The sequence below is a fragment of the Lagopus muta genome, chromosome 8 (genome assembly GCF_023343835.1).
Source record: "Lagopus muta isolate bLagMut1 chromosome 8, bLagMut1 primary, whole genome shotgun sequence".
NCBI classification, from domain to species: Eukaryota; Metazoa; Chordata; class Aves; order Galliformes; family Phasianidae; genus Lagopus; species Lagopus muta.
In genome coordinates, this window is record NC_064440.1 from 11,945,026 (window position 1) to 12,017,114 (window position 72,089).

Below are 72,089 nucleotides of genomic sequence, written 5' to 3' on the forward strand. Positions count from 1 at the left end.
AAACTAAAGATCTTCACACCTTCTTTCTTTACAGAAAGAGTAAAACTTGTGATCATTTGAAACAAGTTACAGGTGCTGATTTTGTTCTTCTGTTTTTGTATAAGTGAAGTAACTCTAGTCTGTGGTGCCTGATTCTGGTTAATTCTCCTACATACTACTATGCTCTCTGAGCTACAGTGGTTTAAGAAGGCATTATTATAAAAATGGCTTAAGTTGACTGGAATTATGTTGATATGTTGAAGCATGGAGGAGGACATACAGACCCCTAAGTCTTTCAATTATAGTGCAAAAGTGAATGGAGTGTCAAGATGTGGTTTACTGAAGAACGCATTGGAAAAAATTCACTGGATCAGCTGCTACCCATGCTTTTGTTGCAGGTAATCTCTTGGCCCACATTTACCTGACTTTCTTATCTGATAAGGGACAATCTGATAAAGTCTCTTGTCAACATTACACATTCGTGTAGGAGCACATGGCACTGGAGGCTACTGCTGCAGTTTTGTAGTTTAGAATGCACAGAAATAGCTTTTTATTATTTTTTTTTCTTTTTTCTTTTTTTCTCCGGTAGAACCTAGAACCCTCTTTCTTACTTTTCGGGAAATGTCATACTTAGGTCTCAGAAGCATTTAGAGTCTAATTACTAGCCACCATTTCACAGAAAGACGTCACAAACACTGCAATAGGCAGCAATGGCTGCATCTATCTTTTAAGACAAATTGAAGAGTGAATTACATTCTGCTGAATATTGCTGTTTCCTATTTATTGTGGAAGTATCTTTTTTTTATTTCTTGCAACAAAATGAATCCCTTTAAATGTTTTTGTCCTCTCCAAAAGCAGCCATTGTATCGATGAAGTTTGTGAACTGGTAGCTTACTCGAAGTAGTGCTTGGTTTGGGCTGGGATAGAGTTAATTTTCTTCCTAATAACTGATCTGTTGGTGTGTTCTGGAATTATGATTAATAACGTTGATAACACACCAGTGTTTTAGTTCTTGCTGAGTGGTGCTTACACTAAGTCAAAGACTTGTCACAGTGTCTTGCCTGCAAAGGGGCTGTGGGTGCACGAGAATCTGGGAGGGGACAGAGCCAGAACAGCTGACTCAAACACACCAAAGATATATTCCATACCAGGAATCTATGACAGCTGTGTCACTCTGAACACAGGTATTTAGCTGGGGGAGGCTGCCACTGCTTGGGAGCTGGCTAGATGTTGGCCAGCAAGTGGTGAGCAACTGCACTGTGCATCACAAAACCATTTTGTAACAGTAAGTTACAGTATTCTCTGGTCCATACCTGTGTGGACCTAATGGCTAGAAGAACAAAGCATGGATTTATAAAACAGATGGAGAAAATGTAGCATAAGCAAACTGACCCATGATGTCCAAAAGTTGTAAAACTCAAAGATAAAAACCTTAATCTGTTTCTATCTGGTAATATTATTCCAGAAGTCCCTTCTCTCCTTCCTCAGAAATCTGACATTCCATATTTATTTCAGATGGCCTGCAATGTCATTCAAGCAGTGTTCAGCTGGCTGAGTAGCACTAAAATTTGTGCTGCTCAGCAAATATATTACTTGATTTACTCATCCTTAAAGAATGGCCTTGTTCATTCCAATTGCCACTGCATCAAGCATAAAAAAATCATCCACGCAGCTCTAGCTTTTATTATTACTCTTATCTTATGAAGAGGTAACCTGGATAAAGATACGGTTTAAATGAGTAAAAATTCTTTGCATCATCAGCTAATAGTTTGGATATTAATACTAATCTGAAGGAGAGCTACTGGTCAGAAAAACTATAACTGAGGAAAACAAATTGGAGTTTAGATTAACAGTGAGGGTATTTGGAGAGAATAAAACTGAAACGTGTGCTGCACTGAATGGCAACAACAATAGTGAAATCAGATATCATGAAAGTACCAATTCTGGCTGGGCACCATGACAGTCAATGGGGACAAACAGAGATTTATGTAAAAGATGTATCCTGGCAAAGACAAATGGGTCTGATTTATTCATTTAAAATGTTACTCTCTGGGATAGCCTTAGGAGACACATATCTCATTTCCCAGTGGACCTTGGAAGGATATGGTATTAGAGTTAATAAACATGATTTTTTTTCACAGAAATTCGGTTTTATTCTTTAAGGAAGATGTGTTGCTGCAGAAGTTATATGAGGCTTATTTTTTAAAAGTTAAATCAATTTTAACAAACCAGCAGGTTTGACAATCCAGAGTTCCACTGGAACAAGAACACCAACTCCTCTTCCATAGTCTGCTCTGCTGGAGAAGCTCAGCACCATCAAACAGGGAAATGTGAGACAGTAGATCTGAAGCACTGTCCCCATGGATAATTCATTCTGCAGCATTAATTCTCTGACTATCAATATCAGACTGTCCAATTAGACCCAGCTGCACAGAGATTTTGACACATGCCCTTTGGCAAGCAGGTTAACACCACACCATCATTTTGCTCAGGCTGTAGCCAGCAGTGAAATGTTTTTTAACAATGAGTGAACCCATTTTTTGCCACCTACATCCCCCCAAGGCTAAAAAGATCCACAGAGGCGTTAGTAGTCCTGGCCTCAGTTTTTCTAAAGCACTTCTGTTTCTTATGAGAGAGATAGAATTGTCCCTCTCCAGATAAAAAATTAAAAGTGTGACTAAAAGAAAATATTTCTTTATTGAATTGGTGCTGTGAACATGTGACATTTGGGAATAACTGTAGCCCCCTCATGTTAGGTAGTAAAAAGAAATTGTTAGACTCTGTGTCCACGTGGATCATTTCCAATACAAGCACTTCTTGCTTCTTCCTGTATTTCTAGTTCTATGTGGCTTCTTTTCTCTATTGATGTATTTGCTCTGTAGGTGAAAACATTGTAAGTAGTTTTGTCCAATTAATGTATTGAGAATTGACACCATAATAAAACAGCAAAGCCTGAAGGCAATATTTGGTGGAGGGATACTTTCCCTATGCTTATCTTTAGTGTAGAAGGCTTACCTGACTGTTTCTAAGTCTGTATCCCAGTCAGATCATGCTGAAATAAGCATAAAATGGAAAAGCATCAGAGTGCAAATCAGCCAGAAATAAAAGTTCTAAATAGGCAGGCAGTCATTTAACTAAGAACTCCAATCCTATAATTCTTAATATTATATCTTTTTCAGTGCTAATTACACTCTCTAAAAATGTGCAGAGTGTACCTAAGATACTGGAAAAGTCATTAGCTCATTATGTGCTTTAGGTAACACATTGGTCATACTGGAACAAGCTTTCTAGATAGACGGCTGATGTCCCATACCTATCAGTGTTCAAGAGGTTTTTGGATAACATGCTTTATTGTTTTATTAGCCCTGAAGTTGTTGGGCAATTGTGCTGGATGGTCTTTGTAGCTCCCTGTCTATGGAACTATGCTATTGTATTAAATATGTGTTTTTAGCTTCTGGAAAGACAGAAATATATGTTTTGTTTTGTTTTCCTGCACCTGAATTAAGTATTTTTTAAAGTCCTGTTGGGTAAAAATGAACAAGTAAATTAAAGTAATAAGATATATAATTATAAACTACATCCTTCTACATCCTTGTAAGCTTCCAGGTGTCTGAAAACTAAGCCTGGACTTTTACAGAAAATAAGCATTTCAATAGTCAATGTGCTTGTGTGTCTCTTAGTAAAAACACATGGAAGGTGTTAATTCCTTTCTCATTTTACAAGATCATCTGAAAGCAAAAGATTTCACTACAGAGTAGAGTACATTAAAAAGAGTAAGCAGGCACTTGATTATACAGATATTTAATGCAATTACATAATGTGTAAGTATTGTTATCTTTGCTAGAGGATCAGTGTATTTATTCAGAACTTTTCTGCATCTCTGATGTAACATTATCTTCCCTAATTACAAAAGAACATATTTACCTATCATGTTTTATGGGGTTATAAAAGAAGCTACATTAGTAATAAGATGCAACCTCATTACAACTAGACTGTGCCTGTGAGTATACCAGCTAAGCTGAGGAGTCTAAGAAACATACCTTATTCCCCTTTTCAGCCCGTTGCCTCTTGGAGCTGACAAACTAGAATCTCACACAGTTGAATTTTGAAGATAAACAAGAAACAAATGACAATGGAAGAAATTTAATTCTACTTTTGTATGGGAACTGCTGAACCACAGCCTGAACCTCTAATTGATCACCTGAGGCGAGCAATGAGTCAGCCATGGCAGCACAGCTGAAGGCAATTCACCTGTGCTGCTAGAAGGGGTGGAGCCTGGCTCTACCTCTCCTAGAGCCATTTCAGAACTGACTACCACTGTGGAAGGATCTCTTCTGGAGGTCTACTCTGCTGGATTTTCATGAGGATATTGGTAAGCTTTCTATCTATTTTCTTTTTGTTATCATAATCTGCTTTTCCTAACTCTCTTGTTTATTTTGTAATTATAACATTTGAGTATTCATTGATTATACAACTTTTCAACTGTGATGTCTTTGCAATGAAAAAGAAGTAAAAAAGAGAAATTGTCTTTCCATTTGTGTTCTTGTCTCATAAAATGGGAAATGACTGCATCAGATAAGCAGTATGAAACATGATCAATAAGTACAAAAAAATCAACTCTAATTTGAGGGTGGAAATAGGGGTATTTTGTGATTTGCTGTGCAACCAAACTGAGGTTTTGCTCTAGAAAAACAATTGAAACTCAAAGTGATGCATTTACCCTGCCTGTGAACTATCAGCAGCAGTTTAAATATATCTATCTATATATATATAAATACATATAAAAGCTTACGTTTTCATGTACCGTCTATAGACAAAGCTGAAGAACTGCAAGGAGTTCTTCCTTGGCAACTTATGGCTGAGAGGTGTTTTCTGCATTTCATTAAGTCAGGGTGAAAAGATTTCTGTCTAGTTAGCAGAAAATGCCCTGCTGTTTATTCTGCCCACTGGGCAGAACAACTTTCAGAACTAAAGCAGGTAAATTGTGAATAGGGTGTTTGTATTTGATACCAAAAAGGAATATTGAATAGACTCATAGAACTATAAGATTTTTTTTTTCATTTTTCAAAGTAAACAATTAGATTCCCCACCACTTCACTACAGAAGTTAAGAATGCACTTTTTGTAGCTATAAGAGAACTGTTAGGTCACAGCCTGAAGCAGTGATTGAGCACCTGGTGAAGAGGTGTGGGCGGACCTGGGAGCACAGGTGCAAGAAATTCACTGGTGTCACTCAGGGTTCACCCCTCCCTAACATCGTTTAAGGGCTGGCAGCTGAGAGGGGAACATTCTTATTTGGAGATTGCATTCTTCTGTGACTTTTCTAGCATGTTTTTATCTTCTGAGCAGGGTAAGTTATTCCTTTTTATTACCAGCTTGTGACTTATACTTTTCTTGGGTTATCAAAAGGCTGGTCAGAAGAAAGGATGTGTCTCTATTTCAGATGACACAGTAACCTTAGAAATGAGAGTAGTCTCTGCAGCGCCTGAGTTTTGATGGTGCATTGTTCATTTATTAAATCATTTTTAATGAAATTAAAGTAGATTTCTGAGCATGTTAGGAGCTGATAACAAAAACAATTAAAAATACAGACAAAAATTGATTTCTTCTACGTGTGTTGCACATAAATTGATCCAAGTGTAATGCTACCTTTTCATTTTCACCAAATCTACAGTAGGTGCAAGAGCAAGATAATGCTTTATGATAGAGGAAATTCTCAACTATGAAACAGTTTCTTAACGTAGTCATTACCATTAGCAGTATGATTTTATCCATGCTGAATAAAAGCCTGCTTGCTGCACTCATAAAAATCTGCACCAAGGCACATGGCCCACTGTTGCTATCACCACTGCTGAAATGCACCACTTACCACCCCACTGTGCTCACACTGTGTTTGGTGTCCATAAATGTTCAGTAAGTGTCAATCCATGTCAATGGTGTACTTTTTTCCAGATGAATTCAATCACATACCTCTGCTTAATGTGTACTTCCATGTCAGAGGCAGCTGCTCACAATACAGGCCATTAGGATTTAGAAGACCAGGGACAGTTTGTGCAATGTGTTTAACAAATGCTTACCTACAATCATAATTAATGTGCAGGACTGTGTATTTTTGTGTTTTTCCAAGTTGCTTTGGAAGTTTATGCAAGACAACATGATACTACTGTTCAGTTTATCAGAGTTATTGGGACTTTATTATCATGCTGCCTTAGCTCTAGTCTTCTCTATTTACCTTATTGTTTCCTACAACTGGGGAAGCATGCTCCTACCTTAAGCACAAATTGTAAACTCAACTAACGGCGGAGGCAGTTCCACTCCTTCGAAGACAAAAAATTGAACAGTAGGAAGTGGGAAGACCAGAGGGGTGAAGAAGGAAAGCAAGAAGCTGAAGTAGCACATAGCTGTTTATAAAGAAGTTCTGTTCTTGTGCAGTGATTTTTTTTTTTTCATACCTAGTAACATGATTTACGTGTGGAATTGTTTGCACAAAGGCTTGACTGGCTAGTGCTCTAGATAAAGATACATAGTTGTTTTACTGTGTTCTCAGTACTTCAGATAAACACACTTTAAATGGAGTTTTCTTTAAAAATACTATGCTTACAATTGTAGTAAGGAATTTGTTTCAAATTACATAGTCATCTTTTCCAGTAAAGAGTCATTTGCAAAACTTCTGAATATCAACTAGCGTGTTTGTTGCTAAAATGTTTTTGATTTTTACTACATAAAGAAAAAATAGCCGAGGCTGTCTAACTGCTTGGATTAATTTGATGCTTCATCTTGATGTAGTAACAATATTTAGCATTCTACCAGCTGGCCAGCAAGATTGGAATGGATTTCCACTTTGCAATACATTGCAAATAGTGTTATAATCAGGAAGACTGATTGACAGTAACTTGATTGGTTAACTTTATTTTAATTTTTAAAATTCAATGAATAGTTAAAGCATCGATTTAAGAAAACATGGCTAAAAACTGATTTGATTAGGAATGAGAATATATAAAATCTGAAACTTATTTTCTTATAATTATGATGAAAATCTAGAGTTCTGGATAGTTACTGGAATAGAACTATTTAAAAAAATAATATAATTTCCAATTGCCTTAAGTTCCTTTTAGGCTTGGCCCAAGAAAAGGCAATATTTTTTATATGCTATGGAAAGGCAAAATACACTGTTACTTGCAATAGCACATCTGGCCTGAAGCAGGCAATAGATCCATTAAACAAACATGATCACACCCACCCACACCATGTTTTGCAGAGTTTCTGACTGCCTACAAGAACAGTAAATCTAGCCGTTCCAATTTTGATGGTCATTTGGCCAAAGGCTTTACAACTGAGAAATCTCTGCTGCCAAAAATAGGCAACTGAACATCAGTACTGACAGCTGCAATCTCATCTGTGACAGCAGGGAAGGGAGTGCTAAGGACCTTAGGGAGGTAGGCCACAGCTTAGCAGAGCACTTGAGTATGTTCTTTGTGGTAGAGAACTGGAGAAAAAAAAAAAGTAAACAACAACAACAAAAAAAAACAGTGGGATTGTGACTCTAATGTCGTTAAGCATATACTTAAATGTTCTAATGAAGGAGTGGCTGCAGGAAAGTGTGTAATAGAAGATGGAATTTTGCTATTTAGAAATTAGATTATACTTCCTTAACTAGAGTGATTTGTTTAGTGTGAAACTGTCGGTATAATGCCTGGAAGTGATGCAGGAGATAACTTGCACCTAGAACTCTAGGAATGAGGTTGTCATGGGGAAGGAGAAAAGAAAAACAGTCATAAAATCTGTTGTCATCTTTTCCCTCTCATGCGCAGAGGTTGTACCTTGGCTTCATTTATTTATTTGGACTTCATTCCGAAAGTGGACAACAGACTTCTTCAGTGCTCTGATGTTTATGGGTTTTCTTTTGTGCCCCAGGTTAATCAAATCCTTTCTGCTTTTTTTCTGATTTTTTTTTTTAACGAATGCAGTGACAAATACAAGGTGATAAGCTAGGCACCAGCTACTTTACATAACTCAGCCTGTCACTCATTGTAAGAGTAGATTAGTAAGATGATAGTAACTGATGTTTGTTTAGTTTCAGTTAGCTCCAGAGTTAAGCTACAGAGCTAATAGAGCAGCTGAAAACAAGAGTTCACGAATAAGGAGGTATAAGATTAATATTTGAATCTGTTCTGTTGTTCTGTTTTAATTAGCTCTACCTAAGTATTTGGAGACTACAGTGTTTAGCCTTATTCTGATTGACTTGGAGTATTGGCTTGCAGAATGTTTTTGACAAAGCTTTTTGCTGACACTTATTTTGTGGATGTTCACTGCAGTTATGTGATTTCTAACGAGGTTCCACATCAAACCAACACCTGATGTGTTTTATGCATAGATGTGACAGCTGAGTTCTGTGCTGAGCCGTTTTTTAGTTCATCTGTGACTAAACTTGAGTATAAGTATGATAAAACTTTTTATCTTAACTAAAGGAAAACTAATTTTACAGGTGGAATCTTTTACTTCTAGGTGCAGGCTGGATTTTCTTGCCTTACTTGTGAGCAGGCAAACATCTTCCAGAAGAAAAATCTAAGAGGTCCATGTCCACTTACAGATACATCATGGTAAGTTTGCATTTGCAATTTTTCTTTTATTCTTGTTATTAGTTTGAATATGTCTGAGTTTTTTATTTTTAAAGCTTGATGTTGGTCAGGTTTGCATTTCCTACTCAAAAAGAATAATTTTTGGTGCATCTCATGCATAAATATATCTGAAGGCAGTCTTCGGGTAAGCTGCCAATCATAAGTTATGGAAAATCACTTGAAATGTCCTCTGAATGATGTGTGATGCAGAGGAATGGTAGATGTGATTTATTTTTTTTTCCTCTGAGATAATAAACATTATGCTAATCCTATTGTCCTTTGAACTTTGCTACAAAGTACTGTACTGTATTCTATGTCAAAGAAATGTTTGGTGGTTGTTGGTTTTGGTTTTTTTTTTTCTGCCACAAAACAGCTGAGACCCACGTTGCTGTATTAAGTGCTCGTTATAGCCATATGTTGGCAATCAATACCTCTTTCTGAAGAAGCAGAAAAGTGAATGGATATTTATTGCTACAAAATAATTTGTTTGGTCAATTACATTACATGTTTTAACTTTTTTAATCAATATTTTGGCTAGAAAATGATACTGACTTAGTGTTAAGCAAAGTAGTAGAGAGATGTGGGTACTTCTCCTTCATTAAGAAAATAATGGAATTTTAGTTAAACCAGGGTTCACACATATAGCTTTTTCCCATCATAAACAAAGAATACCTATTTTTATGTTAATTAGAAACTTTAAAAAAATCATTTATTAGGAGCCCAGGTAGGTGTTAACATTTAAAATCCTGTAGGTGATTCCGCTGCTTTTCAAACTACGTAACTTTAAAACACTTAGATTTCTTAAACTGTGTTGTTGAGAGAAGGCTGCAGTTTCTTTTTGCTATGGATCAAAAAGATGCAGAACAAAACTACTATCTGTGACCCAGAGAGTAGGACTAGAGACTACATGTATCTTTATTATATTCCTCCGAGTTCCTATAAAGTCCAAAGGAAGATAAAACAGGGAAAGAAGCTATGCACTCAGGTTTCAGTGAAAGATTCTTACTAATACTAACATTAAATGTAATCATAAGGAGCTAGAAACTCAAATTTTCCACGTGTTCATCAACAACATTACATGTTTTGACAGAATCCAAAGGTCAGAGAGTTAAACCACATATACCTCAATTCAGAACTGCATTTGGAAGTTTGGATTCGTAATGAAATGGAGTTGTATATGAAATTTTTATTTATCAAACTGTATTGAGGTCTGGAGAAGAATTGCAGTTGAATCCAGTTTATCTGGCTTACAAGGATTGGGGAGTTATTTTCTGTTCTTGTTTTTACGATCGACTACCATGAAAGAGAAACAAAAGAAATCTACTTTTCAAATGGCTTTTCATTGAAAATATAGCACCAAATAAAAAAGTGCTATGGAAAATATTGGTTTTGAATTCCCTTCCTCAACTAATCACTGCACAAAGCCAATTTAGAATTTAAAATCTAGGATGGATGAGCAGTTTAGGAATGAGGAAGAGAACGAAATAAAACTCCTATCTGTATGAGAGAGAGCAGGTCTTCTGTTCCAGTGTGACAGTACCATAGTGTTTAGGAACTCTAATTCTAAATGCTGCCCAAACCATTGCTGGTATTGTTTTGAGTACATTATTTTAGCTTAAAAGTCAGTAGTGTTGCCAAGAATGTGGCTTATTTTCAGTATAATGGGATTTTTTTTAGAGAAATATGGGTAAGTACGTGAGAAATTGCTCAAAATTTTCCATGTAACGTTATGAGATCCCTATTAACATATTTAAGTATTCAATTTGTCTTAAGATTTGCAGTGTCTGTCAGTAAGAAATATTTTATGTAAGTTTATTGTATGTATGCATAATGCTTAAAGAGTAAAGGGAACTACTCATCAGATCAGCCAGCTGCACCTCAGACACCTACATTAAATGCAATTTGCAAACAGAGCAGGTCCATTTGTTCCCTTAAACTTATGGCTTTGTGACTGTTATTCATCTAAATGTTTACGGTTCTTTCAAAGATGATATTACAGAAATGTATCCATTATCTTAGAAGATGGTGCATCAGAATCCTTGTTCTATGAAAAGTCTAACAAGGGCTGTTATAGAGAAACCTTCCTCAGCAGTTCACTGAAATATGTGGTTATTTGTATATATGTCAGGCCCTCTCTGTCAGAGGCAGCATGTTAGAGTAGTTGGGTTTCCATTTTGATTCGTTTTGGCAATTACTGTAGTACCTTACGCATATATTTCATTCTCATTTATGTGAAAATTACTTATGTACACTTAACCACGTAGCTACTGCTGGCTTATTTTTATCTAAGTTTGTGTTTTGTACAGAGCTTAGCCTGGGAAATAAAAGCAAATTGCACATCTGTTCAGATAACTTTCTTTTCTAATGTGTGGGCAAAGACCTGAGATACATTCAGGTTGCAGTAATGATGATTGTTTCCTTTAATTCAAGTAATTCTGTTTCAATGCAGAGTGGATTTTAAATACTGAAAAGCAGTATGCACATAGAAATATAGCCCTCATACTCAGGGGAATTTGGGTAACTCCGTTAGAAAATATGAAAAATGTTGATCTGCCAAGTATAATACGACAAACCATGTGAACATCTTCAAAAACCTAAATGAAGAAAACTTTAAGTCAACAATCTGTATGTATGTTTATCTATGGTATTTCTCTTTTTAATTTATCCATTTGTTCCATCAAGATCAAAATTTTCTCTGAGAAAAATGAGTCTTCTTACCAAATCGTTACTACTTCTGGCACTGTTTTCTTTCACATTTTATTTTTATAAAAAAGCTCTTGGGGATGAAGAGTTCAAATTCCATAACATCAAGAAAATAGCAGACATAGACACAAGTAACATTCTTGAAAGCCCAAAGAATGCAGCTGCTAATTATACCTTAATGCGTTGGAAAGAGCCTAAAAATCCATTAACAGTCAGAGAACTTCATTTTCTCATACAATCTTCCCTGAAAGGAAACTATGAGCAAATAGAGCTGCTAAGAGGTCTCCTGGGATCAAATCTTTGATGGTTTATTGATCTCATTTGATGCTTTTAGAATCATTAAAAGTCACCTTTCTTTTGTCATTCAGTCCTAGGGAGTAAATTGAACATTATGTTCGTGTAGGTCATTGAGTACTTTTTACAGTAGTTTATTCAAGCATATGGAGCAGCGTGCTCCTACTAACTGACTGGCAAGATTAGGATATCAGAGAAGAGCAAAGATTGTTAAAGAGAAACAAAGCACCAATTTGCTTTGAAATAGGCTGCTCTTGAAAAGCAAAAGATTCAATTACTTAAGAAAGCGAAGTGTCTGGGGGGCATGGACTTTGTATCTGCTTTTTTGTGAAAGACCTTGTCTAAAACAAATCCTTATAGTAAAAACCACATTTTTTTTTTTCTGTGCTAAGGGAACAAAAAGCATCAACAATAAGCAACAACAGCAATGTTCTTTCACCGTCTCCAGGCAATTAACTGTTTAAAAAAAAACACGTGTTCCAAATAAAACTTTAAATGAAGAGATTATTCTTGAGAAAATGAGAGCAAATACCAGCGGAAAAAGTGTCTTCTCCTGGGAAGAGCTTCAGTATGTGTAGTATTGAATAAAGCTTAAGACAGCTGCTAAATTAAGATACCTTTATTAAAAAGTAAACACAAGAAAATACCCTGCATCTGGATTAAGTTTTCTCCAGCAGCAGGAAAATATGATTGTTTTGCTTACAATTATGTCGCTACCCAAAAAAACCAAAAGTCACCAAAAAGGACTTAACTTCTGTAGTACTAGGCAGTAAATGGGTGACAAGAAGTCTGGTTCCCACCCACCCACGGGCTCTGCTGTTACACTGAATTACAACACCCAGTGGGAACTTCTTTTTGGTTGCAAAACAAATCAGTTTGCTCGAGGCTAATTTAACAGGTACCTGCCAATTGCATCTGCCTGTCTTACCTCTCTGATTTAAGAGCACTTAAACTGTCCAGCTGAATGACTCTCCCTTCATTAGAGTGCAACCAAGGTACATAACCTGTCATCTGCATTACTGACAGCAGTCATGATCTTCATTTGTGTTGTAATATAAGCCACTTTCTCTGGTGGTTTCTTTACCTTTTCCAGCGAAGACCCTGGCTTAGAAGTGCTGTTAGGTTCTGTGTACAGGTAGTAAACCTGTTTCCTGGCATGTTGAATTCATCCTGTATAACCCAGCAATTATTAGAGCCTTATTAACTTCTCCTCTCAGCTTTAAAAAGATGGATTCAGATGAAGTTTTAGCAGTTCACTTTGTAAGCTCTAGAGGACACATCTATTAAAGCCCATTTGCCCTTACCTCTGTTTAGATGTACTGCTTATTTCTGTGTATATAATCGAGTAAAGTGTGTGTGTGGGTTGATTTGGTGGAAAGAAAACCGCCAACCTCTCATCCAAGGATTTCTTACTTTCCATTCCTTCATTTGCAATTTGAAGTCATTTTCTGAAGATTATAGTTCTTGCTTCTAGGCACCCTCATTGAATATATGCTGCTTTGAGCCAAACCTCTTATCAGTCCTGCTTCCCGCTCTTACTTTGGAAAAGTTAATAATAATATTGAGATTTCCTTTCTTTTTCTGTCTACAGTGACCTAATCTTTAGTTCTGTGTTTGACTTCCGAATTTAGGAATGCATGAATTCTTTGGCACATTGAACAGAACAGATGAAACTCTGCTCTTGGAAAGTGCATTGTGCTTCATTATGTGGTCCTTTAACTGAAGTGACCAGTGATTTAATTATGTCACTCTACAATGTCATAGTGGTATACACCAGGCAGATATGCTGGTTTTTTTTTTAATAAATGTTCTAATGCATGAAAAAAGTTCAATGCCAGGGCTTTTAAGTTTTCAAATTTCATTATTAATAACTTCAAGAACAAATAGAACAGGAAAAGCTTATTTCTTTGGTGGCAGGACTTGCTATCTTTGTCTTCTTGCATGCTTTTGTAAAGATCAATACTAAATATTTTAAGGACACAATATAGCAAGTGATTAAAACTGCATATAAAGTGTCACTTTCCTTTTTACCTGGAGATCTAGGTGCATCAGGAGATTGCTGCTTAAATAAAAACAAAAAACAGTGGCGCGCTACTAGTCAAGCAAGACTTATTTTTCCTCTTTAATTCTCAAATTCCATACATATGAAGTTAAGTTGTTTGTCTGTTTGATCCTCTGTCATTCTGACGCTCCTCGCCCTGCAGTTTTAACTAGAGCAGCTAGCAGATGACATACCTTTTACTGCAAGTTTCATCATTGTATAGTGCAAAGGGCCCATCAGATGCTGATGCCACTGGGAAATTGCTATGAGATAGATGGAGATTATTTTTGTTTTACTTTTTTTATGTCCCATGTTCTATTCTCCCTCTTCCCTTCTTTTGCTTAAGGGGATCATGGTGGAGAAATTGTAAGTGTGTGATGAATCGATCAGCAGGGTGCGATAGCAGCATTAAGCTATCCATCCATCAGGTCTGCAGTGTATTTGTGCAAGAGGGTACTGGTTGGCTGGTATCTCAGGACTGTTCTCAAGTGATGGAGAGGCTTTCACTTCTGAATTCCAGACTCTGCTGTGTTAGAAATCTTTCTAACTTGAAATTGTTTCAGTGTATATAGAAATAGTAAATAATAGGATAAAAGATTTGTTCTTAGGGGGATATTTCTGCAAAGCACAAGAAGCTGCTTTTATATTGACTGTTTAAAAAAAAAAAAAAAAGCCATCCATTTTTTTATTGTAAAGAGGTCACTGTGGACTTGATCTTTTCATCTGTTACTTCTCTTTATCTAGTTTATTTGGCTGTGGAGTATAGAATGGATTAAAATTCCCAAGTACTGTAGGACTTGTTTTTATCACTTTGGAGTTCTGTATATGTTGTCAAATGACATGCTGCCACGAACAGATATTGAATTGCAACTATGGCTATAGTAATCGCATGAATCTTACTGGAGATGTATCTGAAAATCTTGTAGCTGCATGGAAAAAAACATTTATGTAGAGATTAGCCAATGTTTGGGCTCCTGAGAATAGTGACAGCTGAGGAGTGTAGATATCTGACATATATGTGCTATCTTCTTGATTTCATTAATTCTCCCTGAACAACTTAAGTTGTGACTTTTTTTTTTGAACACTCATAAATTGAGGCCACTGTGCTGAATGCTATTCCTTAAAAAGGGAAGCTATTTTCAAATGTTAGACTTCAGTTTGTGCTGCAAATTTTCCATGACTTGAACCATTAGAAAGCTGTTTAGGATAATAAGCTTAGTAGTGTAAAGTCGAAACAAGATAATAAAGATTGTCTTCACATTTTCCTTCAGTTAAGGAAAAAAAAGGACTGGAACCAAACAGAAATCCAAAAGACACTGTATAACAGAGATGAGACTTCACAGCGATGAATCAGAAAAGGGATAAAAATGCTTCCCCATAAGTATAGGAACAGTCTTGTCAGTGCTGACCTGCAAAGTGTCTCATATTTCCAACAAATGAAGTGAATATAGGCCTGATGTGAACCTGTCAGAACAGATTTTACCAGAAATGATTCTAGTGCATCTTGTGTCTGGAAAAATTCAGTGATTTTTAAAGCACATTAATAAGAGCAGGCAACAGATGATCCGGAGAAGCTCTCTGGTGACCTTGATTCAGACGATGAAGGCACCCTTACAAAGGCAACTATACTGGAGGAAGACCTTTGTTAGCCTCCTTCCTAAACTCCCACTAGAGGAATTAGAATTCATTGGTATAACTATTAGTTGCTGTAGAAACCCATTTAAAAATTTCTGCTTTTTGCCAGAGAATGGGAAGTGATCAGAGTACGGAGAGCCTCTTGTATCACACATGAACCAACCGTGAGGTGTTTTTCAGAAGTAGAATGATCTGATATAGATGTGCAGTAAAAGGAAAAGTTCATGTACATTCTAATGAGGTCCATTTTCCTTAGGGAAAAATCATGCCATAATGACAAAAGATGTAAAGGCCCCAGTTGAAATTGAATGTTGTTTTTTTTTTTTAAATTTTTCCTACAATAACATAGTATTAATTCCATATTTATTTCAACACTAAAAATATTCTGTAATGACATCAGAAGGTCTCTCTGTGCTACAGACTGTTATCACAAGTAAGTCTTTGTTCACATGTGCTGGCTTAAGATTAATATTAATTTATTTGGATAGGGTTTTATTTCAAGCAAACAATGTATCCAACAGACCAAATTGATTGAAATCTTAAGACCTAATGTACAACAGTAAATTTTTAAAAGCAAGCCACTAGATATCAGAAAAAGACCAGTAACTTGGAAAAACTCAATATGAAATGCCATACCAAAATGCTGTTTTATGTGCTGATAAATAAATAGAAAACATTAATAAATCATATTTGCTTCTGCTTTTATAAACCTGAGGTCAAATTAAAGATTTTGCATGTAGACTGGATTCCAGGCACAGCTTAAATGAATGTGTAATGAAATAAGTTAAATTTATGGCATAAACACTAACTGAAATTATAGCAAAGTAGATCAGTGCTAAGCTACTGATTTTTATAGCACAAAAGGGACATCATTTGTAGAACAAACTTTAAAAAAAAAAAAAAAAAGAGAAAAACCAAGTAAAAAAAAAAAAAGCAAAAATATTTGAAAATCAAGTACAGATTGGTTCCAGTGCGCTCATTTTCATTAATGATATTCCCAAGTGCTTTCTTATAACTCATCATTGCTAGTGTTTCATTTTGACCCCACTCCTCAGAGCTCAAAATATTAGTACTTCAGATGGGCATTGACATTATCAGCTTTATCAAGCATGACATCTCCTTGGAGTCTGTAATATTGCTTACAGATGGTGTGTCTCAACATGAACCGCTTTGTCAAATGTGACACTTATTCACAAGGTTGCTGTCCTGCTTGTGGGACTTTGCTGTACTCACACGGCTCAAACCCTCCTAGGTGGCTTTGCACACTCACTAGGGGTACTAATCTTGGTCGTCCTAATTAGATAACTTGCTTCTTCATTTGCTGATCTGCCTTGCAAGGCTGTCAGAAAAATTTAGTGGTGATTTTAAAAAGTGAAAGCTCCGACTTGCATTTCTGCTTTTAAAGACTGCTTCTGCTCTAGTTTTTCAATCTAAATTGTTGCTGAGAGAAATTGGTCTAATTTTTAGTTATGCTGACAGTATGCTACAGTTTTTACCGTGCCTTTTTCTACACTCTTAAATAAGAAAACTGACTTTAAAAAAAAAAAAAAAAGTCTAGCATAGGAATAAGTTTCTTTGTGTCTTTTAGGAATGGTAGAGGTTGTAGCTGGAGGAGTTACTCAAATATATTTTAAGCTTATTTAGTCTTAACCTTAAAACAAGAGCAGATGTCTGGAAGTCTTTATTACGTGAAACATGACAAGAAACTGAGCTAAACAGAGTTTAGTTCCCCTGCGTCCCCCATTGGGCACTGCACAGCAGGGTTTTCTGAGTGGGAAGATTTTTGTGTGTGTGTGAGGTTTGTACTTGGTTTCCTACTGTGTTGTCTATAAGCACCAATGTGCATTTAGAGAAATTCACAAACTGGTCCCCACTTTCACTTGAATCATCACCTAGTCTCACGCTTTTATAATCAGGGTGAGTTTATTCATGCTTTATTAGAAGTCGGTTGGTTGAGATTTAAAAAAAAAAAAAAAGTTGTGAAGGGAAAAAATATTGATATTTCAATAATTTCCCTTAAATTTTCCCTTTGAACCTTCCACTGAAATTTTCTTCTGTGTTAAACTGCCACTGTAGTTTATATAAAAATAGTTATTTCTGATCATGTTTGTCCACACTAGCAATAAAAAAATGATATAAAATGTGACACTGATTATCAATGTTTTACTTTCTCTTTTACCAATAAGATTCAATACACTGATTTTTTTGTTTTTTTTTTTTTTTTTTGAAACTAAAATTAAATTTTCCATCAAAATTTTGAGGTTTTTAATAAATTCAGCAGCTCCTGTTTAGATATGTTTCAAGAATTTTTAGGTTGCATACAATTCAATAATGCATGTGGATATGAATAACTGGATGTGTCTCCATTAAAGATAATATCATATTCTAGAAACTGGGAATATGGTTTTGCAGTTTACAACTACTCATTCCCTTTCCTTTAGACACCTGATAAACCTGCAGTCAATATGTACATCTTAGTGTCAGGCTGTGTATCTTAATCTTCAGTTCCCAATAAGGTTTCAAAACATGCTGTTCATGTACATTCCAGGAGGTGATGCACCCTGTTCTGCACGGATTTCTTTTTACATGTTATCATGACTGTGTGTATTCTGTCAGTAGTGGGATCAGGCAAGACTCAAAAAAAAAACAACCCAAAAAACAAACAAACAAAAAACAAAGGAACAGCACCATCACCAAAACCCAAAAAAACCCGAATAAGACCAACAACAAAACCCACAAGAACAGAAGGAGGTTTTCTGGTTTTACTCATCTGCATTTCAATGGAGACTGACGCTGCCATTTGAATTCTCCAAAGGAGTTCAGGAGTTCAGGACACTTGTTAAGAATCTGGATTCTAAATCTCCTTTTGACAGTGGATGCTAGTTATGAATTATATATTTTTTAAAAGCCACATCTTTTTTAATTCATTTTTGATTTCTTACAAATTTTGTGGACAACTGATCAAATATCACCAGTGACACACACAGCTGATAAGGCAAAATGCTGAAAGCTAGGCTTTTCACTAACAGACGGTATAAACTCAGTGGAGTTTGACAGATATCAGTGCAAATTTCATTAATGAAATATTTATAGAAGTGTAGACCTGATATGTGGCAGCAGTTGTATTCCTGTGTGTTAATCATTTCTTACCATCTTTTATTTCTTACCTCTGTTTAAGACATTTGAAGACAGGACGACATTTTCCTGGCATCTTGTCAGATTAATGGTGAAAGGGTTGGTGACTCTTAAGAGTGACTGAGAAAAGAGGCAGTTTTAAGAAAAAAGAGTTTGATTAACTCTTAGTAAATCAGTAATCTTATGTAAGCCTATTTTAACTATCATACATACCTATTCTTTTTCACTACTTGTGCCTCTGTGCTTGCTGTTTCAGATGCTACCTTGGTAAAGCAAGCAACTCCTCCACATCTTGGTCTTAGTATATATGTTATATATATGCACACATACATAGGCATGTATACCTATATCTGTAAGTGTATATTCAGATGTTCACTTGACTGTTCCAGAGTTCCAAATGTAATGGCTCAAACTCCATCAAGATCTGATAGCTGTCTGTGAGCAGACTTTATACTATGATATATTTTTGAGAACTGATGTTGAATGAGATGCTGCCATGTGACAAGTGGCGAAAATTCTGGTCTGTGCACCACTAGGAGAGTAATGAGGTATTCATGAGAAGACAGTGGCCTTGTCCTTTTAGTCTGCACAGTGATGACCTGTGCAATTAACACTGGTTGTCTTGCATTTTATATAGCACCAGAAACTAACAGAAAGACTGGGTGATTTGCTCTATTATGAAATATTTAAACATGATTGAAATGAAAGAATTAAGTCAAGCACTTATGTATATCTGTTTTCATTCCACTTTGCTGGATGTGCTTATTTTTTCTTAAGGAAGAAGAATGACTCGTTGAAAGTTTTCATATGTGTAGTAATTGTCCTCATTACTTTTCTAAGATTTAAATTTGAAGTAGATGAGCTGCTTGCTAAGTGCAAGCAAATGGTTTCATAGAAATAAAATCTTTTGGTAACCTCTATGGTTACAGATGTTACTGTGACACATTGAAGGTCACTGAAATCTTGGAGGGGTTTACTGGAACAAGTATTTTCTCTCTGTGGAAGGAAGTGTATCAGCTCTGATGTGTGCATGGCATTTTGGATGAGAACTAATCTACAGCGGAAAAAAGTCCCGTAAGTGACCAAGCTAGGAAAACAACTGTACCAATCCTTGCACAGTATTTAGTAAAGCTGATAAGTAGGAAGGAGCTGTGAGTGATGTAATGAATGAATGATGGCTTTTGAAGGAAGTAGGAAGCCTACTTGATTGGCAGAAGTTTCTTCCTTCTTTTCTGCTACTAACTATAACTTACCATCTGCTGGAATTATTATAGAAGGCAATTAGGTACAATTAGGTGAAAAAATAATGGATGTATAGGGTGTCAAATGTCTTCTGACTTAAAGAGAGGAGGATACTTGCAATGTTTCTAACAGTTTTCTGACAATCTTGAGAAGATGATAGCAATAAACTCAACATACTTCCATTACTGAAGCTTGTAGTAACCCACATAGTCTGAACAAGAAAAAGGAAAAAAAAAAATCCATCTTCCCTTTTTGGGATTAGTATCCATATCGTGTTTTGTTGTTCAGAAGTTCTTTTTGCCTTCGTATGACCAAGATCTTAATTTAGAGGTCTAGTGGTCTGGGTGGTGGAGAGAGAACAAGATATGCTCCAAGTTCTCACAATGCCTTAAACTGTATTTGGTATGAATTGGATCATTACAATCTCATGTACAAACTCCTGATAGATCAAGTCTCTGCTATGATTTAGACTCTTTGCTGAGCCACTTCATAACTCTTGATTAGCTATGGATGTTATAGAAATTGGGCCTTTTAAATATCTACCTTTCCAGAGAGGTGTTAACTAAATTGGTTCATTAAAATAATAGCCATAGAAGAAGAATGGAAGAGAGAACCCAGGGATATACACAGTATTTCCAGATCTTGCGATTCCTTCAAACACTGTATCCATAACCCTTCGAGAACGCTACAGTGGTTGCTACTGTACAATTAACTTGCACTATTAAGTGGGTGCAGAAAACGTCTTCATGTCAAATGAAAGGACAGGAGAAAGTATTTTTGCCCAACACTACAGATTTTTATTACCCATATTCATTCAAGCAATAACCATGCTTGAAAAAAAAATTAATGTCCAGATGCCAATTGACAAAAGCACAGGGACTCATTAAATCAGTAATATTGTGACAAACTGTAGAATCTTGTGTATTTGGCTCTAGGGAGCTAATCCAGTGAAGCATATAAGAAACTGTTTAATTCTAAGCAAAGAAGGACTCCCCAGAGGAGGCATAAGCAGATGCTAAAGCGTCTTCCTGGCTGGAGCACACAGTTGGTCAAAACTTGATTGTGTGTGTATTTCTTGTTTTGCTTTATCTTATAGCAAGTTGTAAATATTGTACTGATGCCTAATAAACATCTAAATGAATGCTAAATACTCAGATCATAATACGAAACATGAGTAAAATAAATAGGAGCATTTCAGCATCATGAAGAGATTTAGTAAATATAAAAAAAGCTGTGCTATATATGGTGCTTACATAAAGCAAACATCATTAGTTTCAGAACAGTTTGAGGTAAATGGCCTTAGTCTGTAGTTCTCAATGTGTACTGTATTACTTTACTAGACTAGGTGTCTAGTTCTAATCAATGGAGATTATGACAATGGAGTATCTCTTGGTTGGAAATGGTTTAATTTGATCCAAGCTATTATTTACTGTGTTAACAACAATATTTTTCTCTCTGTATATGTGGTTACATGAGTGCCTTATGTTCCCAGTGCCATGCCATGAAGAATCACATATAGCTGACAAACTGTTGCACTGCTTATGCTCTTCAATGCACAACTATTTCTCCCTCTTGATTCCTTGTAGCTCAGTTTCTATTCATGTAAGCTGGTCTGGTAATGAATTTCAAACACTTGTTTCTTTTAGAAGTTATGAATCTGACAGTACAATAAATGGACAGAAGAAAATATCCAGAATGACTATTTACTCATTCTAAATATAATAATTCCATAGAAACTGAGGAAAAACTGTGCAATAAAAGCTTAGTACTTGTTCTTCCTTAAAGATTTGTTGTTGTAACATCCTAATGCTCTTTAAAATTAACCTGAAAGGACAAAAGTTGTATCTATACTTCCAAAGCCCTGCTTACAGAATGATGTCTAAATCAAAACCAAGAATATGATTCTTAGTTCACAGGCTCTTACTGCCTGCATCTTATTGTCTCTAAACAACAGCATTTTTCCTATTTAAAGTCTCAGGACTTTTTTGATTCTGACCTATTTTTATTCCTGTCCTTCACTGTTACACTAACATGTAATGAAAAATTGCATTTTTTTAAATTAAACAAACAAAAAATTAATATGGCACCAGTGGAAGATGAGAGTTTCTCTTTTCATTTAATTGACAATCCTGAAGGTAATCAATCAAATCAGTAGTAATTAAGTTACATAGCATGTTCAGGAACTATTCTGATTTACACCAGAAAACAATCTTAAATAGTTTATAGTATGTCTATTTTAAAAGCATAAGCAAGGTTATATTATACACTGTATTTAACAGGAAACGTGAGTTCAAATTCTTATGCAATAAGAACTTGCATAAGAACTCCACAGAACCGTTTCAATTACCAGAAGTTTTGTTCATGTAATTTTTTTCTTAACTGATTTCAACTTGTTCTAGCTGGTTCCAGCCAATGTAAACTAGTTCACAATAATTTGAACAAGGAATCTGCACAATAACCAACTTTTTTTTTTTTTTGCAAAAGATGCTGATGATTGTGGGCCATCATTGTCCTGTGAAGAAAGTAAACTACAAATCCATTAATCTGCCTTATATATCACATCCACTATGGTTTCCCAGAAAAAATAAAACACTTCCATGTGCATCTTTGTAGGCTAATGACCATAGATTTTCTGTTAAGATTGTTCTGTGTAATAAACAAAACCAGCTTTGAAAAGGTGTTCACTAAGAAAGGAAAATAATCTGGAGAACGTATGTTTCCATTGTCTTCTTTTGATCTTTTATTATTTCCTTAATGATACATCAAAATATCTTCAGTTATCAAATAGATTAGAAGCTGCATTAATTCTATTTTCTACCAAGGGATGCTTGTCTAGATTAGAAGGCAGTGTCTGGGACTTATTCTGATTTGAGTTAAAGAATTAATTACATTATTAATTAAGTTTTTAGACAGAAGGATAATAGAATCATGAAATTAGACTGACATGTAATTTTCTGCTGACAAATTTATCGATAAATCTGAAGCCAAAAATTCACTTTTATTATTTACCACATCTGATATGTACAATACTTGAATCAGCATGAGAGAACAGAGCAGTTGGAATAGAACAGGTGAAAAGTAAATGAGTTGCTTTATTTTAAATATCTTTTTAATACATACTTTTTAGATCCCTGAAGAAAAATGACACACATCTGAAATATCTCATTTTTACCTGAGAGATGTTAATACACCTAGCCATAAATTCGTTTTTTTCTTATTGTACCTTGCATACATATTAATTCTGAGTTTTGCATGTTAAGCCTACATGTAAATTCACTTGATAACTTGTTATCAAACTTTGTGTGGAATCAGAGTAAGCTGATTTTCAGATATGTTTTTTTTCTTAATAATAGAATGAATGTGATTATAAAATGGCAAAGATGGTTAACTGAATCTCTGAGCAAAATCTGCCTCTAATGGGGATGAAAGAACATTGCCATTTACTGATATTGAATGTGTTAATTTGATATTGAAAACCATGTGCGATCATTCTACTTATCTTCTCACCTCCCCAGAATTAGGAGATTTCTGCTTAAGGCTCCAGTAGTACTCATAACATGTATATGTTTATTTGTGTGTTTGTGTCATATATGTATGTTTATACACGTACATTTAAATACTACATGTATATCCAGGGATTTTAATAATTTCTCTTCACAACACAAGAAGTACTTATAGACTCCAGGTCCTAAAATATGCATCAAAAATCCGTTTGATTAGATCTTCCTTCAGAGATTTTACTTTCACTGTGGTTGAGTAGCCAGATATATTTTCTTCCTTTCTGTAGCAGAAGAAAAAAATCTGAAGCCCTCTGCAGTTTTTTTTCTCCTTGTGACAGGAATTTTTATATATTCCTTTTATATTCCTGAGTTGGAGCTAATAGAGCCCATTTGTTTTGTCTGCCAAGTGAGTCAGCAATGTAACTGCATTTCTAAGTAAGGTGATAAAGAAAAAATACAAATGTGATTTCTTTAAATATCTGATGAAACACTTGCTAACACAGATGATTTTTGACAACTTTAAAAGACTTTTGATGCCATCAATATAAGTTTCGGGCACTTATTTGAGCCAGACTTAAGAAAAAAAGACATAAAAATGCCTCTTTTTTAGTGCTTTTTTTTTTTTTTTTTTTTTTCCAGTGTAGCAGTTTAGCTTTGTTACTCATATTTTCAAATCAGTAAGTAATTTACAGAGAGATCAAATCACATGCCTGAGGTAAGAAGGGAAATGTGTGGGAATAGACCTCAAGTCACCTTACACCTATTATTGAATTCTTCTCTGAAGATGATGGAAATGTGTAGGAAGTAGGCTGGAAAAGTCAGGCTGAATTCCTGTTACCTTGATTCTTTGAGGCTGTGTGGCAAACGCTGCATCCGATAGAATTCCAGTAGGAAAAATGAGTGAGCTGTAATTAAATAAATGATACATGCAGGGAGATAGAATAACTATAGTGAGTTCTTTGGAAAAACACAAGAAGAGGAAAAGAATGCAAAATATAGGTAAGATTTCATTTAAAAAAAAAACAAAAAAACGAGGTAGGCTTATTAGTTTAGAGAGCATCATAAAATAAACAGTATGCAAAACTAATCCTCTATAAACCAGCTTTTCAACATGCCTATAGCAATCTTCCAGGATGGTTTATTAAAAAAAAAAAAAAAAAAAAAAGCTGAAATTTAATTCAGTGTTGCCCTAAGAATTTCTTGTTAGCTGGACACCCCACTCCAGAAGTGACTTAAGTATTCCATAAAACAGATATTTATCCACTTCAGCTGAGATAAGTGGCCAGGCCACCCAAATACAGATCATCGCATCTGTGAGGTCAACATTGGATTTAGGCCTACTTACACAAGCTGATTGTTAAACATACAGTATACACACTGTGGGCCATACAGGTAGTGTTTCTTCTCATAAAATGTACTGGACATATGAAGATCTAGATCTTAAACAATAAATCAACTTGTGGAGCAGTAGGAAACGGATTGCTGTGTATTTGTCTGTTTAGGGTCCAGTTTTAATGATCTGCTTTACAGTGCTTCATCACTGATATTCCGACAAGGTCTATTTGTTGCTTTCTGTTATATTGTTCATGAACTGTGGTAGTCTAGAGATGCTGAGAGCAGCAAGCTCTTCAGAGAAGAGGTCACAAATGAATAGCACTGGATTTCAGAAATACAAGTGACTGCAGTGAAGGAATGACACGATAAAATGACTGGAGGTGCATCAATCCTGTAAGTTAAATTTGTGTTTAGAGAGGTATAAGAGATAAGTGCAATCAAGAGTTCTAACAACCTCCACTAATAGTTGTAGATGCATTTTACCTTTACAGGGTAACACTGTTAGATAAAACCTGTAATATAAAAATCACTAAGTATGCCACACAAAATGTTCTTTGACCTCACTTGAAACTTATCTGTTTTTTGATGTCGGCAAAGGCGCATCCTAGAAAGGTAGTTGAGTTAATCGAGAAACAGCAAAACATCCCAAAATTATCAAATACTCTGATAATTATCAAAACATTTAGTTTATATGTCTTATTTACTACACAACTTCTGCAATTACATGTTCATAAAATGAATATATACAATACGTGAAGGATAGCTCATAAAAGGGCAGTTTTGAGAAACAGAGCGAGTGATCATTTTGAAGAATCCAATTAATGTACAACCACCAACCTTCCGTCCAGTGAAAAGTGTCTCTACTTTAAATGAACTGGCTTAATAATTTGTACTTCTACATGGCTTTGTGTATCTTGTTATCAGATCTATTGCTAAAGATCTATTACTAATTGAGATTGTAATATTGTCCCTTGCCCCTTTCGATCCCAGAAGACAGCTGAGATATTCTTTGCTAAGCAGGTTTAAACTCCTTAGAGTGGGTGTGAAATACTGTGAAAAAATATTTGCACTGTTGCTGGAGAAATACTCAAAAAAGTTTGTGTCTTCTAATGCACTTAATCACAGTAAAATATTTAGTCAAACCAGTATAGCAACTGTTAATTCATTAAGTTGTAAACAACCTGATGAGAGCTAGTGACAGATTTAACATGTATTAGAAATTCTTTTCACTCTTCCTTTTTTTTTTTTTTTTTTTCCCTTTTTCTTTCATTCTTTAAAAATTTCTTTACTATAAGGATATAAACAGGTTTCTGCCGTAGTTGAATTACTATGTAGTCAGACGGTACTAAAATAGGAAACTTCACTTACACAATTTAAAATTTAATTTTAAAATGTGCAATATGAAGTTGTATGACGTGACTTCAAATCTAGGAATACGGCCATTAAGTGGGGAGTTCAAATGAAAATAATTTCCGTCCAGACTGAAGGCATAGAAAATATTTAGGTGCCAAATAACACAGAAGTTTTGAACAAACTCAAATAATTACAAGGAAAACAAACAAACAAAGCAAATGAAAGTCAGACAAAACTTTTATGGATTTGTAGTTAAAATGTATTTCTGGATTAACATGAAAGTTCTGATGTAATTGACTGAAACTGTAAGGATTCGTGACATTCAGATCTCCCATGTTTTCTCAATATGCCTGTGTGCTGCCTTCATACTTGCACTTCACTGCTTAGGCGAAGGGTATCCTAGAGTTCTGAGCTGGTCTGGACATTTTCGTTTCCTACCTTGGTGCCCACAAACGTTTGTTTGGCAAACTGTTCCTGTGACTTAATGCTCTAAGCACTCTGTGCAATGCTTAACATGGTGTGAGTAGACACTTAAGATTAAGCTGATACTGCAGTGTCCATAATTTGTGAGCTATTTGTTTCAAAAGGAACATAGATCTTTAAAGGAAAGACAGGATAGTTACACACTGAAATACCTTTGAAAATCAGAATCTTCAGATTTTCACTGATAACCCAGGCGACTATATTTGTCAATCTCTGAAAATCTTTTGGAAGTTTGATTTAAAGTTCATAATCATAAGAAATTCCCTACTGCTTGTGAGAACTGAGGTCTAGTGCTGTGTCTTAAGCCAAAGGTTATGTTTATAAAGGCATCCAGAGAATTTTATGCATTTTATTCTTGGTTAATTTATGGAATTGAGTTTCCAGCTTTTGCAACAAGTGGACAGTTTGGAAAATATTACTGACCTATTATTTATCAAATTTACAAGGGACAAACCACCTGTGTTTCTTCTAACATATTCTAACAGACTTTTTACATGGCCTGGTAGTAATAGGACAGGGGGAAATGGTTTTAAACTGAGACGGGGAGGTTTAGGTTGAATATTTAGGAAGTTTTTCACACAGAGGGTGGTGACGCACTGGAACAGGTTGCCCAAGGAGGTTGTGGATGCCCCATCATTGGAGGCATTCAAGGCCAGGCTGGATGTGGCTCTAGGCAGTGTTGTCTGGTGGTTGGTGACCCTGCACATAGTGGGGGGGAGGGAAGGGGGGGTTGAAACTAGATGATCACTGTGGTCCTTTTCAACTCAGGCCATGCTATGATTCTATGAGAGTTTTAAATTAGGTGTTAAGGGAAAATTTTTCTCTGAGTAATGATGTTCTAGAACAGGCTGTCTAGCAAAGTTACAGATGCTGTATTCTTGGTGGTGTTCAAGGCCAGGAACAACTTGATCTAGTATCTGATCTTCTCTAGTGGTGGGAAGGTTGGAAACTGATGATCTTTAAAGTCCATTCCAACTCAAGCCATTCTACAATTCTTTGTATTTCTTTCTTTCTATAATGGATTCTTTTATAACTAAAACAGAGAGCTGGGCATTATTATTTGAGCACTATGGCATGATAAGCAGTTCACTAAATAAAATTTATGTCTTGCAACTGCTACAAAAATATGTTTTAGGAAAACACTACCAAAGCACGGAAATCAAATTAGATCCTGTACGCTTGTTTTGGCTCAGATGAGTTCTTGTTTACTCTTGGCACATTGTTTTCAAGATGTTAAGCTTCAATGCTGCTGTATTTCCAGCTTTAAATAATTTTTCATTGTTCAGATAGTTAAACCTTCAGAGCTTCAGCAGAGCTGCAACTAACAGGTATCTTGGGATGCTGTGAATCCAAATGTTGACATTTTGTAGGAAAGCTTGCTAGAGCATTTGCCAGGGAACTAAATTCTGCAGCATTTTCAAGTGTCTGACTGTTCTTAAACACCTTTGGCAGTTATGTTATTCCTTCCAAACATTTTTGGAGTTGGATTGGGATTGTGCTGCAGTGGCCAGGCAATCTGTCTACCAAATATCCATTTCTACTCTCCATTTGTTAACAGTCAAGTACACGGGTGACTGGATAGATTTCTCAGTGCCAATTAAAGTGAAAGAGTCACCTAGCTAGAGGGGATAATGCGAATAAGACTACTACAGCATTTTGCACTTCACTATATTTTAATTTCCAAATCTCAAAAATAATAGGTTAACCAGAAGTCCTTCCAATTGTATATTGTTAGCCTTTTGAAAAAGCTCAAATTAGATTCTTAATTAACATCAAGTGTATGAACCTGATATCCACATCTTGTATGGTCGCAGTTGGAGCTCTACTAACCATGAAAAAATTCACAATCCAAATGTGCTAGCAATTAATATACTTCATACAAATTAATTTTTTTTTTTTTTTTTTTAGAATAAGAACACATTTCTATTAATATCTAATAATTCAAACTGCTCAGAAAATAATCTGCAATGCAAAGGAATACTTGTTACCTTGAAACATGATTTCATGCCATGTGAATGTTATTTTTAATACAAAATTTTTTAATGATCCAAGTTTGGGAAAGTACCCAGAACTGAAATGTGGACTGACTGTTTATGGATCTCTGTAAGTTAATTTAAACACTTCAATATTAAAATGAAAGGCTGCATCAAAAATATATGCTTTCCCCCCTTTCCCCCCTTCCTCCCCCCCCCCCCCCCCCCCCCAGAAGTGCTAATCAGTGATCAAGCATTCCATTTGACTCAAGTTAACGTATTACCGCGTATGTTTATTAATTACCTGTTTCAGTTTGAAATGTTATTTTGGAATTTTCACTGTTGCTTTGGAAAAACTTTCTTTCAGTATGAAAATGTGTGACTTCACCATAGTACATCAATAGTTATTAGGAAAATCTGACAGAGGTTCAAATATAACATTTAGAAGAAATTGAAGAGTAATCCTTAAAAAGAGACAGGTATTAGAGAAAGAAAAATGAGATAAAGTAATAGCAGAAATAGTCTTCTATATACAGAATTTTCTTTTTATTTCAGTGACTTAAAAAAAAATCTGCTCGATTCTCACAATCCAAGTAAACCAATGCAAAGATACAGGCAGTTGCAGTTATGAAGCAGATTAATTCTAGTATAAGAAGTAAAAAATCCCTAAAAACAACTAAAAATATTTTTAGTGTGTCAGTTTTTTTTTTGTTTTTTTTTTTTTTCCTATAACTACTTACTAATATGTTTTTGTTTCTGTTTTTTAAAAAAAGCCTTAAGCTCAGTCTGGTATGTTAGCACAGGGTACCAAGAATTTGCCTGACCTCCACATGGCCAGCTCCATACTGACGCTCAAATAGAAAAAGATTCACAGCACCTTCCTCAACAACTTGTGCTTAGCTGTAAGAAACAGCTACAGTACACCAGTAGCTTCTGGGGTAAAAGGGAAGGAGGGGGTAATCACTGGGTTATGGTTGGAGGTAGTCCAAAGAAGCAGGTCAGTGGTGAGGCAGTTCCATTGTGTGTGGCCTATGGAGAGGCTGAAATGCAAATAAGTTTTGGAGAAGTTTAGTTCCTGTCTTCTGCTGGTGCTTTTTACCCTATGTGAGTTAGGTTTGTTGATCAGGTAAGAATGTTGTTATTGTTTTCCCTGCAGCAACTGTCTCCTGGCTAATTTTCTGCAATTCTTTTTTTTTTTTTTTTCATGGTGTCATATGATATTGAATGTATTTCTGGCCATTTTGACCGTTATCCTGGTTTTGTACCCTTCTAGCTCCTTGTGACTTTTCAGTCCCTCACACTAGCCGGACAGTATGAGGTTGAAACATCCTTGACTCTGTGCAGCTACAGGTCAGCAATAAGTTATATACGATTGTGTTATTGTTTTTATTCCCCCAAAGCTAAAGCATAGCATCATACTAGATAATATGAAGAGGAAAAATTCTTCTGCAACACAGGCTCTTGTTCATAGATGGTGAAAATGCATAGCAGTTAGTAGTGACTGTACTGAAAAATACAGCATCATAGCTGAGAGTTTACTCTACCAAAAAGTGTTATTTTTCTCTTCGTGTTTATTGTAGTTTCCTTGAAAATAAACAAGAGACAATATTTTTGGAGCAATGTATGCCTTTTCAATTTACACCCATGCGCTAGGAAGCACAAAGGCATGCATTGTGACTTGTGCCTTTCTGCAATATATGTTGTTTAGTAGATTGAAAGAAAACTGACAATCCTTTTTATTTCATGTGAACATCATATGAGCACATATATGCTATCTCATGTATTTCACATTGAGCAAAATGAAAGGCTGTAAAATAAAAGGCAATTAGACAGTCTATTAGACTCCTATCTATTACTATTATTCTTAAAACAAATCAATAGCAGCCAAATTCCAAATGCAAGTTGGAAAGAATAAAGGCTTCCTTTCTCATTTGTATCCTAAAATATGATACTGCATAGCAACTCACAGCAGGAAACTCAGTGAGAATTATATAAAGCACATTAATGCAAATTGTCAGAGCATAGCTCATTGCAAAAGTTGCCATGTAAAGGGAAACAAGTCCCTCTAATTAAATCTAAAACCTTTGCAGCTGTGAAACTATGAATTTTTATCTACACTACCAGTAGCTGTAAAATTTAATCTAAATTGAAGTATTAGGTTTTCCTCCCCCTCCCAGATAAAGACTTACATGAAATTAGAACATGCTTTTTAACTTCTTCCACATGAGTACTGCCTCTGAGATGTCAGTGTGCTCTTCCCAGCAGAAATGTTTTCTAGATTCATGCTCATTAACTAGTCTCTTTTGTCCTCTTACTTTCCTTTGCTATCCATTTGATTTTCAGTGAGAGAAAAGCACAAAGTTTTTGTGTTCTTGGTTCTGATGCTCCCGCCTTGAAAAGCATAGAGTCTGAGTGGTGCTGACAACTGTGTCAGCTTTGGTTCAAGGCATTCTGGTTGGAGGTGATTTATAACTAGTGTAACTTGGTCACAGTTTCTATTACTGCTTATATCAGAAGATCCCTGAAAACTTGCTACACCTCCAGACTTGTTTTTGAAACTTCGTGAGACGGATTTGTAGCAGGTCAATCAAAGTATTCATGGATTTTAGTAGATCAGGTATTCACTTGTAAAAATAAAGATCCTAGAAGGTATGCAGGTGGAAGGAATAGTTTTCACAACCCAAAAATAATGTGATTCCTCTCTTGCACCCATAGACTCGCAGAATCATAGAATCACTTGGGTCATTAAACTAAAGGTCATCTATTCCATCTTCCATGTAGTGAACATCAAATTTCCAATTTACCAGGTTCTTAAGGCATTTTTATTTATATCTTGATTTGCAGTTATAGTGCTCATTGTTACTACTTTTCATTTCTAACTGTTCTCAAGTCATACAGTATTTAAAGATTCTGTAAATGCTATAGCAAGGAGAAATTAAAACCACAGTCTTTTTGTCTTTAATTTGGACTTCAAATATGCATTCTTGGGCAGAATAAGCCCATTGCATTTTCTTAATATCAAATATTTTTCAGCCCGGGCATTAAGCATTTTTTTTTCTAGATGCAGAAACAACCATGATCTACATTCCTCCTTGGAGTAATCTTCTCTTGTAACAGGACTCAGAGTTCTGGTGGGGAAATGGAGATCTAAGCTGCAAAATAAGTTAAACTTTAATGTACTTTATGGTGATAAAGAAGAAAGATATTTATGCTCCTCTCTGCTTCAGTATCGTTGAGTACATAAGTGTGCTGCTTAGAGCATTCTTGACGGATTGTGCTGTATAGATATGAATCTGGCTGATGAAAATCCATGAGGTGCCTTTTGCCTCCAATGTTTGAACCTAATTTTCTGTCATTCTCCAAGCAGTAGCCTTTTAGCTGAGACATAATAATCTTGTCCATTGTAGTCCTCTGCTGGACCACATTCAGGTATTTTGCAAGCCAAAGCTTCTCTACCAAAAGTGCAGTCATACTAACACTGGAGCCACCACAGTCTACTAGAAACATTCTCTGAGAACTGGGGATTTCTGGAGTGTCTTAGAATCCTCTGGTGAAGGCAACAATGCAAGTGTGTCAGTATTATTCTCTGCTGATAGTTGTGTGAGGGGTGCTGCCTCTCCGTATTAGCTGGATGTCTATAAACACGTCAAAGTGAAGGAAAATATCACTGCAGTAGTGGAAGGCCATGGGGAGGACAAAGTACAAGGGCATCAAGGTATGAGTGATATGTCTTTGTTTCTTACTGAGGGCACAGGTTGTGTAATATCGTTCTGTGTTCATTCTCAAACTGCAAATGAAGTCCTTTTATTTTCTGTAAGACTATAAAGCAAAGCTGGGGATGGACTTTTATTATGCTGATGTGTAGCACTTAGAACTCTTAATAACCCAATCCTAAGTGAAGTGTCCAAGTACTATGAATAATAATCAAACCATAGCAGCAGGAAGGACCTAATGAACAGAGTTAATATATTCCTTGTTCCAATTTTGTAAGATTAGTAAACTTGCTACGGTCCTAGTGATGAATACCTGGCACTGACATCCTCGCTATTGGAGGATCTTTTGATTGCATCTTCTCAATGTTCATTTCCCTTTTTCCCAAAGGACTTGCTGGATGTTAATAGCTATATGCCCAAGATCACATTCTTGTGTGTCATTCCTGACTGATCTGTTGTAAAATTAGCCTGGAAGCTTCTCTAGTATTTTCATTTCCTGGTCATCAGTATCTACACTTGAAACAGTACAAACAAATAAACGTTTCTTTCACAGTAAATCAAGAAAACATTAGCTTGTGTTAGAGGTTCTTATTTGGACTATTATTCCTGTAGACAGAGATGAATTGACATGATTCATTTTGATGCAAAACAGTTGTTTAGATATATTTTATAAACACAGCAGAAATGTGTTTTAAAAGCAACAAAACTCTGTTTTCAGAGCTCACATGTAAAGCGTTGTTTTCCATTATTTTGTTGGAGAACAGGAGCAAGTGCATTGAAGATATTTATCTAATTCAGAAATGTAATAAAAGACCAGAAAATAAGATACACTGCCAGAAACACACTTTTCTCTTGTCAGTTCTTTGTCTGTGACCTGTGTCAAATCTCTTTATTTTTTCCAAATCATTCCTATTTGTAAACATAAAATAAATATTTTCTTTTTCTTTCAAGTTTCAGATACTGCAGTGGGAATATTTCTTAGTAAAGCAAAGCATCAATTTTAAGCTTAAAAAATGACACATAGTATTGCAGTATTAGCTGGCATAAATTATGAACTTTGCAAATTTAGTTCATTTTTCTTCTTCCAGCCATTCATCTTAGGAAACACATCTTTTTAATGCTACACAATTTCAGTATCTCAAAAGAAATTCGCATCAGATCTCACTTTGAGTGGAATTGAGTGGAATGACACTAAGTTGCTCTAAAAGCCTTAATATGTAGCAGGAGAAGTAGTTGGATTTCTTAAGTCAAGGAAGAGGAAGCTAAGGACTGGGATGAATCTACTTGAGGCTTTTTTCTTTCTAAAAGGACAGAAGACAGAGCCAGGCTCTTAGAGGTGTAAATTGAAAGGTATAAATTACCAATGGAAGTAAAACTCCAAGCAGTTAATGGGGAGGGGAAAAAAAAAAAGAAAAAGAAATCACCACAAAAAGTGGTCACATAACAAAACTGAAGAGAAATGTTGTCTCCATTTCTGGACACTTCTGAAGCCTATCTGGAGAAACCTTCTACATCCCAAACTTATTTTATGGCTAAATCTGCTTTGAGCAGGGGGTTGTATCAGACAAACTGCAGAGCTCCCTTACACCACGTGCTGTTCTGACTGCAGATGGGAAAAGCTGGGAAATGTTGATCTATGAGCGCTTATTATAACGTATTGCATATAACATTATATAAAAAATGCAATATGTATAAGGAAGTGTACCAAATAAATTGACAAATGTAAGATGAAAGTCTATTTTTCACAAAGGTACAGGCATCTTTCATGTTTTTTATATTATTTTGTTATTAATTTTTCCTTTACCCTCAAGGGCTTGTCTGCATATGGATCTCAATTTGCAGAATGCACAGGAAAAAATCTGTAGTTGGGTTTGTGTTTTATACTATCTTTCTCCATCCAGACACCATTCCTGAGGGACAATTTATGCTGGCAGATCTGAGATCTGTTTGACCTACTGTTCCTGCAGGCTTCTCAGGAAGCAACTTTTTCTCCCCCTCAGTTTACAGCTGTCTTTTAAGAAGAACCAACATGCTTCAGACCAACAGTCTCTCCAGATTCTTGAACTGTTTTCTCATGGTGCTTACTTGTCTTTGAGATGGGGATAACGTAGGATTATTTTGCCCATAAACAATAATCTCAACAGGCTCGCAGACTTGCTTTGTGTACTGCAATACTATATTTATCATAACTTTTCTATGAGGATCAAAGCTAATATTTCTTACTTTTAAAACAAAGGTTTAAACATATGAGCGCACTTCAGTGTTTGTTCATAGGGTAAGCTCTGCTATTAACTCCACAAAGAAAAAACGTTTGTCACTAATTACCACTGCTGTCACCCTGAATTCACCTGTAAATAATTAGCCATTCCGTCTTCAAAAAACCACATGTGCATCAGAAGTTCCTAGTAGGGTGCTATTTCTAGGTAGTTATTTCATTTGTCTTTTTCAAGAAATTCTTTCCTCAGATTTATTGGTAAGCTTCCCAATGGGAATTTTCTAATTTTTTTTTTTTTTTTTTTTTTTTTTTTTTTTTTGTCTCTCCTTTCCAATGCAGGAAGAAAAATAATATACATTTACTAGAAACAGTTTGGGGACAATGCTGAATCTTTAAAAACATAACTAGATTTTCATGCTTTCATCAAAAAGATAAAACTTTAATTGTATTTGCAGTCTATTCCAGAAACACAAAAGCTACTTGTATTAGGAGCAAAAAACTTTTCCAAAAAGTTTTAGCTGTATGTTGTGTGTATCAATTAACTTTGAGCTTATATTGCTTGCTTACAAATGAATGTTGTCAGTGCAAATCAATTGATATAGTTTAGTTTCCATGACTGAATCCTCTACCTTGGTTAATTCATGACTTGAGGTGTTTTGTGCATCATTACCTGGAACCTTGTTTTGTGTGGCGATTTCTTTTCCACTTTGCCCCAACCTAAATATTTATGATCACAAGAAGTGTTGAAAACACCTGTTTTGGAAGGATATAAGAGCACCTAGTTTTTTTTTTTCCATTGTGTGACAAAAACCAAAACAATCACTGCACAATAGCAATGGCTTCTTATTCATACTATGAACAATTGTTAGTTTTACAACTTTTCAACAAATTGTAACATCATGGGAATGGATTTCAAAAAGCAATTACACTTCAACTCATGGAAATGTTACTTCCCAAATGAAAACTCACGTTACACAAATGAAAATTCACATAGGAGTCAAAATAAATTCTAATGGTAAGGTTCCTAAACTAACGCTAGCTAGAGCTGGCTAATGTTGCTGATACCTATGAATGCAAATCAGCACTGCCAGGAATTAATATACCTATGTTTATATAAAGCAGTTCCCGATAAAACATATCACAAGGTCAAGTACTGCTTCTGGAGCAGATTCTTGGTAGCAGTGACTACAATAGAAATAAATATATTAGTCCTGTTCATATGTAGAAAGTTCTCTGTCACTTTAGTAGCTTTATTGTTTGTACTAGGATATTATATAGATATTGGATATAGATGTTGGATATAGATTATATCCAACATGTATCCAATCCAATGTAAAATGGATTTCACACCTGACATTTAGCAGAACAGCTTCTAGAAACTTAACCTACAAAAGGGCAAGCCTTGGGTCACTGTTAGAAGTGATACAGCTGCCATTTCTGACATGGGCCTGAGAGAGTAGAGAATATAACATTATGTGATGAGTTTTACGAAATTCTGAGTTGTGTTCAGCCTTTCAAATTCGGTAGGGAACTTAACATAGCTTCAGCTGAGCAGCTTTTTCCATACACACACACACATCTATAGACCGATAGGCTTTATTTAGCTATACATTTAGGCTATTTTAAAGCCTGTTTGGGAGTCTTAGTAATTACATAGGGGCTGGGATGATTCCTGTACAGAAGGCCAATCACTCACATCAGTGAAGATTTATTTCAAAATCCTGGATGCAGTGAAATATTAGTGCCTGATGATGAAATGGGCTGTTGAATCTGTGGGCTTGTATGCTAAATATTCTTTTGATTAAAAAAAAAAAAAGAAAATGAAAGATGTTAGAGAACAAATTAATGTTATTTTTTCTCTTGATTAACTGCTTAATATTCCTAATGTGCTCAAGGTACTGGAAACACTTGGAGGGTAAACAAAGATAGAACTGGGGATCTTGAAGTGAAAGCCGGTGAGGACAGTTCTTAATTAAATTTAAATTAAAAAGAGGAAATTAAAGTATCTATCACATAAAAAAAAAAAAAAAAAAAGAGTCCAACCATGTTCAACACCTAAAACAAACAAACAAAAAAAGCCCTCAGTTGAAAACTAATACTTTAGTCTTAAGCAATCCATAGATAATTTATTGTCACAGCTGAAGGAATTTTCATGATCATCTAATGTCAAAAATCATTTGGTTCTTATGCTGCTAAAGAATCAGTATCCATATAAACGTATAGCATAAAATTTAAGGCAATTTAAAAAGTGGAATCCTGATGAGACTGTAACTTTGCCAAGGAAAACTGTCTATGTAAGTGAAGGCAAAATTTAGACTTAAGTGCTTTTGCCGTGTTTGAATTCCAGCCATTTGATAACGTTACTATGTTGCATATTGTTTACAACATTTAATTAATATGTGTGAACAGTGGACCCGTCTGCTGCATTTGAGTTCACTGAAAGTTACTTTAGAAGGTGGCTGACAAAGGGGGAAGAATAAGAGGTCCATAAACTGATGTGTGCTTCCAAATACGGAGGTCCATAAACTGATGCGTGCTTTACAAATACGGTAGAAAACTTTATTGTATTTAATTTAAAGTATTTTCAACCTTTTCAGTTAACAGAAGTGCTTTAGAGGCTTGCCAATGAACTCTGCCCCTCCCTTTTTTTGACTGCAATGCTCTCACTGATAGCTCTGACCAATTCTCAGGGAGCAGTATATCTCAGACCTATCAGTTGTTTCCATCTTGCCACATTCCTCGTCTGATTCTGTTCATTGTTATCAGCTATCATCAAACTTGTGAATGATTGACCAGTTAGTTCTATTCAGGTTTCAGCTTCTGGTTTCAGATGACTTCATTGAAAGTTTTAACAATCACATCTACATTTCCAGCTCTCATTAGCATCTTATAGGTATAGCTTTCCATAATGGAATAAGTAAGTTTAAAAAAATACTTTTATTTATCTGTTGGCAATTCACCTCAGGCTGTTATTCTCCCACAGCTGTTAAATTTTTCATTTTCAAAAAAGGATCATTGATCTCAGAGATTTTGGTCATTATCACATTTAGTGATACCAGCGTGGATGTAGTGGAAATGCCAAGTCACAGCCTGGACCAGTTATTGAGCACCTGGAGGGAAGGCAGGGCCAAGCCAGGGTAGCTCAGATACATGCAATGCACTTGAGTGATTAGAAGGCATGGAGCCAGGATCCACCCCTTCCCAGACCTCATGTAAGGATTGGTAGGGGAGGTAAGGGCATCTCTTGTTGGAGATCCCTGCCTACCAGAGGCCTTCTAAAGGTAAGGTAAGCATCTCTTTTCTTCTGCATCCATGGCTGCTGCTTTTGGGCTCATTCTCATTTCCTGTGGTCAAAGACTTTGCTACCCCATTATTAGTGTGGTACTTTCCATCCCATTATAGCATTACATGGTACTTCTAGATAAATTATCTGAGATATTAATCATAATGACATCCATCTAAAGGGACTAAATCTTATACAGGCAGTCTTAGTACTTAAAGTGACAGGTCAGGATTTCTTTTTGATTTTCATCCCCTGCTGTGTTACGTTCTTTTGTCTGCTTATTGCTGCTTAACCATTTGAACTATTCAGCAAAACAAAAATATACAACCGCCAAGCCTTGTTGTGCAATTTGCTGGAAAGAAGGACTGGGATGTCCCTAAAAAGAATGTTGGATGACTTACCCTGAATGCAGAATGGCATAATGAAAACTTCAGACTTCAGTTGCTGCAAGGCAGAAAAGGAATATTTCTTGTAGGTTTGTGCATAAGGGCTAAGGTCGTTGGTTTTTTTTTTTGTTTGTTTGTTTTTGGGTTGGTTTTTTTTTTTTTTTTTTTTTTGAGTTTTATTAAAATTTTGAGGGGAAATTATACTCAATTTCAGTCCAGATCTAATTAAGTACTTCACAAAATTTATCCTGATGTTTCTGTCCTTTGTCTTGATGTTTCAGTAGTTTAAAAAAATAGTGATGATTTTCTGACAGGAATGCATAATCCTTTTGTCTACAAGTTACCCTGGCATTTGTTTATATATGTGTACTGAGGAACTCCTCAGCCAGAGAATTCAGTGCCTATAATAAATGAGAACCTTAAGCAATACTTCTGTATACAGTGCTTAAAAGATGGCTTTGCACTTATGGTTAGTTGAGAGGTAATCTAGCTTTTACAGGGGTAGTGCTGGAGCTACATCTGGTTGTTTGTTTCCCTTGTGTTACTGGAACAGCTCAATGTTTTTATATGGTATTTTTATTTTAAAAAGACGAATACAAGAAGGAAATTATGCTTCAGGCTGGCTGCAACATTTGCATTCAGGAGGAAAATAATGATATTTGTTATGGGAGGATTTACTCCATGAACTTTACACAAACCAGAGGAGTAAAGGTGGGCTTTAAAGGGCTCCAGCTAGACAGAGTTGAAACCTATGTAATATTGGGTGAACTGTTTTTTTGGTTTGTTTGTTTGTTTGTTTAATTTGTGATCAATATGAAGTAAGAATTTCATTCTATAAAACATAACAAGACCTTTTCTGATCACATTTTCACTCTAATATAGATATGTAAGAATAGTCAACATCAGCAACTTTATTTCTTTCTGAGGAGTGACTTCTGAGCAGCTGGAAGATGAAGACAGAAAGAGAATAGATAGGAGATCACATTAAAATCCTATGAGCCAGAATTTTAACCAGAGTAAATCGGATGAACTCCCTGGGGTTAGATGGAGTCCTGCTTTTTGGAAGCAATCAGAAATTCTTCACCTTATCTGCACTCTGAAATTCTGGTAACATTCAAGTGACTGAAAGTTATATTTCCACTGACTATTGTGCAGAGTTTAAGCCACAAAACTTCCATTACAGTTAATGCTTTTTTTTTTTTTTTTTTTTTGTGGCAACTCTTAGAAAGCATACAAAAATATTCTTAATACTTTAAAGGGAATACTTACCGGTGGTGATTTTCTTGCTGAAAACTGGGATGCAGTTGTTGGTGGTAGTCAAATGCTCTATTGAATGTCATCCACTACTTGAAGAATAAACCAGATAATTTGCTCTCTGTTTTACTGTCAAACCACAAATATTTAGCATTATTGTGTGATAATAGAAGAATGTTGGACCAAGCAAAATTCTCTTCAGGGCTTGATGTGACCAAAAGGCATTGGCAAGATGCAGTGTAGCACAACAAAGGGAGCTGTCAGTGTAGGATAGCTGCTTTTTCAGCCTTGTAGTGTCCTTGTCTGTTTTCCAGCCTGCATAGACACATCAGCCTGATTGTCTGCTGCACTGCCTTATGTTTGAAATCATGGTGGTGGAAATCTAAACCTGCAGTAATGTAATGAGTGATCAGGCCCAGAATCAGCAAAGAGCCCTTGTGTGACACAACATCACATGAGTCTTGATAGTGTTGACTTCACCATATCTAATTTTGCCAAAATTTGCAGCTGCTTCTGTACTGTTCAGTCTTAATAGGCTTTGGAGATAATATACTTTGTGGAAGAACATACTGAAAAGCAAAGTACCTTGCTGAAGCATCAATGAGTTTTGAATTCTTACACCTGTGCAACTTGGCCAATTACTCAGCTGGGTGGCATCCTACAAGTGCTTATTACTCTTTTCTCAACGTTGAACAAGTTACTGATTATCCTAGCAAAATCAGGACTGGATTCATCTGTCAAGGATCCTCATTAGTGCCTTTTTTTCTTCTAAATCTGATCTTCAGTACACCTAGACATTTATGATCAAGTGATTTCAATTGAGTAGTTGTACTACAGAGAAAGATGACATGGTATAGACTTACTGTTTGCCAATGGCATACTTAGCTAATAAAATACAGAGTTCTCATAATAATAAGTCAGCTGTCATCCTTTTTAAAGGGGAAAAAAAAAAACACGAGAATTTTGATAGAGGGATGTCTATGGAGAAAGTACTCATTTTTTCTTGAAGTATTATTTCTTCTTCCCTTAGGCAAAAGTACAGTGTAATTTCTTCAAGGTGTGGGTGAGAAACTTTGCTAGAAATTATCTGTGCGATTTTCATATGTTTTCTGGAGTTCTGATTTCATAGGAGTGAGTTCTATTGCAGAGTATTGTGTAGTCATTTTGAAAAACTCTGGGCAGTCTGGGAAAAGTATTGATGAGATGAACTCCATCCCGACATTATAAGCCAGACTGATGGTCTGTGTTTGAATAACAAATTAACAGAGATTGTATTTTGTTTCTGATTATTTGTTCCTCCTGCATACATAAACACAAGGAGTAATTGGAGGAAGAAATCATCTAAGAAAATGCAAATTATGAAAGCATCTGCTAAACCATTTGGTTTGTACCCATAAAAAACTTCTGTACTAAAAAGGAGACGTGTCTGCTCTGTCAACATTACATTGATTGTATACAGTAGGGTAAGAAAAATTTCGTTAGTTCTCATCTTATGTACTGTGTGCATAAGAATAACATGTAGGAGTACTTCAAAATCAACTTCTTAGCATCATTAAACATAACTGAACAATTTGCTATCATAAGTAAATACTCTTCAGCATAAAAAGGGCAGTAAAATGTATTTCTTTACTGTCTCCATACACTTTTTAAAGTGATGTTATTTAAGTGGGTTTCTGCAAAGCAAGCAAGAAAATATTTTCTTTGGTGGAAATGTAAACTCCTCTACTGAAGGTCATCTAAAGGCTTCTCACTGACTGTTGGGCTTGGATTCAGCTCTTAATGTACTGTGTCAGGCATCTTAAGGGAATGTTTATGTGGGTAATAACTTCTCCCAACCCTACATTCTCTATTAAAAGTCATAGCAGATCAAGACTTTAAGACTTCAAAGAATCCTTCTTCTGGCTTGCTTTTGCAGCTTCCTATTTTGCCTGGTTTTCCATTATTGAAAATTTGTCTCCAGTCTCCATTCACATTGATCTAGGCTGCTGTTGAAGTAGTAACTTACAAGCTCTTACAGCAGATCACAAAACCAACAAGAAAAAAAGACAGTAAGTCAGCATGAAACTTTCTGCAGGCCAGCACTTCTGAGGAACAAGCTGTTGAAGGAGAGCATTGAAAAGAAGTCAGCTGTGCAGTGGACAATAATGTGGGGCACAGTCCTTATTTCTTTTAAGCACAATCTCTGAAGAGAATAGAAATATTGAGGGAACTGGTTATGAAAACTATTTGCAAGAAATTTGCAAGAAATTCTCCCTGGTAAATTTGGTTTTACAAGCCCAGTGACATTTTTGTTTCAACCCTTCCAAGACATTGTTGCTTTCTAATATAAAGGATTCAGTAAGTAACTGCTGGATTGGCTTGAATGAGCCTATAGCTACACCTTTTTGAAACTCACCACAGTATGACAGGTTTACGTATGCACTGTAGTATTCTTAAAAACGAATGTCTTAAGGTCTACAGAACTTAAAATCTTTGCAGTATTTATGCAGCATAATGACTACGCAATTTGTATGCTTGCAGCAAGGGAATGAACATGGCTGCCCACGTAGTCTCATGGAACAGCCCCTCACAGAGCCCTTTCACTCAGCTGTCTGATCAGTCGCACTTCTGAACCACTGATCATGAGCATTTGTCAAATTAAACTCCTGGTCATACTGTACAGGTCACATCTTTTGCTGAAAAGTTCTCCTTCCTGCTGCTCTGTGCATTTCATTTCTTTCAGCTTTTTGTATTTTATTGTTTTTTTTTTTTCTAGCCAAAAAGAAACTTGTAATTCTGACCCTATAACAGTAAGGTCTGTGTAGACTCTGGCTGATCTCTCTAGAAAGATAAAAGAATGTTTTCTTAGAGATCACCCCCCAACAAAAAGCAAACTACATATTAATAAAAATCATCATCTTGAAAAACAGAGTTATTCATATGAAAATAAATCCATAAGGTAAAAAAAAATTGTAGGTAAGTTGAATTATCGTGCCTATTGTGTGATGTTTAGGTATCAAATCTGTATAAGAGTAGCTACTTACATAACTTTGTGTATTCATTTTCATATACTGCTGTAGGACAGAACAACATACTATTTTAGTAACTGGCAAGTTATTATCAACTTGTCTTCATCTCTGCTGATTAAAAAAGCTATAAAATACCAACCATATTTCCATGCATGTCATTTATATACTTCGCTATATTAATTGTCCAAAATACATATTTAAAAGAAGAGATTTCAAGGCTAATTTCTTTCTGACATAAAAATGGACAGTTGTCACAGAATCACAGAAATCACAGAAAAACCAAGGTTGGAAAGACCTACAAGATCATCCAGTTCAACCATCCACCTATCACAAATAGTTCTCACTAAACTATATCCCTTGACACAAAATTCAAATGTTCCTTGAACATCTCTAGGGTTGGTGACTCCACCACCTCCCTGGGCAGCCCATTCCACTGCCTGACCACTCTTTCAGAGAAGTATTATTTCCTAATATCCAGCCTAAATCTCCCCTGGCGCAGCTTGAAGCCATTCCCTCTAGTCCTATCACCAGTCACATGAGAGAAGAGCCCGACCCCCAGCTCACTACAACCTCCCTTCAGGTAGTTATAGAGAGCAATAAGGTCTTCCCTGAGCCTCTTCTCCAGGCTGAACATTCCCAGCTCTTTCAGCTGCTCCTCATAAGGCCTGTGCTCCAGACCCCTCACCAGCTTTATCACCCTTCTTTGAACCCGCTCCAGGGCTTCAATGTCTTTCTTGCAGTGAGAGGTCCAAAACTGGACAGTACTCGAGGTGTGGCCTCACCAGAGTGGAGTACAGGTGTGCAATCACTTCCCTGTTCCTGCTGGCAACACTGTTTCTGGCGCAAATTAGGAGCAATTAAGAAAAATGTAGTTTTATGGAAAAAAAATTTTGCTGCCTGCAGCTATAATCAATTTGAGTTGCAATTTTAAACTATTTAGCTTAAATTTCTATACTTTGTCACTATAGTATAGTATATTTTGAGACAAAATGGAAGTTTTAGAGAACATGACTTGATATTTTATATAGATACTTTATGAATTACTTACAAGTCATGACATGATTTTGCATGTAATGAAGTGGTACAGAAGTAGAAAGTAAATTTTGCTCTTACTTCTGATTTCTACCAGCATCAAAGGTAAGTATGTAGCTTGATATTCCTTGATTTCAGAGATCTGTTCCCTCATTACATAGTCTATTAAATTTCCAAATTTGTATGTTTGGAATGAAAATCCTAAGAGCTGTCACAAATTTCTCTCTTTTTTCAGTTTTGATATCTTTTCAAAAACTTCCCTTCTTTCTTGGCATGCACTGTTTCTGAATTTTGAATCTGGTGAAAAAGAGGAAAGAAAAGGAGCCAAGGTTTTTTGAAAAGATCATATTACTCCCTAACAATAAAAAAAAAGGCTGCTATATTTTGTCAGACCTGTAAAATATGCTGTAGAAGAGGGTATCTTTTTAGTGAGAATGAAAGCCTATAGTTTAAATGTAAACAAACTACCTTAGGCAAACCCCTAATGAAACTTGTTTCCTGTGTAAGCAGTCTAAATGCGCTTTAAGATTTAAGGACTGAAAAGTGTTACACAGTATTTATGACATCTAAGAAAGATTTTCATTTTGAAGGTGAATATCTAGTTGCTATTTCATGCTTGAGCATGAAATTATTTAACATTGCAAAAAGTGTTTGCCTATTAGGCGTTTTCTGCCTAATGAAATTTTTCTGTACATTACTTTTGCTGAATATTTTGCTATCAGTAATTGCCTGATATTGTGAGTACTGAGATGATGTAGGTAAAATGTAGCAAGTTTACTGATAATCCTCAATTTCTTTCTAAAATAACAAGCTGTTTGAAGTTTAAAAATATGGAGATTAGTTGGAAAATTACTAATTATCTGGCAAGACTTAGGCAACATCTTACCAAAATATAAAGACAGGCTTTACTTTGCCACTGGTTGATAAGAAGAAAAGACAATTGTTTCTTTGAAGTCTTCTTTTTCTAAAAGTCTTTAAGTGAGATTTCAGTTTTTTTAAAAAGAACTATTTTTAGAGCATAAGACTTTAATAAAACTGGAGCATGAGCTATTTTGAAACTTAATTTCCACTTCCTATTTTTAACCCTGATTGATATAAATGTCATAGAAAATCATACCAAAAAGAAGAGAAACTCTGGCTTTAAATATAGCACAGGAATTTTCTCTTAAGTTCCATACCAATGATAAATGTGCTGTATTGGCAGCTGCACACTCAAGACCTAATGATGCTAACAATACCACTTCAAATGCACTGTGCCAGCTAAAAGAGTTGACAACCCATAACTAAATCCAATAAACTCCATAGGGACGTGCTTAGGGTCATAGATAAAACTCTCGTCACCATTCCTTCCAAAAGCAAATTCCTGAAGTGGTTCCAAATGGCAGCGAACGAAAGCATCTCTGTACTGTATGCCACTAGTCCTCAGCAATGTTGTGAGTCATCCTGGCCTGGCAGGCCACAACCACTTGCTCATATTTACCTTTCAGTAGGACAATGAGAAAATGGAGAAAAAGGAGCAAGACGCAAGAAGACATGTGGATTAAAATTGATAAAGGTCACTTACAGATTACTGTCATGGGCAAATCAGCTGATCCTTTGTGGGTCTTCCACAGGCTGCAGTCCTTTCCAGTCTCTCTCTTGAAAGGCTTTAAGGGTGGATATGACAGGAAGACAGGCAGTCACAACTTTCTGCTTCCCTTTTCTGGATGGTAGATGAAAAAAAAATGTGTGTCCTGCTAATCCTGTTTCCTCATATGGCTTCCAGTGAGTCTGGCCGAGAAAACGGCCAGAAGTTGTACCAGAGGAGGTTTACGTTGGACATTAGGAGAAACTTTTTCTCTCAGAGGGTGGTCAGGCACTGGAATGGCCTGCCCAGGGAGGTGGTGGAGTCGCGATCCCTGGCAGTGTTCAAGAGGCGCCTGGATGAGAAGCTACGAGAGATGGTTTAGTAGCTTGTGGTACTAATAGGAATGGGAGGGTGGTTGGACTAGGTGATCTTGCAGGTCGTTTCCAACCTTGTGATTCTGTGATTCTGTGGATGTTTTCCACCAGCTTGTGCAATATGACCTTAAATTACATGTGAGGCAAACAAAGGGATGCTGAGAGAGGTGGAACCATATAGCCTCAAAAAGAGAATGGTCAGAGATCTTACGAAAATGTATAAATTCTTGATGGAAGACTGAAAAAGATGGTGATAGACTCTTCAGTGGTGTCCAGTGGTAGGATGACAGACAATGGACAAAAGAAGCAATGCCTTAAGCATAAGAAAACAGTTTTTACTGTGAAGAGCTGATCTATCTATTGCTTACTTTATTTCTACTGCTGTTTCTATTACGTATAATACCCGTTCCTACCTATGTAACAGACTTAGCTTAAAATAAGATCAAATACATCTGTGGACTATTCAAGATCACAGTGATATTTAGGGTGACAATGTCATCCTTCTACTCATCATATCACAATAAAGTGAAAGAAATGCAGTCTGTTGTCTGCATCTGCAAAGTTTTATTTGCTGCAGTATGTAAGCATAAAGGTGTTAACATGTGACAAGTTTGAACATTTGATTTAAAATTTGTTCTGTGAAGACTAATAAAATGGAGCAACATTGACCTAATAGGTTTTGTTATTTTATGGATCAAGTCAAATGGAGCACAGAATATTTTTATTCTCACTAGCTAAATGTACCTAGTTATGTAATGGTCAGAGTATTGCAGTGGGAATACTGATAACAGTAAACAGACAGGATACTCCATTCCAAATCAAATGGGCTCAGAGATTACTCATTTTCTTTTAGAATAACAAATGGACTTGTCAAGAGTAAACAGAAGGAAACCATAAAAATGAAACACCTGTTATTTCTTTTTCACAGATGTGGATGCATATGGGCAGAGATACATAAATATAAAATGCTTGAAATATTATCCAGAAAATTAATCGCTCTGTGGTCTCATAGCATCAAACAGAGCTAATAACAAAAGCAAGGGACCTCTGAAATCTTTACCCACGCAGTACCAATGAATCTTCTGTCAGTACTACATTCATGTTATTGTTTTCCCAAAGATTTTTATGAGATATTTGTCTTTAAGCTTCAAATCGTCATATGATAATTTGAATAGCAAGTCATTAACATTGATTGTTTGATTGTTCAGTACACTGAACAACAGTATCAGATATGTGCTTCATCTGTTGTGGTTTAACCTTGCCAGTAGTTAAGCACCACACAGTTGTTTGCTCGCTCTCCACACACCCAGTGGGATGAGGGAGAGAAATGGGGGAGGAGGGGGAGGGGAAGCAAAGTAGAACTCATGGATTGAGATAAAAAATATTTACTAAGACAAAAGAAGAGAGATGAAAAAAAGGATAATAGTTATGATAATTATATTTATATAAATCTAGTGCTGTACAAGCAATTGTTCACCACCCACTGGTTGAAGTCCAGTCAGTCCCCAAGCAGTGACAGCCCCCTAGTTAACTCTCCACTGTTTTTAAGTTTTTTTCTCATTATGCTACATGGCATGGAAGATCCTTTTGGCCAATTTAGGTCAAGTGTCCCTGTTCTGTCCCCTCCTAACAACTTATGTACTCCAAGCTCTCTTGCTGACAGGTCAGTACAAGAGGCTGAAATATATTTGGTTCTGTACAGCACTGCTCAGCAACAGCCTTAAAGTTGTTGTGCTATCAATATTTTCTCCTAATGATATATTTAATATATTAAAGATACTTAAGATATCAAATACATAAAATGTTAAAATTTGACTTTTCTTTTGAACCTAGCACCAGTCAGATCTCGATAAACTGTGATAATATTTAGGGAGGTTTCAATGCCCTACAGGAATATTTAGGCATAATTTTGTTCATAGTCAACCAGCAACTATTGCATAGGTAACAGAATTTTTTTTTAATATAGAATTATGATTAATTAAATGGTCCAAAATATAGGGAATATGAATTTAACTCTTCCTTCAGTCTTCCGTGCAGTATGCATCCTGACACTTTTCCATATCCACAGTTGATGTTCTCATGCTGCAAATCTGTAGTGGAATTTTGTCTATAAGGAGTTTGTGATAAAGTGGGAGTCAGCCTCTTCTCCCAAGTAACTAGTTATAGAACAAGAGGGAATGGCCTCAAGTTGTGCCAGGGAAGGTTTAGGTTGGATATTAGGAACAACTTAATCTATGAAAGAGTGTTCAGGCAGTGGAATGGGCTGCCAGGGAGGTGGTGAAGTCACCAACCCTGAAGATGTTCAAGAAATGTTTATACATTGTACTAAGGGACATGGTTTAGTGGGAAAATATTGGTGGTAGGTGGATGGTTGGATCCGATGATCTTGGATTTTTGGATCTTGATTCACAGAATCACAGAATCACAGAATCACAGAATCACCCGGGTTGGAAGGGACCCCAAGGATCATGTAGTTCCAACCCCCCTGCCTAGCAGGGCCACCAAACATACACATTCAGATCAGGTTGCCCAGGACCCCGTCCAACCTGGCCTTAAACACGTCCAAGGACGGGGCATCCACAACCTCCCTGGGCAGCCCGTTCCAGGGCCTAACCACTCTCCTAGTAAAGAACTTCCCCCTAACATCTAACCTAAATCTTCCCTCCTTCAACTTAAAACCATTTCCCCTAGTCCTGCTGTTGTCAGCCCTTTTGAAGAGTTTACTCCCCTCCTGGGTGTAGGTTCCCTTCAGGTATTGATAGGCTGCAATGAGGTCACCCCGCAGCCTTCTCTTCTCCAGGCTGAACAAGCCCAACTCCCTCAGCCTGTCCTCATAGGGGAGCTGCTCCAGCCCCCTGATCATCTTAGTCGCCCTCCTCTGGACCCTTTCCAAAATCTCAATGTCCTTCTTGTACTGAGGGCTCCACACCTGGACACAGTACTCCAGGTGGGGCCTCACAAGAGCCGTGTAGAGAGGGACAATCACCTCCCTGTCCCTGCTGGCCACCCCTCTCCTGATGGAGCCCAGGATCCCATTTGCCTTTCGAGCTGCCAGAGCACACTGCTGGCTCATATTCAGTCTCTCGTCCATCAGGACCCCCAAGTCCTTCTCTGCCGAGCTGCTCTCAAGTACCGCTCCTCCCAGCCTGTACAGGTGCCTGGGGTTCTTCCGGCCCAAATGCAAAACCTTGCACTTTGCCGTGTTGAACCTCATCAGGTTCACCCGAGCCCAGCCCTCCAGCCTGTCGAGGTCCCTCTGAATGGCATCCCTTCCTTCCACCGTATCAACCGCACCACTCAGCTTGGTGTCGTCAGCAAACTTGCTGAGGGTGCACTCAATTCCCTCATCGATGTCATTAATAAAGATGTTAAAGAGCACCGGTCCCAAGACAGACCCTTGGGGGACACCACTTGTTACCGGCCTCCACCTGGACATAGAGCCATTGACCACCACCCTCTGTCTGCGGCCTTTCAACCAATTGCTTATCCATCGGGTCGTCCACCCATCAAATCCACTTCCCTCCAATTTGGAGATGAGGATGTGGTGGGGGACCATGTCAAAGGCCTTGCTCAGGTCCAGGTAAATGACATCGGTCGCCTTCCCTTCGTCCACCAATGCCGTCACTCCATCATAGAAGGCCACAAGATTAGTTAGGCATGACCTTCCTTTGGTGAAGCCGTGCTGGCTGTCTCGGATCACATGCTCATTCTTTATGTGACTGAGCATGTTGTCCAGGAGGATCTGTTCCATGATCTTCCCAGGCACGGAGGTGAGACTCACCGGCCTGTAGTTCCCCGGGTCCTCCCTGCTCCCCTTCTTGTATATGGGAGTGACGTGACCCTTCCTCCAGTCGTCCGGGACCTCACCTGACAGCCACGACTTCTCAAATATGATGGAGAGCGGCTCGGCAACCACCTCGGCAAGCTCCTTCAGGACCCTGGGATGCACGCCATCCGGCCCCATAGACTTGTATTCATTCAGTCTAAGGAGGCACTCTCGGACTTGCTCTGCCCTTACAGTGGGGAGGGATTTACCTCCTTGGTCCCCACATAGAGGTTTGGGGATGTAGGGTTCAGGGACGTGAAAAAGACTAGAATCCTGGCCACCAGTGAAGACCGAGGTGAAGAACTCATTCAGCACCTCGGCTTTCTCTTCATCTGTTGAAGCCAGTTCTCCTTTTAAATTTACCAAAGTAGGTACGCCCGTTTTGGCCTGTCTCTTCTGGGCAATGTACCTGTAGAAGGTTTTCTTGTTGTTTTTCACGTCCCTTGCCAAGTTCAGTTCTGCCTGCGCCTTGGCTTCCCTGATCCCACGTCTGCAAGTCCGGACGGCATTCCTGTACTCTTCCCAGGTGACACAGCCTTGTTTCCAGAGCTTGTACACCCCTTTCTTCGCCCTCAGTTCTCTCAGCAGGTCCTTGCTGAGCCATGCCGGTTTCCTACCTCGCCTGCCCACTTTCTTATTCAGCGGAATGGAGACCTCTTGTGCTTCCAGGAGGGCATCTTTGAAGAGCCGCCAGCTCTCCTCAACATCCATGTCTTTGAGGGCAGCGCGCCAGGGGATCTTGGCCAGCAATCCATTGAGTAGCTTGAAGTCTGCTCTTCTGAAGTTCAGTGTCCTGGTCCTGCTCTTTGCCAGGCCCACATCGCTTGAGATCACAAACTCAACCAGGGCGTGGTCGCTGGAGCCCAGGCAGCCTCCAACCTTGACGCCTTTGATGATCTCCTCAGCGTTGGTGAGCAGCAGGTCCAGCAACGCTTCACCTCTGGTCGGTCTGTCCAATACCTGAACCAGAAAGCTATCATCAATGGATTCCAAGAGCCTTCTGGAGCTCTTGCAGCTCGCCGTGTGGTTTTCCCAGCAGATGTCCGGATGGTTGAAGTCCCCCACCAGGACAAGAGCCCGTGAGCCAGACATCTCACGCATCTGGAGCAAGAAAGCCTCGTCGACAGCCTCCCCTTGATCAGGTGGTCTGTAGTATACCCCTAACACCAGCTGACCTATATTTGTCCCATCTCTAATCCTAACCCACAGGCTCTCAACCTGTTCCTGACTGCTTCTCGTAGGGAGCTCTTCACAGTTTATCCAATCTCTGACATAGAGAGCAACTCCCCCACCCCTCCTACCTCGCCTATCTCTCCTAAAGAGTCTATAGCCGTCGACGGCAGTATCCCAATTGTGGGAGTCATCCCACCATGTTTCTGTGATAGCAACAAGGTCATAACTTCCCGAGTGCATCACAGTTTCCAATTCCTCCTGCTTGTTACTCAGGCTGCGTGCGTTGGTATAAAGGCACTTCAGCCGGGGATTGATTCTTTCCCAACCTTGGTGATTCTATGCTGTTTTATCCTATATCTTATTTGCCATTTATAAGACAGATGTGTAAGTACTTCTAGATGCGTTCCCTATCTCTCATTTGGTTTTATTTCTTAATAGGTAAATATGCCATTCACTGTGACCCCTGTTCCTGCTAGGATAAATCATTAAAATAAAAACTGAAAAAGGTCCTTCTTCGATCACCCCACTTCAGTGAAAGAAGTGTGATAGTGCCTCATAAAACATTTCTTCCTTTGCATCAAAGTATTTTATAACTATTACTATTCCTGAAAGATTGTTGAAAGTTAATGTGATAATATATGATTTCAAGTAGGTTATACTCATTAGCAAATATTCAATTATAAGGTACAATACATCACATGTATAATTTTGAAAGTATCACTGTGTCCAAGTCCTAATTTTCCCATTCTCTGTGCTGATGAGAAGTGGCTGTTTCCAAACATACTGCAACATTTGAAAAGAGTGAGTGTGATATTCTTGGAAATGGTAAATGAGACGAAAAACCAGAAACAAGATGGATTGGATTAAGTATGAAAGTTAGCTAAATGATGAGGAGAGAACTGAATGATGAAGAGGTAAATAAATCGCAGGATAACAGAGTGTGAAATGGGATAGTCCTAGTGTTTGGGGATATTATTCAGGAATTCTCTAGGCAATTTCCTAGACCTATACCCTTACTTTCTACAACTCATGCAAAAAGGAGTCAAGAGACTGTATTTCTATCCATGAAGATTTTCTCTCTGTTTTCCTTCTTCAACTCCTGTGCCATTCCATATCATCCCCCATGAAGTGGGAATGGTAATATAACTGTAACAGAAGGTTGTGAGTGTATACTGTGCTGTGCAGTGAGAGTGCTGCCCAGGTACAGGAATGCACATGGGTTGACTGACCTCATTCCCCTAGTGTTTATCATGCACTGTCTCTGTTGTTGAAGATAAGAGGTTATTTGCTGGATGTGCTTTCCACTGAGCTCTTTTCTGACACAGAAAATTACTGCAGTGCTTTCAGAGCTGTCTGACAGAAGATTACTCTTTTCTCTCTCTGTGTCTTGTTTCCCAAGAGTTCCCAAGGGTCTCATTTGTGCTTGAAAACAAAGGTCTCTCTGCAAAAGTGTTTGTGGTGACTAAGATGAAGAGAGGAAATAGATGGATAAACTTGGAAAGCATGCAGGTGTAGCTCATACTTTGAGTGTTTGCTGACTTGCTTGTCCGTATGGCCCAGTAAAGTGCTGGCAGCTAAGGTCCTGAAGTTGTGTACATATAACTCATGCCTCTCACTGTGCAAACTGGCTTCTAAGATGTGTGCTTTGGAGCAGATGATGAATCATGATTAAACATGGTTATACACTTAGATATCTAGTTTAATTCAAATAAATCGTCTTTTCAGAAACTTGAAGAAGCCTTTGAATTCTTGAGTGATTCTTACTCTGGCTATTTATTTCTTCTGGGTTGGCCAGTTAACTCAATCATAAATATTATTTACTCCTCTAAACTACCTTGCAAAGAATAAGCTACATTCAGGCCTGTAATAATTCAGTAGTAAATCATTTATCGCTCTTCTGTGTCTGTGGAAGCTGCTTCATTAATTCAGTAGACTTTACTGACAGCGCATGTCAAAAGTCTGATAGATTAAGATTATAGCAAGAGTAAAGGTTTAGCTAAAATTTAGGCTTAACTGGGTGTGCTGATGTTGTTTTACTAGATATTTTACCTGTGATATTTTTTGTACAACTTACAATTTCTGTGAACAAAATGGAATTTGAAAAGCAAAACAGTACCAGACTGCTGAGCAGAAACACTCATTTGTCATCTGAAATGCTTCTGCATTTCAGAAAGTTGGTAAACAAGTTCAGCTGTAAAGGATATTGCTACCTCAATTTCAGAGCAACTGCTGGTTGCAGGTCTGGCAGGTCTTAGGTCAAATAGAATGGAATAAAATACTCCAAACCATAACGAAATAACCAAGTGTTTTAGGGAACATACAGAATGTTTAATGTGTGAAGAAGTCAGAGTCATTAGGGTGCAAATAAGGATTATGGTCTGATTAGCCTCACCTGCATCCTCCAACCACATCTGTGTCATCAGGAGCACTATTTAGGCTTGACTAGTAAAACTTCATATGGGTTTCTCAGTCTGATCTCTGCACAGTTATGGATTTTGCTGCTCTTGGTCCTCTTGGTCTAACTTCCTAGAGTCGTCTGGTGCTCTAGACTGCTGTACTTGTAATCTTCCTCAGCTACCAGCCCTCTTCGGGCACTGGAAAAAGGAAACAAAACAAAAATCAGCCAATCAAGAAACAAAAGCTGTAAGAGGTAATGTTTTTGAAGCTATTTTAATAGAATATGAATATCTCATTAACTAAATGAAGAAAGAAGTATTAATCTAGGCTTTAAAGTGAAATTATTTTTTACTTTTAGAGAGTTGTCTGGTTCACTCCTTATATAGCAATGTAATAATATTAATTCAAGTATATTGGTATTCTCTGGAAACCTGTAGTAGCCCTGAAATGATTGTAACAAACAACTCAAGGAGGCAAAATTATTACTTGTCAAGGTGACTCCTATGTTCTTGGCTATATATAGTCTTACTAACCAGCCGTTAGTTGTTCAACAGTCTTGTTCAGGGTTTTTGCTTATAGCTAGATGTCTAGCGTTTTCGATAGCCCTTGGGTGACTCTGGGAAGTGTATTGCACTAAGTATTATTAACTCAGTATTCATGAAGAAGACCTTGTTAGTGTGCTTGGCCTTGCTAATCAAATACATCAGATTGGTGCTCTCATGACAGCTGGTTTTGAAATGAAAGAAAGCACTTAATATTTTAGCATAATGGTGATTGTACTCATTAGTAGTAGAAAAAAGACTCATGTGCCTCCTACAAACAGTTTGTAGATAATGGTTAGTATTTGTTAGCTGTGCTTAGCAATTCTTTAAACCTAGTTATAATTATTTTGCACGCCTCCATTCAAAGCTTATGCTAAGATAACAATCCTTGAAACTCTCATATTATGATCTTAAGGCACAGAAATCAAAGACCAGAATGGGAAGTTAAGCACTTAAAAGGCCATTGAATATAAAGAGTAGTGCACGTTATTCAAGTAGATTATGAAGTACAGATTTCTACAAAATCTTGGGAAAACCAGCAGCACAGTAATGCTAACAGATGTTGCTGGAACTTAGTTATAGATGAGTATACAACTGTACACGCTTCTATGTTACAATTTTAAATCAACCAGATTTCGGATGAATATCATATTTGCTTTGTATTTCATTCCTGCTTTGTATTTGAAAATTTCTCTAGTGTTTTCAAGAGTCTGAAACTAAAATCTTAACACTAGCTGTGTATAAATTATCAATGTGATCCTATCTTTTGCTCACTTTCTTGATCCTCCCTGCCCACTCTTGCAGTTTTCTAGTAGTTCGTTGGTAACCATTTGAGTACTCTGAACACACGCTGCTCTAAAGCATGATGTATTCTCAGACTCCCTCAGCTGGTGTACAGGTCCATGTGTTTTAGTCCCTGTGAGCCCAGGTATTTTGAAGTATCAACTATAAGTCAGGTTGTGTCAGGTTCCTCACATGAAAGGACATCACTTACTGGATGTAATGTGACCTTTGCTGCTTATCCATGCAGAATTTAGAGGTGACATTTATTGGGGATGTCACTAATCCTTTATTGGGGGTGTCACTAATGGAGGATTAGTGTTGTAGAACATTTTCGCTTTTCTCTGGGCAAAAGTTTTCTGAGTCATTTTACCTAAGTCCAGAACTTGATACAGTATGAAGAGAGACTCATGTGAGTTAGTACAGGAGATAATAACTGTACTTATACTGTCAGGGAGTCAAGTAGGCTAATAATTTGAAGGTGGAGCTAGGGGCTTGTAAAGATTTGTCTAGGGCTGTTTGAATTCTGGCCTGAAATATCTTCAGTTATTAGCTATGCTGGTGCAACTCCAGTTATGCTTGGCTGCAAAAAGTTACTTTAACTGTAATACAGACATATGAGAAGGTGTCATATGACAAAAAATTATTCTCATACTTTAAATTAAAAGGAAGAATCACTTTGTGTGACATAAATGGTTCTTTTTAAACCAGTGTCAGTAAACTTTGGATTGGGAAACTTGCTTTCTACTGTTGCTTTTTTTGTTTGTGTTCCTGAATTCAACTCTTTTCAGGAATTTAATTCACCATGTTGGTCTCCTGCTAGACTTAGTCAACAGGGCTACCAAATAGATACGGAAAAATACATGGCACAAGAGTGAGTTTAGAAACCCAGAGCTTCAAGTATTTCCTAATAATGCATTCTCTAGAGTCAAAGTATACACTTCTGTGAGAAGAACCTGTACAAGACCTCATAACTGTGTTCTTAACCCTTGTCTGTCCTGCTAATATTTTGCAAAGCATGTTTTCCTATTAAGGAAAATAAAATGTATATATTAATATTAGATCAGAAGCACAGAAGAAATGATGATCTAAGGGATCACCTTCACGGTTTTTTCCTGTTTGTATATAGCTGTTTCTCTGAGGATTCAGTTGGACTAAGTATTATTACATTCTGAATTTCTCTGTAGATCTTTATTCAACATGCCTCAGACAAGAAAGTTTGGAGTAGAGATTTAAGCAGTCACTGTTCCAATTGGAATCACTTTCAGGAGGAGCATCAGGAGTATCTTAATGTTTCATAATTCGATTTTTTTTCTAAATTGGCAATAGATTCACTGTGGCACGTTGGAAAGATCTGGATTTTCTTCCTCTGACTGTTGCATGAAGTTATTACATTGCTTTGCAGAAGTTTCTATACCTTCTTCGTAAAGGATAGGGGATATTAGTGCAAAGAAGATTCTGTGAACATCTAAAAATGAGACTTGCATATTACTCTGAAAGCTTTTCATAAAAGCTTGAATTACCAAATAAAAATCTTTTTTTCATCGTTTCCTATTATATTTGGAAGGTTCAGAACAGTTGGTTTTCAATGACTGTTTTGAAAGTGTATCAAATATGGAATCTTAAAGATAATTTGGAGCCTGAGAGACCTAAAAAGTACCTTATTAACCTTATGGTGAAACCGAGGGTGTGAATTCAGTGTGAGTGAAACATGATCACTTTGATTTGTGGGATGTCATGAAATAGAACATACTGTACACCAGAACAATTGAAAGAGGCATTTTTCTTTATTTGGTTATATATACATTTTTTTTCCTACTCTGTGTTGCAAGAAACAAGTTAAATCTGGGAAAAGGAAAGATATGATTGAAAATTGAACAGTGAAGATTACAATATTCATTAGTAACACTCTAATCAATATTTGTTTATCAAATAAATATAATAGTACTTATTATATTCTGTGACTGTAAGCATAGAATAGCTCCAAAACTGTCTGGGGGAAAAAAATATTACAATGATAACACGCAGTTTAAGTATAGCATTCAGCTTCTGCAACAATCCACAGATGGTCTGCTTTTAAGACAAGGAAACAGATAGAAGCATCAGTTTTGTGCTTATCACTGTAAGAGGCTGGTGTTCAATGGGTGGTTTATTTGGTTTTGTCAAGGAGGGATAAGTGCAGCACTGAAAATTTCCTCTGCATGTTTTGACAGATTTCTATATAAACGGGTGGTGCTAGTGAAGGGCTGGTATGAGGGACTGGTTTTGTCTGCTTAGAGCATGTTAGTTAACTCCATGCCTTGTAGGAATATTATTTCGCCATTGCAAGTCCTTTTGTCTATGAAGGTCTATAAGGTAGACCTTCATCTATAAGGTAGATTAGAGAACAATCTCATTGCAAGAATAATAAAGACTTCTAACAGCATATACTTAGGCTATTGCTTATCTATAGTAGTTGGCATGAAATAAGTAGAAAAACTTAAGACCAGAACAAGACAAAAATACCCAAATGAAAGCTTCTAAAAATTGTGTCCATATGAGGTTTCCTTTAGAATTGCAATTATAACCTTTAGGTCATAATGATAACTGTCAGGGAGAACAGGACAGCACCCAAACTTATTTGGTTCCCTTGCTTGTTTTTAAAAGTGCCCCTTCATGCCTTTTACCCTTTAGAGAACATAATTCTCCTTATTTACATGTGCTGAGGTCATTTGTCCTTGGTAGAATTATTTCAGCTTTATACCACTACAAGGATAATGTCAAGCCCGGTGAACCAATGTTCACTCAAGTAAAGAGACGGAAATCTCCATGCAGTCACAAATCAAAGACTCGAGCCCTTCCCTGCACTGCTGATGGTTATACAGTGCTGCTCACATACAGTTAAATTCTTGAGGTGCTTGGCAGCAGTTGATCATTCACAGCAATGTATAGATGCAAAAAAAAAAAAAAGTGTCTGTATATAGGCACTGGTGTATGCATAGGTATGTACAGACATGAGCATGTATGTCCTTGTGATACTTATTTTATTATGAGGAGCTATTTCTAATATTTCCAAATACAAGAACTATTCCAGTAAAATGTTTGAAGAAAACAGTTAAGGTGGATCTAGATGCTGCTAGTTCTGCTTTTTGTTTGTTTGTTTGTTTTTGTATTTTCCTAGTTCTTCTGAGAGGAGAGCTTTATAACAGTTTTCTCAACAGTCTGCCCTTCTCATCACTTCTTTACTGTATGAGTTTGGATGAAAGCTTAAAATAAAGCAACAGTTCCCTTGAATAGTATGTACTGATGTTGAGTTCAAAATGGATGTTTATTCCCCTGTGACAGCTCACTACACTTCTGATCTAATGAAAATATAAGTAATGTTTATGATAAAACATTATCTTGAAAACAGTGCCTTTTTGGTCAATGTGTGTGAAACATACTGGTATCTCCTACAGTTTCACTTGCAAACAGTTCTGTGTAGTTTAACTGGTCTACAGGTGCAGTGGCTAGGTTTAGGTAAACTGTCGAAGCAATTCAAGTTATGCAAGTAATTGGCAATCACATATTCAACATGCAGTTACAATATATATCAGGCTGAACTACAAACATTAATCTTTGGAAATAAAACTCTGACCTGGGAGGTATTGCTGGCCTTTCAACTTTTTTTCCTCAAAAATTACACTATTGTAAAAATTAGATCAATAGTGTTTTATGTTTCCTTTGTTGGTTCAAATAAGAATAATAAATTAGTTCAACTCTGAATATTAGGAGACATTTAGCCAAGCACACTTGCTGGCTGCAGAATCTGGTTTGACATAGTCCCATTTTATTCTGCAGGTTGACAACTTTTAAACTAGGTTCTCCACAGTCTGTAAACTATGATTTTATTTCCAGCAGTGATTTGAAAAACTAAAGTTAATGCAGATTTGTAATAACCAGTTTTCAGTGAATATCCCCATTAGCTGCCCTATTTTCAAGACCTCTCTTCTAATATTAAAAGTTGCCTTTTTTTACTTAATGCAATTTTTTTTTTTTTTTTTTTTTTTTTGTCTTGCCTTTTTGCTATTACTGTTTTCAATAGAAAAACTCCTAATTATCCTGGCTACTCAGTCCCTTCTACTTATAATGGTTTCCTTATCCATCATTACAGTGTGATCACACTAATGATAGCTTCTCATACCTCTGTGGTGTAATTAATGTAATATTGCAGGCTGAAAAACATTTTCAAAAAGCCTCTTAACTTTTATATATTCATTTGCAGCTACTAAATAATGTGCATACACTCTGGAACATAGGAGCTGTCATACGAGAGCCCAGCAGAGGTCCATCTAATGTGGTATCCCATCTCAGTCCATAGCCAATCACATATATTCCAAACCCAAAATAATTTCCCTATTGACCATTATAGTGAAAATAACTGAGTTATACTACCTTATCCATAGGGAAAGTTTGTTGCTATTACCTTTAAGTGTTATAGCATATAGCCTGTAGAAAGCCCTGCTAAATACAGGGATGGGGCATTCTAGTTATCAAGGACGGTAAAGTTGGGGAGGTATCTATGCCACAGTGAAACAAAAGGATGCCTCAGCAGTTATTCCCTTCAGTTTAACACCCAAAGCATTGCTGGGCTTTGCACTCTCTTTCCTTTCAGTTTTTTATGGGACAATCACTACTCTCAGGACTGTCCAAAGAGGTCTTCATCCTAATGGAAGTCTGAGCTGTGCGTATATTTTGGTATCCTGCGCACTTCTTGCTACCTTCCCTGGTTACACTGTGATTTCCTGAATTTTCCTGAATTTTATCCTGTGATTCAGGATGGTTGATGACAAAACATAATATTTTCTGACTGGTATTTATGATTATTTTCAAATGCCAGTTTGTTAATTGGAATGAGGGGATTTGGGAAGTAGAGCAGACTCGGACAGTCAAGTGTGGATGCATCTTCAATATTGCATCTCCATGTGATAGTGCAACCTTATCTGAAGTTGTTAGGTAAACTCGGAGAGGATTCACAGTGTAGAGCCTTATATGGCATGAACTTCACTTAATTTTCAAAAACTTCCTGCTCATATTTCATTGGAGGATATTAATCTAGGTGACTCTGAAATTAATGCTTCCTATTTATTTCCGTGGAAACTACAGTGGATACAAAGAACACGATAACAATTTGCAGAGCGAATTCTCAGCTACAAAATGCTTTTTCAACATGGTCACCACCACTAGCTATGCTTTTGCACCAGGTGGGAACAAGATCCTGAATGATGCACTTATGAAAATCTGCACCAGTGGAGATGATCCACAGTTTTGCAGCTGCTACGAGGGCATCATTGTTGAAATGCACCATCCACCACCTTGCTGTGCTTAAATCCGCTGCTCAGTCTCCATAAACATTCAACAAGCATCAGTGAATGTCAGTGGGTGCCATTTTTATGCATAGAGGAATTCAGTTCCACACCTTTGCTTCATGTACTCTTCCATGAAGGGCACCGTTTTGTCAGACTGCCCCTCTGCTGTGATCTTTGATATGGCAACAAAATGCAATGGAATATTGATGGAAAGGTTCAGCCTCTCCTGTCATATCACCGACATCCACTTTCAGTGTTGTGGGCTGACATAAAATAGGAAACATTCCTTTCAGATCAACCCTGATAGACACCTTTCTGGCATTTTTGCCTGGCTGCTATACTTAAGTCACCACAGTGTCTGGTCAGCCCAGAAGTTGAAGGGCAGTGTGTATTTAGACCTTTCAAGCATTAACATTGTTACTTTCTAATACTTGGGCAGACTTTCACAGTCTCTTGCTGCTGCAAATCTTTCAAATGCCTGTAAATTTTTCCCTTAAGATTCCAGCTGAATTGCTGGAACTCCTAATTTCTCTGTTGATATTAACATAGCTCTAATTCTGTGGCAGCTGGTGGGAGATTTAAGTCATTACAATATCATCTTAAACCTAAAGTCTGTCTGTGGAGTGACATTTGCCAAATAAGTGCCATATAACCAGCACACAAAGAATTTTATTAAAACCATTCCTAGGCTCACACCATCTGTTTGGAAGGAAGACAAAATTCATCAAGCAAAGTGACCCAATCAAACAAACTGATATGCAGAATGTTATAGTAAAAACAAAACAAAGCAAATACAAACTGGCAAATCCTGGGTTATGTTATTTTCCTCTGTGATGTGTACCCTGCCTTTTATTTTGGAATTATGGGAGATGAATTTGATGGTCATGGTAAGCTTATTTGGATCATGATGCTCAGCCCACAAGTGTTTGCATTTGTTACTCATCTGGGGCTAATTTAGCACAGCTCTTCTCAAAGAAGTATTTGGTCCAGTGGGCAAACAGTCAGGAGGCAGGCCATCTAGCCCTGCCTTCACTACCATTTTAGTTAGTGTATTTAGACTTGTTGCTTTTTCTAGGATATTTCTCTTTTTGTCTGTTTACTCCTGTCTGTACAACAAGCGTATAGTATAAGGGTTCATAGTGAGCACTAAGATATTGGTTGATACTATAATATTTGAAGATACGTAACTCACATTGGCAATCTCTTATTGCTTGTTTCCAAAGCCAAATTCAGTTTTCTTTCTTTCCTTGAATTAGCTGCAGAGGTGCTGTGCTGCTGCTAATTCCAAAGGAATTCTCTCTGATTGGAGAGATGACCAAAGACCCAAATGATCAAGAAGCTGTTGAGTTTTAACTTCACTCTTCCAAGTCCCATTTGCAGTGAGATTTCCCTCACAAACTGCAAACCTACTTTGAGTCCAGCACTAGCTTTGGTCTCTGTCTAGCAGCCAGATTTGACAACTTCTGACAACTTAAAGACGTGTCAAGGCATCACACAGTCAAAGAACTGTTGGGCTTGCAAGAGACCTGCTTTAAGGTATTATTTTTAGTTTATATATATCAAGATGAAGAACAAAAAATCATTTTGCTTAGGTTGGATTTAATATCCAAAACTTCTTTTGGTCTTCACTCAGGTATTAAGGTAAAGCCTTATAATAAGAGTGTGCTGAATGACCAAGGGAAGTTACCACTATGAGCTGTCAGTTCTAGCTTTCAGAAAACTGCTCGTATGCTTATTTCATATGGAAACATTTAAGATGCAAAATACTGTATTCTCTTCTGTGTCAGGAACAAATGGTGCTTGCAGCATCGGAGAGGTCTACACCATTTAGGAGATTTACCTTACTGACCATCTGTATGTAAAGCAGGGAAATATTTTATCTATAAAGGGGAAAACTTTAAATAGAGAGGCCTTAAGAAAGGCAGATTGGCCTGAAATCAAGCAAAAATTGTCTCGATAGAGTACTTATTTTGATAGCCAGGTTGTCTACACCCAGAAATTTTCCAGGGGTTTTGATTAATTCTTTTCATCACAGTCGACTTCCCTTTCCTATAGAAATGAAGGTAGAATTGATTCCAAGACTCAGATCTCAGCATTTGGATTTTTCATTTGGTTATTTCAAATTGGGAAATCACATTTGCTTAACAGTTATTATACCCTCAGCAGTGATTCCAGTCTTGGCAATCAAGAGTAAGATGGGATCATCCTTTAAAATAAATCTCAATAATAGATTACCTTTCCTTCCCTGTCCGCAAATTCTTGTCTAAGCACTCATCTGGAGGGAGAAGTCTCTCACCTGAGTGTCAAGAGACACTTGCTTCCCATAATCAGAGCTGACGTTTTCTGGATCTTATTCATTTCTGGGAGATGGTGGCTTAACAGATGGAAAGACGTCGTGACTTTTGCAAATAAGGACAAAAACAACAACAAAAATCAGGAGGAAGATGAGGGGGATGTTTCCGAAGTAGTAATGTTTTTGCTACTGTAAACATAGAAGGTGATGTATCTCGTATTTAGAGTTTTGTTTCCTCATTTCATTATACATTTACTGTTTTCAGATGCATTCAGGAGGCAAGTGCTATGGAATGTTTTTAAATGACAAGTGATGTGCTGTCCTTTCTCAGCTCACTTAACTGAAAAGACTAAATTCCTTGACTGTGTAAGGGCAAAATGATAGGTATGATGGAATGCGCACAATTCAAGTTGTGAATAGCAGAGCACTTGCTCAGAAATATATCTCTGGGATGAACTTCTGCAGAAATTAGTTCTGTTTCAGGGGTGGGGATATATTCACATGCATTAACTGCAGTTGGACTTGACAAAGAAACATTCTCTATTTCTTTAACATGTGAATTGTAAAAATGGGTTTTCTAAATGAAAGATTTCCACCACTAAATCCTCTTAAGTGTGTCCTAGTTCTCCAAAGACAGCTTGGAAATTGCTCCCAGGCAACAGACACTTATTTCAATGTGCAATATTCAGTGAACCTTTCAAAATATTCTTAATAGCAAAAGCCCCATGTGTGGACATGAGACTAATATAGGTGATTTATTGATTACATTTCCTCTGAAATATGAACTGGACTGGTTGACTTGATGCCCCTATAGAACCTGAGAAGTACAAACTATAGAGGACTGACTGGAGAATATAAACAGAAACACCTGCCTGTGCAAATTAAGAGGTGTGTGAATCCTGTTCTCTAAGGAAACAGCAGAAGCAGTGATTTAAATCCTCGGATAACTTGCATTTCTGTTGCAGAAGAGAATGGCCGTGATTTTGGTAGTGAAAAACCACCTAGTCAAGAGTGGTGGATGTATTATAATGCATTTACACATCAGATGTGCATTGTATCTTTGTGACTGTTACTCACCTCTCATACCAGGCATCCTTTTAATTTTAATAGGATTACTTGAGGTGAATCTCAGCATTCCTTTTAACTTCAGACATGGCATTAAATAAAAATAGTATATTGGCTATATAGGGTGGATTCTGGAAAAAAAAAACAGTGAGGCATAGGTAAGTTGAATTCACCCATAGAGCAGAAAAAGTAAGTCAAACTGATTTCCTGGGAATTTCTAAATATTGAAGTTATTAACTTGTATTGGCCAGACTATCTTCAGTTCAGAGAATAGAATGCAAATAGTTGCTCTGACTTAAAGGTTCAATCATACAGTAGGAGCTTTTATCTTGTTTATTAGAGACTACAGAAGGGAAACTGGTAACACTTTCTGAAAAGCTGTCACCTTAAAAAGAAAGTCGGTGGATCTGGGAAGTAATGTTGAGTAACTGAAGGAAATGGTAAAAAGTTCCCAAAATGATTTGAGTTTCCTAAGATGAACAGGAACAAGTGTTAGTGGTGCATTAACAGTGTTGAAGAGATGTATCTTCTGGCATATCTATCCATCTGCAATTGTAATGGAACAAAACAGAACAAGTTAGAGATGGCAGTGTGCAGTTATTCTGTATATACTAGTGTGAATAAATGAAAGATTAAAAAAAAAATCTCTAGGAAATTGACAGCAAGCAGCCAGCAGAAGATGGATGTTTGCGTATTACCATTTTATAAGATGCTTTCTGAGAGGTAGACTTGAGTCTGTGCAGAACTTATTCTGGGAAGATTCAAGCTCTCTGGGCTTTTTCTTTTCCCTGTGCAGAACATGACATAATTGATTACGCTGAGAATGTCCCTAATCTGTGCATATTCAAGTTCTAAACCTAACTGTCATGTTGAGCTGATGTACACCTGATGGAACCTTCTGGATTGCTGTTCCTTCATCTGCATAATTTTATGAATTTCAAAAGGCTCTTTATGGGATTACTCAGGCAATGTGTTTGCACACAGTTTTTTATCTTAATGCTACAATTTAATGATTTAGGTCCAAAAGTATGAGTGCACAACTGTGTTACATACGTGTAATACCATGATACATAAATGGACATTGTAGAAGATTGTTGTAGGTGTTTATGTCTTCTATATGGAGATTTTTTACTTAGTACATACTACTGTAATCATGCGAGTTACTATCCTGTGCACCTGACCCTGTTATATTTAATACAATAGTGACAACTGAGCACAAATTGTACTGACAGACCCTTCCTGAGCATAATTATTCCCCCAGATTCCATACTGAATCAATTAATAGTGTAACTCAACTTTAATTTTGAGGCAATCTAGAATTCAGAAAGGCAATCAGTCTTGTGGCATGGAGCCAAATGTTGTACTGCCCACCAGTAGTTTTTGACGCAAGGGAATCACTTATTTATATCACGTTGGCATAAGGGGAATGAATAAAATGGCCGAGTTTAAACCTTGTGCACTGACTCAAGGCAGTTCATCTAGCCAGCAACATAGAGAAAGATATTTTCATTCTGCTTTAATTTTCAAATCTAATGAGGTCTCCATTCACAACTGCCTATGGGCGTGAAAGCCTCAGTAGAAGTGGTAACTACATTTTTTTTTTATTGCCCTGTGGCAAGTAAAAGACAGAGCTTTTCTTAATATCCAAAGCATGAGGAACCTCATTACCATAAGGTGTACTCTGTAAAAATAAAGACTGAGCAAAAGATGGGAGCACTTCTTTGCCCCTCTTCTCCTTCAAAGAGACCTTTCTCACCCTCCCTCAGGATGGTCGTAATATATGATGTTATAACGTGTCAAAGATGACCACCATGCTGATGAATTGTGCAATGCTGCCTAGTTAATAAGGAGCTATATATCTTCTCTAGGTAAATAATGTTCATTCCTAAGGTTGTGAAAGGGGGCAATTTCCATAACCATTTTTCCCCAGTGTATTTTATCATGTTTTGCTTAAACATCTGTTAAATTAATATTAGTGGCTACTTAAGATAGCTTGTGGGCCTCAGTATTGAGGAATAAGTAATAATGTGGCAAAAGGAAGCCACAGTAGATAAGTATTCTCCTGTCAAGTTTGAATGATTCTTTTTCATATATATCATGGTTATTCATTATTACCCTGACCCTTGGGTCAAGACTTCTATAATTTCAATTCACTTAGAAATTAGAGTTGAAATATTCAACCTAGATATCCTTCATGAGAGGTTCACTATGGAACTGCTCTTGGATCTAAATGCACGTTTCCATCCCTGAAGTCCTGAAATCCTTTAAAGTTGTATCACAGATGTCTTTTTTCCAGCAGAGAGTAATAGTATGTCTTTGTGAAGAGAAGGAATCTTTGAGTATCAGCTAATACATGCTGCTAAATACTAATATTAAAATGCAGAATTTGAGTCTTAGATGGCAATAAGCACACTACACTACAAAAATGATTATTAATAATAATTCTTGGACTCTAGTAAATATTTGTCCTCTATGATTTTTTCAGAAAATATCTGATGACCAAACTTTATTTTTCATTTTTATGGGTATAGACTAAAAAAGAAGAGACAAAAAACAAAAACCACAATACAACCACAAAACCACAATCTTTGTAAAATTATCTGATGACCACAGCATTGCACTTCACTGAGCAGTTTTCCCTTTGTGCAGGGGATTATGAACACCTAACCAAAATTAATTCTGCAAATCCTAGTTTTCATTACAGTCCATTTTGATATTATGCTTTTCTATAATCAATACTATATAACAGTGTGTATACATACATACATATTGAGTTCTGCAGAATATTTAAGTTCATGCTGGAGTGACTATCAAGTAAATAATATTTGTCATCTCTTTCTGTAAGCTTGTCCTATAAAGTGATTGCATGAGAGCAGCTTTCTTTGCCCCATTTACTTGATGAGTATGATAGCTGGTGTCCAGTAATTTTTGGTGCTGAAATTAAATGAGATTCTCATCTCTGCACGTTGAAGGATTCTCATATGTATTAACACATCTACTTGTCTGAGGAGAGAGATTCATTCTCTAATTAAAGTAAAAATGAATTTTTTTCATTGACTTGTGTAGTGGCAGGATGACTATTATTGCACATATGTGATATAGTAGATGACAGTCTTACTCATAAATGTTTCAAAAATCCTGTGTGGTCAATAAGGTGATACAGTAAGCAGGTAAAAGCTTCCTTAAAAAAGGCAGTAATTTTCCCTATTTTTACTGCTTTGAATACTTTTACTGCTATGAATAACAAGTTCTGGTGTGTAATCTCTGTAAGAGCAAGAACAATTTTTAATGAAACTAGCTACAGTTTGGGAAAACATGCAGAAAAATATTCTCTGCAGTATATTGCAGGTTTCAGGCAAGCTTGGCCTTCCCAAGGTTATGAAATAATTTTTCATTTCATAAAATATTTTATCTACTTCTATCATGTTATGTATTTATCTTTCTCATCCATAAGTGTATTTTTTCTCCCTAATACAAATACTTTCTTAGTCTGACTAAATGGAAAAACAGAAGTGACTAGGGATCAGCTTTTCTACCAGGTTCTCAACCTGTAAATGAAACAGAACTTCCACAAAAAGTCCTTTCCGAAAATTGATTTTTCATTCTCACCCCATCTCTTACTATTGTAGTGCTAAATTAGCTCCTGATCAAACAAGCTCAAAAGGTTTTCTTTCCCCTAGCACCCTGCAGAAATGGGAAATTCATTTCAACAGTGACAACTACTCCCTTCATGCTTAACTTTTGCCATATCTGCTGAAATCTGCTTGACCAAGTTTTAAAGCTATGAAAGAATGTTTGTAGTAGTGGAACGAGATAGCATATAACAAGGAATTCATATAATTGAGTTTAATTGAGCAAACAATATTAGAACCAGGAAAACTACACTGAAAAGAAAATCATATTTGTTTACACCTAATGACTGCCCAAATTTACTACATGCTTCAGTATCTTTATTATACAGAATTGATTTTTTTTCACTTACAGTCAAAATCTAGAAATAAAAAAGGTGTTTCAGAAATATCTGCAGTATTATTAGGAGGGTTAGTGGTGAGCAGCCTGCTCCTCTTTGCTGTACAATTAGCATGGAGGTGGAAATCTTTCCAAGATGCCTATCCTCTCTCACAGCTTAATTTGACAAGTTCATACTACATCTTCAAAAATAGAGTACAAAAACACAACAGCACTGCCCTCTCCCTAGCCACTGAAGACTCAAGCTGAGTGAGAGGCTACAGAAAATGCCAGGTGTGATTTTCTTTTACTTAAGCTTTCTCCATACATTTTATGATATTTGTCCTTCGCTTTTTATTTTTTTATTTTTTGAAACAAACCAAAAATCCCATTGATGACGTATCCCAATGGAAGAGCCTCCGTCTTGCTGAATCTCTGTGCAAACCCATAGAGAAGCTAAAAAATACTGTTTCCTTTCTTCCCTTGTCCTTCTGAAGGCATAAACCCTGTGTGAAAATATGATACTATCATATCACTAACTGCTTTTTTGCCCCCCTGGCTTCTGTTTTATTTTACTGCAGGTGAATTTTTCCAGCTGGGATTTCTTAATTGCTGCTTTCTTCTGGTTCTCCCTTTCTCCTTGGTTTCTTTCTGTTTTTGTTACACTTTCTACTCAGATGAGATTAGCTTTGTCTATTCACCACATGCCCAAGCTCATTCCTTTTACATACATATTTTACAATCACTTCTCCTGCAGATGTACATAAACACCTTTTTTTGGTGGCCCACAGTTATTTGTGATCTGTCTTTGCATCCTGTCTTCCTTGTGGTAACAGCTTTGTTGTTAGCAACATGAGAATATCACTAAGGCTGTATCGGCTATTGATGTGTTAATTGTCTGTAACTTATGATAACAAGTAGCTTATTTAGTGCAAGAAGGTATGTCCCTGAATGCTTGATTTTTCTTGTGTGTTAAGGTAGCTTTAAACATAGGCAAAAGTCTGAATTTTATTTGGTTAGTGTCTGTTGACATCTTTGTGGGGTTAAGTCCAGCCATCTTTCTAACAAACAAGTCCTGTAGCTTTTAGAGAATCTAACTGAACTCTGTGGTTCTTGACTGGCTCAAGTCCGATCCATAAAGTGATGTGGAGTTTTAAGGAGAATCTGATGAAGCCTCCATAATCTTACATCCTACTCTTCCGTATGTTTAGTGGATCATAACTTCTGGATCAAAGATGCTTAATTGTCCCTCATTGCCTTTCTTAGAGCACGGGTTTTTCTTTCTGCATTCACTTGCTCTTTTCTATCACTCCTCATCACAGACTGGCAGGTATCCTTCATGAAATACTGCCACCTGCAATGGTTTGTATACAGTTAGTCTCTTCACCATCCAGGTAAACTATGAATTTCAATAGGGCCAAGTGTTGGGTCCTGCATTTTGTTCACAACAACCCCAGGTAACCCTACAGGTTTAGGGTAGAGTGGCTGGAAAGCTGCCTGATAGAAAGGGACCTTGGTGTACTGATGGAACAGTTGGCTGAATGTGAGCCAGCATTGTGCCCCAAAAAGGCCAATGGCATCCTGGCTTGTATCAGAAACGATGTGATGAGCCGGACTAGGGAAGTAATCCTGCCCCTGTACTCAACATTGGTGAGGCCTCACCTCAAGTACTGTGTTCAGTTTTGGGCACCTCACTACAGAAAGGACACTGACCTGCTGGAGCAGGTCCAAAGAAGGGGAACAAGGTTTGTGAACAACCTGGAGAATGTGTCCTATGAGGAGAGACTGAAGGAACTAGAGCTGTTAAGTCTGGGGAAAAGGAGGCTGAGGGGAGACGTTATTGCTCTCTTCAAATACCTGAAAGGTGCTTACAGCGAGAGTGGGGGTTGGTCTCTTCTCACTGGTGACAGGTGGCAGGATGAGGGGAAATGGCCTCAAATTGCTCCAGGGTAAGTTTAGGTTGGATATCAGGAAAAAGTTCTTTACAGAAAGGGTTGTTAAGCACTGGGATAGGCTTCCCAGACAGGTGGTTGAGTCACCATGCCTAGATGTGTTTAAAAACTGTTTGGATGTGGTGCTCAGGGACATGATTTAGCAGAGGGCTGTTAGGGTAGGTTGGTTAGGTGATAGTTGGACTTGATGATCTTTAAGATTTCTTCCAACCTGAGCGATTCTATGATTCACATGCTCTCATAATTTAGAGTGATTTCAATATCTGTTATGGAGCTTACTACAAGGTGCTTAAACAAAGCTTTGACTTTTTTTATTATGAAACATGAATTAATTTTCTGTTAATTTGTTTTTATTACAACTTTTTAAAGAATCCACATGATAAGTTTAACAGCACCAGCAGAAGCAAAAAATAAAAAAGTGAATGATAGTGTCAGTTGATTGTGTTGTGCATTAGAAAGCAAGAAGTTTGATGTCACAGTGAATTTAGAATTAAAAGGAAAAAAAACAACCATTCATACAAATATGGGCTATGATTTTTCCTGAACAATTTGTTTTTTGTAATTAAAACAAGTTTTAGTGGCTCTTATTTTGCAGCCTTGCAGAATACACAAGTACATTGATCCCTTTGCAGTTTCCTAGAAATACCATCTGCACCAAAGCAAAGCACTCCGTACTCTATACCCTGTTGCCTCATCCTCAAACAAAGTGTTATAGGCTCACTTCAATTCAATGCCAGCTCTCAGCATCAGGCTTTAAGTTGCTTATTTCTTATATGTGTAAGCTCTCCATCCAGGTTACATAAAATAACACTCTTTCTATGATTTCTAGTATTCATAAAGCTCTGGAAACACAAAATGAGGTAATCCTTCATTCTAACTTCTGGGTGCTATACCAAGGATCCTTTAATTTTCTCCTCTGAGAAGAGAAATAAGCTGTGTGACTTTCCTTCACTTTTCCTTTACAACAAATTCTGCCAGAATTCCATAGACAAATGAAAGCTAAATGTCCTCATCACTCCTGGGGCTTGAATTTGTAGTGTCTTACATGTATAGTTTAGTACTTCCCCTTCTCGTCTTGACTTACAGATGCAAGTGCCCCAATCCATCTACCAACCCCTTTTTTTTTTTTTTTTTCACGTAGATCCTATATTTAAGGAAATAAGCTTAATTCTTTTATGAGATCAGATGTTCAAATGAGGTCTTCATGAACCTCTTCTCCTTTGGAATGAAGCCTACATAATCACCATTACAACCATGAAAGAAACTGGAAGAAAACTAACGCAGTTGAATATCGTCTTTTTGGACTTTTTTTCTACAGTGAGAAATTTCAAGCTTATCTCAGGCAAAAAATTAAATTGTCCCCAATGTTTGAGTGGACAGTGGCAGCAGGAGACTTTGACCTCGGGCTGTAATCAGAAGGATGTTTGCCAGAAAAGAGAAGGGAGACCCAATTGCCCTGGGAGTGAAGGCTGAGCTTTGCACAGATCTCCCTCTCTTGTATTCTGGGAACCTGAGCTACCTGCAGTTTCTATAGGAAAACTATTTCATGCAAGTGAAAGTATCTGTTAAGCAAAGAATAAATTTGAAAAAATGCTTAAGTTTTTTTTTTTTTTTAATCCAGATAATTGAAGAAATTTTGCCAGTGTTGGTGGAAAAGAATCAAGATATAATAGCAGGAAAACTGGCTTGGAGTTACTGTTGGTACGTGAAGCTGAAAAATAGAAGAATTAGGAGGGAACAAAATCCTTACGTATTTCTAAACACGTCAGTCTCATATTAATCACGTGTTTCTTTGAGCAGACCAGATGAAAAAAAGGAAATGCATGTTTTGCTCTCAGTTATTCTTGAGTAATTCTAAAGACTTCTCAGTTACCCAGTGCAGTTAATGCAGATTTACTCCCAGGTAGATGGCAGCAGGATTTCCTTCACTTGTTTATGAAGAGAGATACAAGTACCTTCACCTCTCACTTTCTCTTACAACCTTAGCAGCAGAGGAATGAGCAGGTGCTGGGTAATGGAGAAAGGTTCAGAGCAAACCTCTCTCATTACTAACTACTGGGAAAGCATTCTTCAATTATTCACTAAGCCTAAAGGGATATAACAATTGTGAAAGGCTATTTTTGTCCTATTGGAGAAAAGCAATTTTCTCTGGGGGAAAAATATAAATAAATAAAAACAGAGTAATAATCACATTTCCCCAAGTATGTCTTCTAAAAAACTCTGAGAAAAAGGGTGGAGAAAGGAATGTTGTGCAGCCTCAGAAGAAAGTAGCCAGATCAGAGAGGAAAGACAAAGAGAATAAAAAATTGTGACTGCCTGTTTAGGATTTGGTTGTTTGCCTTTCACGTTTGTCTGGACATTTATTGAATATGACTTCAATAGATAAACTCCATAACTGCTAATCTTCTTTTCCTCATTTATATACTCTTCCTTTAACTAGTTTTTCTCATCTAGTAGTCATAAAACCTGCTTTCTTCTATTTACTGATTACACTGAACCGTACATGCTTTTTTCAAGGTGGAGTGAAGGGATTAAAAGAAATCTGCATCACTTGTTCTTAAAATTCAATGTAAATTATTCTTAACATGAATTCCCCTACAATCTAATTACCTGTGCAAATTTTAATGTGTTCTCTAAAAGTAAGTCTTCTCCTCACTATTATTAAAAACAGTTACTAGTTTCATAAACCTTAGCACTTAATTAGCAAAAAAGGATCATAGCCTTGCAGACTCATCAGCTTCTTCATTGGTTTTATTATGGCATTAAAAATAAGGTTTTAAGCATTTACAAAATATCCACAAATAGTGCTTGCCGGTGACACCCATTTGTGGGAGCAAACATACTCCTATTCTTTAAAACACTTGTGATGAATATTTTCCTCATTAGCAACAGGAACTGTTAAAACTTGGCACTTTTGATCTTCAGCAGTTTACAGGATGTAGTTTTGGTTCCTAGGGAAATGAAACTTACACTTCTACTGTCTGTATTTAATTAGTTGAATAGCAAAGAGAGAACCTATTTCAGTTGTACCTGAGCAGCAAGCTCTAACATCGTTTCAGGCACTGTTAGATATTCTAACACTGTGCCTGAGTTTCTCCATGCAAGGTGGGCCATTTGTGAACTCTGTTGTCTGGCTGGCACTTCTTTAACATTTTTGTTAAAGATATTTATGGGTACACGAGACCCACCTTCTAAAGGAGCAAGGCTGGGAGCAAGCCATCTCATCACAGCTTTGGAAAAGGTCAGGACATGTGCATGAGAGACAAGGATTGCAGGATGTCTGCAAAACAGGCCTGTGCTCCTGTACTGCTTGAGTTTTTTTTTTTTTTTTTTTTTTTTTTTTTTTTTTTTTTTTGTTTTTGCGCCAAAATAGACAACAAGGCACAAATCCTAGATAAAATCAATCTTGAGTGGTTCCAGTGTTCACATACTACTTGCTTCCTTTGTATCCTGCTTTGGAAAAATGGACAAGTGGTAATAATAGCTAGTCTGCTTGAGCTTGCAGGCATGTCCATTCCAGTTTGGTAAGTGAGAGAGCACTTACACATGTTCTACTAAGGCTTGTAATGTCTAAAATGAATGGAGGAAACTGAACATACAGGCAATAACCAGGAATTGGAAAATGTGTGTATCTCATGCCTGTGCCTCTACTCAGAAAGTGGTT

The 72,089-nt window shown here is 36.9% G+C and overlaps 1 long non-coding RNA gene across 1 annotated transcript; it reads left to right on the plus strand.

The window, feature by feature from the left end:
• The first annotated feature begins 4,253 nt into the window (after nucleotides 1-4,253).
• LOC125697080 (uncharacterized) lies at nucleotides 4,254-32,947 on the plus strand. The gene is made up of 4 exons (XR_007378671.1): nucleotides 4,254-4,351; nucleotides 8,484-8,578; nucleotides 29,564-29,640; nucleotides 31,352-32,947. It is a non-coding gene; the product is annotated as an uncharacterized LOC125697080 (long non-coding RNA).
• The last annotated feature ends 39,142 nt before the right edge of the window (nucleotides 32,948-72,089 follow it).